This window comes from Arabidopsis lyrata (genome assembly GCF_000004255.2).
Source record: "Arabidopsis lyrata subsp. lyrata unplaced genomic scaffold ARALYscaffold_2, whole genome shotgun sequence".
Lineage (NCBI taxonomy): Eukaryota > Viridiplantae > Streptophyta > Magnoliopsida > Brassicales > Brassicaceae > Arabidopsis > Arabidopsis lyrata.
Genome location: NW_003302554.1, coordinates 10,171,703 through 10,238,908, shown reverse-complemented (window position 1 = coordinate 10,238,908; position 67,206 = coordinate 10,171,703). Strand labels below are relative to the sequence as shown.

Sequence of the window (67,206 nt, the reverse complement as noted above, 5' to 3'; positions counted from 1 at the left end):
CTACAAAACGAATATCACTACTAGTGATATAGAATTATCCAAAAAATTAACAAATAAATTTAAGCTAAGATCCATAATCCTTAAAGTCGAGACATTATGACATTCGTATCCCCAACGATTACACTATATTAAAAAAAAAATTAAGGGTAATTAAGACTAATCATCTCAAAACACGATTAGACTTATACACCCCTAACAATTAAGAACAAAAAATTTCGAAATCGAGGGTGTTTAGGACATTAGTATAGAGATCAACACACGATTAGACTTATATACCCCTAATTACGAAGAAGAAGAAATTTCGAGAAGAACAATTTATTAAGGGTGTTTAGGACAAATCATTCCAACTTTTAACCACAGGCCTCCAATACCCTAACTTTCAATATGGTGCGTTTCTACTTCTCAAATAATTATTGTAGAGATTAATTATGTAACGATTTAAATTTTTCTATAACATGTTATTTTTTAATGTTAATATCTAATTTACTAAATAAAATTTTTATTTTAGAACATCCGATTGTTTGTTTAGTTTTGTAAAAAAATTATTTAATAAATGAAATGTTCACATAAAAATAATAATATAAAATGATTAAAAACCACTCAATCTAAAAAAAAATGGATAATGCAAATGTTCATATTAATTTTTACCAACTAACTAATCATTTCTCATAATAAGTATAGTTATCGAGTAATTCACTCATTAGTAAATTTAGAGCATAATATGTCGAGGGGTCAAATGTTCACGTTGCTTTCTTTATTTTTTTGAAAAAAATATATGGATGTACACGTTGTTGCATTGTGTTCACTTATACCTAATTAGAGGTTATAGCTAATCTTTTTTTTCTTTTGGTCAAACTCTTTTAATGTTCTCCATTTCGACCTTTACATTATATAATTCCGAGTGGTTATGTAGGTGTCTCGTTTTGTCGGTTTCTCGTCACGTTTTGCGCTTATGGAACTAGACAAACAATAAAAAGGGAAATTGTTAAAAATATTTCTCTTAGTGTGTCCATTTTCAAAATGCCCCATTTAGATGTCTATTTTTAAAAATGCCTCTTTTAAATCTGAAATTTTTATAAAGTTTTATTAGGTTTATAAGGTACTTATGGATTGTAACTACTACTTGAAGACTCGATCCAAGTATTTATAAAGTTTTATAAGGTGTTTTTAAAGGTTTTACAAGTTATTTTAAAAGATTTTTAAGGTTTTTTAAAGGCTTTACAAGATATTTTAAAGGTTTTTAAAAGTATTTAAAATGCATTTATAAAGTATTTATAAAGTATTTATAAGATTTTAGATACATAGAAATGTAGTTTGTATATGTTTTAATAATATTACATACATATTTGGATAAATCTTATATTTTTAAGAGCATTTTTTATAAGGTTTAAAAAAAGGAGTATTTTTTAAAAGTGACATTGAAAAATTAAAATGGCATTTTTGCAAAAGCCCCCAATAAAAAAGACCTAAATCATATTCAGCAAATAGTGTCATATACTATGCACGTAACACGTCGTGTCGTAACGTGTTTTTTCTGCACCTATAATTTGTTTCTGCCTATAATAAACTAATCTTTAAATAACAACTCAAACAGTGGACGTGCCGGAGTGGTTATCGGGCATGACTAGAAATCATGTGGGTTTTGCCCGCGCAGGTTCGAATCCTGCCGTTCACGTTTTTTTTTTATTTTTTCCGGCTTTTTAGTAACAACTAACAAGCCAAGATAACGTGTCCTATGAGTTTTGTGATAGTAGTTAGTAGATAGATCGCGGATCTTAAGATCACAAAAGATTCAAAACCCAAAAGATCACAAAAGTGTGGTATGACTCTTAGTCAGCGATTTGTCTCTCGAAGAATAATGTTTTTCGTGAAAGAACAAAGCATGTGGATGTTAAACTGTACTTTATCAGAAACAGTATTGAAGCTGGAGAGGTAAGAATTCAGAAGATTCATACTTTAGAGAAACTTGTGGATATGCTTACAAAATGCATACCTGTTAAGAAGTTTGAGGAAGCTTTAAGTTTTCTAAAGCTACTCAGGTGAGACTTTGAGATCTTGTAGCTGAAGATTAAGTTCAAGTAGTGCAATTCACTAGAAGATGATGAAAAGTAATCAAGGTGGAGTGTTGTGGATATTGGTTCTGATTCAACTCTTTGATAGCCGGTTTGATGGAGTTGGTAAACTGAGATTGAAGAAGCAATTGAAAGTTTTTTTCGCGAGAGAGGGTTTCAAGTTTTTTTTGGGATTAGTATAAATACCCTTATTCTTCTCTTATTCCATGTATTGTTTTCATTGTCTTCTTGTAACAGAAGCTGAGAGACTCCATTGTTGTGAGCTCAAACTTGTATCTTGTTTTATCTCTTTAAGTTAATGGATTGCCGAACTGATTCGGCCCAAACGTAGACTTGATCAGTGATCACACCGATTTGTTGAACTGGGTAACAAACGTGTGTTCTTTGTTTTACGTTTCTTCTTTCTCTATTTTTCAGCTGATTCGAAGTTCGTAAACACACAAGTGAACGATTATGAGGTTGAGAGAAGTTGTTAGTCGAAGATTGAAGTTGTAACAGGATGTTCACATTGCTTTTTTATAATAAAAAAAGATATGGATGTTCACGTTGTTGCTTTTTATTGGTTGCTTGAGTTCCATAGGCGCAAAACGTGACGAGAAACCGACAAAATGAGACACCTACATAACCACGTGGAATGATATATGTCGGAATTATAATGAATTGACCCAAAAAAAAAAAAAAGATTAGCTACAAACCTACATAACCACGTGAAAATGGATGTTCAAGTTGCTTTTAATGTTCTACATAACCACGTGGAAATGGATGTTCAAGTTGCTTTTAATGTTCTACATAACAGTGACGAGAAACCGACAAAATGAGACATCTACGTAACCACGGAGAACATTAAAAGAATTTGACCCAATTAATCATATTCAGCAAATAGTTAGTGTCATATAAAATCCACGAACCACGTAGAGTCGTAACGTGTTGTCTCAGTACCTATAATTAACTAATATTTAAATTACAATTCAAACAGTGGACGTGCCGGAGTGGTTATCGGGCATGACTTGAAATCATGTGGGCTTTGCCCGCGCAGGTTCGAATCCTGCCGTTCACGTTTTTTTGTTTATTTTTTCGGGTTTTTAGTAACAAACCAAGATAACGTGTCGTATGAGTTTTGAATAGTTAGATAAAAGGCGGATCTTAAGAAGATCAAAAGATTCAAAACCCAAAAGAAGAGCCAAGATTACATCTTTTGTTATAGATATCTCAAAAGCTATCGTCGACAACTGTCCTCATAATTCAAATCTTTATTAACGCATAGAGATGTCTAATTCAGCTCTTCTATATAAAGCCATGATTCATTACAACTTTAAAAAGTGACAAACATTACACAAGTTTTGTGGACAGCTTACAAGGATTGGTTCCATAGTCAACGAGCAAACCCAGAGATCATTAACCCTGAAACGAGTGGCTCAAGCACGGATAAGAGTGACGCCAAACGAGATGGTACAGATCATCAGACCTATCAGTCCCAAGAAACTGTATTTCCTGCAACATTATAGAATATAAAGATTATCAACCATAAATTTGACTCAGATAAATAACTGGAATCAAGTCGAAGTAGATCCGGAATGAGGAAATTTTGAAATGAATTGAGGATGGGAAAAGTTTCGGTGCGGAAACACGAAGAAATTGACGCTCTAATACCATAATCGAAGAACTCAGTTTTGGAAAATGTTCACTTAAAACCTTATGTACAAGTCTAAATTCTTAACTATTACTCTGACTAACTTAGCTGAATAAATCTATAATGACAATGAACTCTGATAAGAGGATAAAAGAACAAACCCGATAGTGAGACGCTTCATGGGATCTCCAGTAGCGTAACCTTTGAAGTAGAAGTAACGGGTAACGCTGTAAAGCAATCCAAGACCAGTACTGATGCAAGGATGCTTCATCCCACCAAGGATCATCAATATGAAATACATTGGCATATACTCTAAAGAGTTTTGATGTCCTCTCTATAACCACAAAATTATCACATCTCAAAACAAGTAGTAGAAGAAGGAAGACAGAATCACACAAGAAGAGATTTAACTAGATTTCAACCTGAACACAGTTGAAGAGCTTAGCATCTTTGTTTTCTGATTCTATAGCATATAAAGTTGGATACGGCACGTTGTACCTGCATCAGTATTGATCATAACGATCAATCATTAGATTAGAATCCTGCTAAGTTCAACATGATTCTCAAATGAAATCTAACTGATGATAACATAAAAACAATTTTTATAAGAAAACTTATTTGAGTGAGACCAAAACTCTGCTATCATTTGATAAAATTGTAGTTTTAGGTAACATCAATATACTGATTTCATTCAATTTTCCGCACAATTCGAAAGAAAACAAGAGCAAATAGACGATCTAGCTCATAGTAATCAATCAATAGAAAGAGTTGTTTTAAACTGAAGATGAATTAACAACATATCAGAATCCTGCTAAGTTCAACATACTTCCCAGCTTAAAATCGAACAGATGAGAACATAAAACCAATGTTATCAGACTACAAAATCCAAAACTTGTCAACCTAAAATCGAATTTTAATCATTTCTCCGCACAATCGGAAAGAAAGCAAGAGCAAAGAGATGATCTAGCTCATAGTAATCAATCTACATGAAGGTTTCCAAATTGAAGATGAACAAACACAACAGCTTCATAATCCTGTCAAACAATACATGCTTCTCAAATAAAATCGAACCGATGAGAACATCAAAACAAGGGATCAAACTACAGAATCCAGATTACAAGAAAGCTTAGGGTGAAACTGGATAGAGTAACACCAAAACTCTGTACACATTTGAAAAACATTCTACTGTAGTTTTAGGCCACATCAATCTACAGATTTCAGTCAAATTTCTGCGCAATTCGAAAGGAAAGGGGACGATCTAGCTCGGTCTTGATTCGATTTTAAATCAAACGGATGAGAAGATAAAAACAAGTGAGATCAAAACTCTGCTAACATTTGATAAAATTCTAGCATCAGGTAACATCCTTATACTGATTTCAAACAATATTCCGCACAATTCGAAAGAAAACAAGAGCGTAGAGACGATCTAGGTCATAGTAATCAATCAACAGAAAGAGTTATTCAAATTGAAGATGAACAAACACAATAGATCAGAATCCTGCTAAGTTCGTAACAGATGATAACATCAAAACAATGAATTCAATTTACAAGAAAACTAAGGACGAAGTCGAATACAGTGATTTCAAAATTCTATCAATCTACAGATTTCAATCAAATTCCCGCACAATTCGATTCAAATCAAGAGCTAAGGGAACGATCTAGCATCGTCCTCGATTTAATTTCAATGGCGAATTCAAGCGTAACGATCTAAGAGATTGATGAAACCTTTTACGAGCTCCGCCGACTTGAAAACCCATCCAGAGGTTGAGGAAACAGTAGAAGACGAGAACGAGAACGACATATCCGTACTCTTTTGGTAGAAATTCTGTAATCGCCGCCATTGATGATGATTTTGAGCTTGAGAGCTTCTGACTTGTTTTTTGAGTTACTACTGGCTTAACTCACAAGAGATCGTTACAACATATATAAAATGATTATTTGAGTCGGTAGATTTATTTTATTTTCTTTTAAGGAAATTTTATTAAAAAAGGATTAAAAATGAGAAATAGAACTTTCTTACTCGTTGAATATTCTATGTGAAAAGCCGAAATGATTGATTTTAGTGTATCTACTATACATTTTTGCAACACTTTTTAGGGTTCTTAATCGGATCAAATTTTATTTAATTTTGACCCAGAAATCTTTAATCGGATCTTTCCTTATTTTTGACAAAACTAAAAAACGAAAATTAATCAATAAAATCTAAAAAATATATATTTTCTCAACTAATTACTATACCTAAACTCTTTATTTATGGCATATTCTCTACAATTTTTATAGATATAGAAATCAAATATGATTATTTAATGCTAATATAACAAATTTGAACTAATTTCCTAAAACCTCTCTACCTAATTAAAACATAAATATATGATTCTCATTTCACTTTTATATGATCTTATATTTATATTATTTTGAACTATTATAAAATAAATATACTTAATAAAAAAATTCAATTTTTTTCTGCATATGCTATGATTCAAATTTTTTAAAACGGACATATATTACTCAATCGATGAAGAAAAAAGTATGTGTACAATCTATATTAACATTTTTGAAAAACAAATTTGCGCGTTTAATCAGGTCGTATTTTTTTTTTTACTCTGACCCGGAATTGAGTCATTCAGATATTTTCTTAATTTCTACAATTATCTAAAACTGGACAATATACCACGGTAAAATCTTAAAATTAACAAATCGAAATACAATTATTTAGTATTTTAATATATATTTTTAAAATATTTTTACGGGTTGGTCTAAAAACACACACTAATTTGAAAATATATATATATATATATTATAGAAACTATTTGAAAGCAAACTTTTAAATTGACTCGAATTATATGTCTTTTAAATAAAAGTGTTATTAAAAGAAATAACAAAATGATGTTTAATTTTACGGGACATGATTATATGGTGGGACGGGTCGGATTTGGATTGATATTAATACGGGATAATATATCACGGATGAAATCCTGGGATTAACAAATCAAAATACAAATCCATTTAAAACATAATTTGGATTTTGAAATCCAAAAACAAATGACTAAACGAATAACATAAGATTTTAACTAATATTTATAAGTCATAGAACCAATACCACATAATTTTAATTAGGATTTTAAAATCAATGATTGAATAACAAATGATTTTTTTGGATTTCCAAATCCTTATAAATACATGAACCAATAACCCCTCTAAAAGTAAGGAAGAGATCGAGAAGTGAGATTGAGGATGCGACAAAGAGAGACAGTTCACAAGTCGCAAAGCTTGCGTGATGAGTTTGGTCGGATGAAATTGGGTTAGTGTCAATTAGGATTAACTTAGTCTCATATACTTAGGTTAAAATTTTGGTTATCTGATCGATTACATAAAACCGAACCAAACCGAACAGATAACCAAACATATTTTAAATCTTTCTGATCGGTTTACACCTAATAACAGATCTATAACCGAACAACCAAATTTCCAGTATGGTACGATTTGGCAAAACCGGCTTGGTTTTTAATCCAGGCCTAGAAAAAAGTAAGAGTTACCCATCTTGTGACATACACATACTTATCTGGCATTTGTGATCAAAATATTTAAAGATATCTTTTTTTTTTTTTTTTTGAATGAATGTAAAAATATATTCAACCCAAAAAAACATGTGTACAATGAATGCTTCTGTTTTTTGAAAAATTAGATAAAAACCATTAAAAGCAGAGTAGAGAGTTTAGAGAAGAGCCGAAGTCTTGTTTATGGAGTTGGTCGAGTAGAGAACCACAAGCTTAGGCCGTCACCATATTGATGATCTCCCAAGTCTTTGATAGCACTGATGCGGTTTCGAACAGTCTTGTCTATGAGTTTGATGAGTCGAGTTTTTGGGGATTGAAGTTCTCCATGTCTTCTTGCATTTCTCTCACGCCATATGTGGTAGAGAGTAGCTTGGAAGACATACCTAAACAAGAAGAGGTTGAGCCGTGGGATGGTTGAGTTGTTGAGAAAAGCGACCAGTTGGGTCCAATCCGTGGAGTAATTGACGTGCAGCAGTCGTTGGGCTAGAGCCTTCCAAATTGCAGCAGCATATGGGCAAGAGAAGAATAAATGATCTCTTGATTCTTCAGTATTCTCACATAAGACACAGTCAACTCTCTGTCCCGAGTTCCATTGTTTGATACGGTCCCCCGTAGCCAATCTGTTGTGAATGGCAAGCCATAAGAAGAAATAATATTTTGGAGTTGAGTATGAGAACCAAACCCTTTTGTACCATTCTACTCTTGGATGCAAAGGCCGAATCTTGTTCCACGTGTGCTTTGTCGTAAACGTCTTACTGAATTTATCTCCTGAAGATTGCCATAGTGGAATGTCATTTCCTTCAACTATTCTTGTTCGTTGATAGAGAGCCCGTATCGCAGCTTCAATCTGATTGAGGTTATCAACTCGATGCGTTCTGGTTCGTTGAGACTGTAATACTTTCCCGACGGTTGCTGCAATTGGTATGCCCATATCAATGACTCCACGAGGACCCGTCACGTCAATTAGTCTACCCATTGATGACCAGTTATCATACCAAAACGATGTAGAGTGGCCATTGTTAACGTCAACTTTATGCATTGCTCTCGCAACTTCTCGATACTTGAGTAATTTTTTCCACATCCAAGATCCCGCATGAGAATTATCTTTAAACGACCAGAATGATCCTTTTCGTATGAGATTTTTCCAAATCCAAGTGACCCACAAAGATGATTGCACAGAAACTATCCTCCAAATCAATTTCAAGCAACTAACCTTATTTGCTTCGGCGAGTGATTTTATTCCCAGCCCTCCCTCTTGTTTAGGCTTACATATTTCTATCCAAGCTATCTTTGCTTTCTTGGGGTTAAGATCAGGACCAGACCACAAGAAAGCCGCACAAAGTTTTTCTATCTCCTTTATACAACCAGCAGGTAAGCGATAGGCGGATATCCAAAAATTTGAGAGACTTACAATGACTGAATTGATAAGAGAGAGCTCGGGCTGTCCATGAACTTATCTTGGCTCTAATTTTCTCGAGGGGCGGAGCATAGTCAGCCGTGGTCATCCTCTTAGTTAAGAGAGGTAGGCCTAAGTATCTAACCGGTAGTTGTCTCGTTGCAAATGGGAAACTTGTAGTGATTTGGTCTCTATTTTGTTCAGAAATCCCAGCAAGATATGTTGGTGTCGGATCCCGCACCAGAATTTCCGGGACCAACCAAAGATTGCCACGTAGAAAAGATGAAGACCCATAAAGGATAAAGCCCGTCGGATCCGTGAGCCAAAGGAACGGTCGGAGTGGTTGTCAACATAAAGAGGGTCCGAAGTGACTGCATCCCGACACGAGTCCGGAGACGAGGTCATGGTTAAGTCGGTCCAAGGACATTTGGGCCGAAAGGCGAGGCCCATAAAGACCAGAGTCAACTCAAATTTAAACGTTGAGCATTAAAATCAAGGAATCAAAACGGACACATTTAAGAAGGAATAATTGTACTTAATTACTCATTTTTAATGTCGTTTCTCTATGTATAAATATGGAGGCCAATGGCCATGTAAAGGGATCTCCCTCTTGAGCAAGAAATACGATAGCAATTTTTGTAGCAATTCATAAGCCTTTTACGTTCTTACTTTTTGTCCCTCAAGAATAATCTTTCCTACTAATAAAAATACTTGAGTGTGTGAATCCGACATCCACATTTTGGCGCCGTCTGTGGGGATATAGGATTCTTGAGTGGTCAGATTTTTCTTTATTACACTTCCGAGATAAGCAACAATGTCCGGAGGAGACACCGTTGAGACATCATTGGCTGAAACCCTCAAAGCTATGCAGCAAACCATGTCGGACATATCACAAAAGTTCTCGGATGTGGAAAAGGCCGTCGATACGTTGTAAACATCCTAGGTATCTCTTAGTCAAAACGTCAATACTATACAAACTCGTGTTCGCTCTTTAAGTGTAGGAAACCTTGTGGGAATCCGAAGAGGGATATTCAACTCGCCAAGTTCCGCTGCACGAAATGAAACCAGCGGACAAACAACTCTCGGTGCTACTAATAATGTAGTTCAGACGTTGGAAGAAGAGGCACAACTCGGAGATAAAGAACAACTTGCAGCTCAATACGAGCAGGAGAACCTCGACCAGTTCGAGACCATGAGGAAGGTTAGCCAGGAATTAAAAGAAATGAAATCAAAATTTCACCAAGCTACAAGTTCGGAGCCAGACATCAATCGAGTCATTGAAGAAGCTAGGCGAACACCTTTCATCTCGCGAATTGCAAGTTTGAGGATCAAAGATTCCCGGAAACTCAAGTTGGACCCTTACAGCGGATTGGAGGATCCAAAAAGCTATCTCGCAGCTTTTCTGATCGCTGCTGGAAGAGTCGAATTGGATGAAGCTGATGAGGACGCAGGCTACTGCAAGCTTTTTTCGGAGAATCTATGTGGCCAAGCTCTAATGTGGTTCACCCAATTAGAGCCGGGTTCGATCAGTAATTTCGACGAACTATCAGCCGTATTCTTAAAGCAATACTCCATCCTTATGGATAAAAGCGTTTCGGATGCCGATCTTTGGAACTTATCGCAAGGATCTAATGAGTCACTTCGAGTTTTCATCACCAAATTCAAAGGAGTGCTGTCAAAGCTCCCAAGAATCTCGCAGCAATCAGCTTTATCTGCCCTACTAAAAGGATTGCGACATGATTCAAGGTTTAAAGAAGACTTAATACTTCATAAACCAGACACAATTCAGGATGCACCCTTTCGCGCGAACAACTGGATGGAGGTAGAGGACGAAAAAGAAAGTTTTGCCAAAAGAAATAAACAAGAAAAGCCGGCAATCACCGTCCCTACCAAGAAGTTCGAGCCTAGGGAGAGCAAAGGACCAAGGAAATTTGGGTCGTAACCCTTCAACAGTACCGTCGGAAAGCAATTCCAAGGGAAAGGAAGATCAAACACTTGGGTCCGTGATGAAAGTCTATATTGCGACATTCATAAAGTAACCGGACATTTAACCAAAGATTGCAGCGTTCTTAAAAGGCACCTCGCAGAGCTTTGGGCTAGTGGAGATCTTTCCAAATTCGATATAAAATATTTTGTGAAGGAATACCACGAAGCAAAGGAAAGTTCCAAAGATCAAAATTCTAAAAGACCAAGGTTAACCAACGAGGAAGAACCAAGGAATTCTAAGGGTAAGATCAATGTTATTCTAGGAGGTTCCAAATTTTGCGGAGATTCGATAAGTTCCATCAAGAAACATAGACGAAATATCCTGCTCAAAGCAAGCTTAAGCGAAGAAGTCGATTTTCAAGGTACATCAATATCATTTAATGAGGAAGAAACGCGATACCTCGAAAGACCTCATGATGATGCTCTAGTCATTACCCTTGACGTTGCCAACTTCGAAGTATCAAGGATCCTTATAGATACAGGCAGTTCGGTCGATTTGATCTTTTTAAGTACTCTAGAAAGAATGGGAATTAGTCGGGCGGATATAGTGGGGCCTCCGTCCCCATTAGTTGCATTCACAAGTGAATCAGCCATGTCTCTCGGGACAATCAAGCTACCGGTCCTTGCCAAAAAAGTATCGAAGATCGTGGACTTCGTTGTCTTCGATAAGCCCGCAGCTTACAACATCATCCTCGGTACTCCCTGGATTTATCAAATGAAAGCAGTCCCCTCTACATATCATCAATGTATCAAATTTCCAACGTCAAGAGGAGTAGAAACAATTCGGGGAGACCAAGAAGCTTCACGGACGTGTTATCTAGCTAGCCACCGTATGAAGATTCAATAGCAATTAACGAAGCCCGCAAAAGAAGGACTAAGAACAAAATTTCCTAGCGGGCAAAAGAAAGATGATGTAGTAATCGAAGTGGTGTTGGAAGAAGATAAGCCGGACCGGAAAATTCGAATTGGGGCAACTTTGACTGGCCAAATAAAAGAAGCTTTGATCGAACTCTTAAGGAAAATCAAAACATCGTTTGCATGGTCAGCAGCGGACATGCCTGGCATAAATCCAAGTATAATTTGTCATGAACTAAACGTGGATCCAAGCTTCAAACCGGTGAAACAAAAAAGAAGAAAGTTTGGAGTGGAGCGAGCGAAAATAGTAAATGACGAAGTGGATAAACTTTTGAAGATAGGGTCCATAAGAGAAGTGCAATATCCGGAATGGGTAGCAAACACTGTCGTTGTCAAGAAAAAGAATGGGAAGGATAGGGTTTGCATCGACTTCACAGACCTCAATAAAGCATGTCCCAAAGATAGTTTCCCGCTCCCACATATAGATCGACTTGTAGAGTCCACCGCTGGGAACGAGCTGTTAACATTCATGGATGCCTTCTCGGGTTATAATCAAATAATGATGAACCCCGAAGACCAAGAAAAAACGTCGTTTATCACTGATAGAGGTATCTATTGTTACAAGGTAATGCCTTTTGGTTTGAAAAATGCAGGAGCAACTTATCAACGGTTGGTTAACAAAATGTTCCATAATCATCTCGGGAAGACAATGGAAGTCTACATAGATGATATGTTGGTTAAGTCATTAAAAAAAGAGGATCACATTAGGCATTTAGTGGAATGTTTTGATATTCTCAATAAGTATCAAATGAAGCTGAACCCGGCGAAATGCACATTTGGAGTCCCATCCGGGGAATTTCTTGGCTATATCGTGACAGAAAGAGGGATTGAAGCCAATCCAAATCAAATTAACGCCTTTCTAAACATGCCATCTCCAAGAAACTTCAAAGAAGTACAACGGTTGACTGGGCGGATTGCGGCTCTGAATCGTTTTATCTCGAGATCAACAGATAAATCGTTACCTTTCTACCAAATTCTAAAAGGGAACAAAGGATTCCTTTGGGATGAGAAGTGCGAACAAGCTTTTGGGCAGCTTAAGGCATACTTATCCACTCCACCTATACTGTCCAAACCGGAAGTGGATGAAAAACTTTATTTGTATGTGTCGGTTTCAAGTCACGTGGTTAATGGAGTCTTGGTTCGGGAAGACCGTGGGGAGCAGAAACCAATTTACTACGTAAGCAAGTCAATGACGGATCCGGAAACAAGATACACAACGATGGAAAAACTTGCACTCGCGGTGGTAACTTCGGCTCGGAAGCTGCGCCCATATTTTCAATCCCATCCGGTTGAAGTATTAACCAACCAACCACTCCGAACAATACTTCATAGTCCAAGTCAGTCCGGACGTTTGGCGAAATGGGCGGTGGAGTTAAGCGAGTACGATATAGAATTCAAAAGCCGGATCAGTATGAAAGCTCAGGTTTTAGCAGATTTCTTAACCGAGTTACCAATACCTGGAACGATAGAGCAACCGGAGAACCAAACTTGGAAATTACACGTAGACGGGTCTTCAACAAAGCAAGGATCCGGAGTGGGAATCAAGTTGGAATCTCCAACATCAGAAATTCTAGAACAATCATTCCGGTTGTTATTCAATGCCTCCAACAACGAGGCAGAATACGAAGCCCTGATTGCCGGACTTAGATTAGCACAAGGAGTTGGAGCTAAGGAAATATTGGCTTATTGTGATTCGCAATTAGTAGTTAACCAATTTAATGGAGACTATGAAGCCAAAGATTCAAGAATGGAAGCGTACCTCGAAGTGGTGAAGGATTTATCTAAAAATTTCTCGAAATTCGAATTAATCCGCATACCTCGGGGAGAGAATACAACTGCGGATGCACTTGCCGCATTGGCGTCAACATCAGATCCTGAGTTAAAGAGAGTTATTCCAGTGGAATGCATTTCGGAGCGAAGCATTCAAGACAGCAAAGAAACCCTCGTCGTTACAAGGTCTCGAGCAGCGGCACGCGACCATGGCGAACCAGATATCGAACCGCCACCCAACAAACGAAGGAAGTCAAAGGGATCGAATACATCTAACAAGGAACCCGTTGTCTTAGCTGAAGAGGTGATTCCAGAAACAATGTTAGAAACCGAGCCGTTAATCGAGGAGGATGTTCTCGAACCAAACGAGCATCCCGAGCCAGAGCCACGAATATTTCACAAAGTTGACCAAATTCCGGCTAAAGACTGGGGGGCTGACTGGAGGGAGCCAATAAAGCACTACATCATGACAGGTGAGCTCCCAAAGAATAAATGGCAGGCCAGGAAAATGAAAATCGTTAGCGCGAAATTTTGTCTGTCAAAGGATGCGTTATATAGACGAGGTGTCAGTGACCCTTACCTATTATGCATTTTTGGGCCCGAAGTCGAAATCGTCATGAGCAAAGTGCATGAAGGATTATGTGGGAGTCATTCATCAGGAAGAGCTATGGCTTTTAAAGTTAAAAGAATGGGGTATTATTGGCCCAATATGATCACAGATTGTGTTAAGTTCGCCCAAAGATGCAAGCGCTGCCAACTCTATGCACCATTGATCCATCAACCGTCGGAATTATTCTCCTCCATTTCCGCCCCATACCCGTTTATGAGGTTGTCAATGGACATCATTGGACCATTGCACAAATCAACTCGAGGTGTACAGTACCTTTTAGTCCTTACGGACTACTTTTCAAAATGGATTGAAGCTGAGGCGTATGTTGGTATCAAGGATTCGGCGGTGAAGACCTTTATTTGGAAAAACATTATATGTCGATATGGAGTTCCATACGAAATAGTCACTGATAATGGACCACAATTCATTTCACACGAGTTTGATGCCTTTTGTGCGGACTGGGGAATCAAAGTTAGTTATTCTACTCCACGATATCCGCAAGGAAACGGTCAAGCTGAAGCCGCGAACAAGAAAATATTAAGCAATCTCAAGAAATGCTTAAGTCATCTAAAGGGAGGATGGTATGAAGAACTCCAACCCGTCCTGTGGGCCTATCGTACAACCCCTAGGCGACCTACAAGAGAAACTCCATTCTCTTTGGTTTATGGCATGGAGGCGGTAGTACCAGCTGAACTCATTGTGCCCGGACTTCGCCGAACAGAAGCACCGTTAAATGAGGAAGAAAATTCAGCAATGCTTAATGATTCACTAGATACCATAAATGAAAGGCGTGATCAAGCTCTAATTCGGATCCAGAATTACCAGCAGGCAGCAGCCCGGTATTACAATTCTAAGGTTAAAAGTAGGCCTTTCTTCGTGGGAGATTATATATTAAGGCGCGTCTTTGACAAAAAAGAAGAAGGTGCCGGTAAACTCGGTATTAATTGGGAAGGACCTTACATTATTACCGAAGTGGTTCGGAACGGTGTTTATAGGTTGAAAGACTTAGAAGACAATCCAGTCAAGCGACCTTGGAATGTGATCAACCTAAAGAAGTTTTATGTTTAAAGCTACATGCATTGTTTATGTACATGAACTACGATGTGGCTTGATCCCGAAATGGGCGTAGGCAGCTCGGAAACGAGTTCAGCTATTAATAAAAATTTGTTTTATTTCTTTATTAAAGGAAAAAGGTTCGACTGTGCGAACAAGTGAAGCAAATAAAGGTTCGGCTATACGAACATACAAGAGGTTGGAAATAGAGCATTTATTCAAAAGACGGGATGTCGCTCATCGTACACTTCGGACTATGAAAATCTTGTCGATGAGCAGAACACTTCAACTCCTTGACCAGCAAGATCGAGGATTGGCATCATGCAGTCCGGAATTCGAGCAAAGTCAGATATTCCAAGCTCAATCCACTCTCCGGGGTGAGATTCAAGGATGTTAAGATCTCTTGACACCGTAGTAAGCCTGCGTTGCATCCGGTTAATCCTCTTCCGGAGTCTCCTCTTTTCCAACATAAACTTCTGGTGTTGAAGCGCGAGTGCCTCTATGAAAGCCGTCGCTGTCCCTTGGTCTCTGATTGGGAGATCCCTGATCAAAGCACATGGGGCTCGAATCTGAGATCTTAAGAAGCCGCGAAGTGGAGGAGGCTTCCTGCTTGGCTCATTCGGAACATCTTCGTTTATCATTCCGATTCTGGAGAAGTCGGGCATAGATTCTGAACAGCGAAGATTGAACTCCATACCTACTAAAATGAAAAGAATGGTGAGGAGTAAAGGGAAATTGAGACTATAATTTATAGGAACGTCATATCCCTAGCAAGCTGCGGGTTCTATCCTAGGAATGGAGTGATTCGCGGAGAGATTTATGCCCTCGAACAGATCCTGCATTAAAAGGCGTATCTCCGAGAATATTTGAAAAGTAAGGAAAATTGCGAATGTTTCCATAAATAAAAAGGGGCCGAAGCCCATTACGAGTTCAAAATAAAAGAAGAAGTTAGAGAACATTTATGGAAGAGGCTCAGGAACAGGCTCCTTCATCGCCGGTTTAGTCTTCGAAGTGGACGCCTTGTTCTTGGCATCCACTTCGGGATGATCCCGAACGCGTTTCCGACAGGTGCTGGCCTCCTCCTCGTCTTCTTCCTCGCTGTCAGATGGAACGGTATGGACCGGAGCATTCACAGGACCCGGAACTCCTCTAGCACGGAGATACATCCAAAGCATCTTCGGGATCTCAGCAACAGAATCGAAGTTCCGCCATTCCCATTGAAAGGGATCACTTTCCAAAGCCCGTATCTTCCTCTCCACCCGAGCGATGCGAGCCTCGAGCGTTTGCCTTTTGAGGCCCAGCCGTTGCCTCTCTTCACACAAGCGACGGTGCTTGTCGGCAACCTAGCATAAAGATGAATGAATAAGATGAAACAAAAAGTTTTTAAATCAAAAACTTTAAATAGTTGCCTTGTCAATAAAGTCGCAAGCCTCCTTCTTCTCCTTCGAAGGAAAGTGGAAGACGGCGTGAGGAAAAAGAATGCCGGCCGGTTCAAAGCCGTCGCCGGACAAGAAGAGTGGGCTGCCGGGATCAACGGGGGCTACTTTTTCGTTTTCCATTCTCGTAATATTACTCAAGTAAGATTCTAAAAACGTAGTTAAATAAAGCTTAGAGGTAGGTAAGCCTTTATTTATAATAATTTAGGGTTTGTATTGGAACCATAAATCCAATAATGGTAGTGTGCCCGAGTGGTTTAACCCCTTTTTGGAAAATCGAGAAAAGTCAGTTATTGCATTAAAGACGAGCCGTTTCCCTACTTTTTTAAAAAAAAAGAAGGGAAAGAGCAACCGTCGCATTAACTACAAAAGTTTCTAAGGCCCAAGCCCAATAAATTTATCGAGTTGACTAAACCCGAAGTGGGGAACTCGCTTTAAGCCGAGCTCAGTTCTCGCATTCTTAAGAGAAAGGCCTGATCAGCCTAAAAATCTCGAAAGCATAACCACAAGGCCACAAAAGGTTAAAAGCGGACTTTGCAAACCCGCATATAATTTTAACCAAACCCCCTTGGGGTCATAACCTAGAAAGGTTTAAAAGCCTCCTCAGGCAAATATCTTGTTCAAAAAGAAATAATAAAGCCTCCTTAGGCAAAAACAAGTTCGAAATTAAGTCTTAAAATTAATGGGACAATTCCCAAAGTGGACACAGCCACTACGGAGCAACAGCCCCCTCGGAATCCGGCTCAACAGTCGAAGCTTCATTCGCCTCCTTGGCAGGTGCTTGGTCAGATGAAACTTCTGGTCCGCTCTCCACAGTACAACCATCCTCCGGGATGACCTCCGGTCTCACAGGAATTTCGGGTGGGACGACATCTTCCGTCTCACTTGAGCCTGGGAAGGACGGTTCCAGTTAATTTTAAAAAAAAGTAAGGTAAGAAAAGGGTGGTAAGCGTCAGGAGCCAAGCGTTACCTGTCCAGTCTAAACCCGATTCACTTATAGGAGGTGATTCAGTAAAGAATTCCTCGAAGTCAAGCGGGTTGAAGGTCGAAGTGGGAAGAGCTGCCAAGCGACTCCGTTTTTCAGAAAGATTAGTTGACAGTTCGGTCCTTTCTTGCTCCTCGGAGAAATCTGTTTCATGGATTTGATCCAAAAGAATCAGGTTGCTCTCATGCTCCTTGATGTCTGATTCCAAGTCTGACCTAGCCTTCTCGGTCTGCATGAAGCGGATGGCCCCTTGGATCAACTCCATCCCGCGTCCCTTAACCTCCTTTCTGGCTTTCGATGCCGACCTTGCCAACTCGGAATCACGCAACTTGGCTAGCGCCTTGTACTTCGCATCAAGCTCGATAAGTTGGTTGTTCAGGGTATCGGCGGTTGATTCAGATTCATGAAGTCTACCTTGAACACCAGAAAGTTCATCCTGGAGTTTGTAATTCCGATCGTACTGGTCTTGCAGCTCCCCCTTTATCTGCGCAAGCTCGGATGTTAAACTGTCGACCTTGTCCTCCAGATTGTGCTTGGAGCCGGCAGAAGAACTGAGTTCAGCCTCAAGGGCAGAGAGTTTCTTCTTCCACATGTCAATCTCCTTCTCCCGTCCAATGACCAACCCTTCGTAATGTTCGATCATGTCGTTAAGTTCGCTATGAGCCTGGCATTATACATAAGCCCGGGATGGCGAGTCAGTTCACAGAATGGCAATGCAATAAAAAAAAAACGGAACTAACCCGAGATGAGTGATGCGCATGAAGCAAATAGCGTTCACGAATCGCAGGGCGCCACTTGTCGAAGTCTGGCAAGATCGAACCCGATCGGGTCTTGAAGCATCGGAAGACGCTGCCTTCTTTCTCCATAGCTGCGAAGAAGGAAGAATTGTAAAAATTGGAATCTTAATAGAAACAAAAACGTTAGAGTATGTGTAAATCACCAAACCTGAAAGCGATTTGACTTGAGGGACAAGAACGGGTTTTAACCTCGAGGAAGCATCTCGAGATTCAGAATCTCCCTTTTTAGGAGATGCACTCCGAGCAGTCTTTTCGCTGTCGGGCTGAGAAGAAGAAGACATGTCAACAGGTCGGGGAGGACCCATTGGTTTAGTGGGAGGGGATGATCGAGGTGAACGATCAGTCCGGGCCCTTGATTTCTCCCTTCGCGGAGACGAGTCACCACGGGACGACTTGTCCCTCTTCCTACGAACCAAATTCTTAAGTGGTTCGTTGCTGAAATCGTCTCGGGGAGGCCGAGGAGAATCACGACGAGGAGACCGCTCTCTTCGGGGAGAATGTTCGTCATGACGTTCACGACGAGGTGTTAGCCTATAAGCAGCAACGGATCTGGCTCCCTCGGAGCTGTTATCATCAACCAGCAGGGTCCTGCTGTAATTTTTCTTATCAATGGCGGCCGCGAGGAACGCCTTGTTTTCATCACAAGCCTCTGCTATCGCCTTGGAAAGTTTCTTACGCTGGGCAGTAAGGGCCCGAGCTGACATGCCCTGAGTTGAGGGAGGAGGCGGAAGACGATAAAGTAGATTGGGAGGACTCATCCTGAGTTTTCGGTTGGCCTCGAAAAACCGATCGAGGGTGAAAGAATTCCAAAGGGTTTCCCCTTCGAGGATTGTTCTGAAGAACTTGACAAATTCTTCAGTCGGGAGAGTTGAAGCGATAAGAGCTGCGAAGTGAAACAACTAATTTGGTCAGTAAAAAATAATAAAATAAACAGGAAAGGAATATACGACCTAGTCTCTACCAGGCTTCGTAGACCACTTCGATGGGAGTACATCGGAAAGATTCCCAATCGAAGCAGGAGTTTTCTTAATCAGGAACCAAGGATGGTGCCAGCTTTTATCCTTGTTCGGGAGGTGCGAAATGACGTTCCTGTTGGCATTTGGATACGCCGAGAAGTACCCAGTTTTCTTTGATGAACTCCTTACGCTTAGGAGTTCATTCAGCTCGGGGACTCCAATGACGTAGCCAGCTTCCGCCGCAACGGTTATAATCCCGAGGATGGTTCGGAGGAGATTGGGTGTTAATTGAGGTAAAGCAATCTCGAGAGCCGCCAAGAATCGAATTAGGGCTTCGGGAAGGGGGAAGGTCAATCCGCAGCCCTTGAAGTAAATTTCGTAAACACAAAAGTAGCCGTCACGGTGGTTCTCCGGGGATTCCGTAGGATCGACTATTTGCGCCTCCGCTATAATTCCAGGAGGAATTTGACAAAGCCCCTTTAATCGCTCAAGGGATTGAAGAGTACAGGTGGATTTATAATGAGGACCGGCGATATCGTTAGGACGAGTGCATTCGTCATTACTAGAACGCCTCTCATCATAAGACGGAGATTCAGGTCTTTCAGAATCGGAAGTCATCGGAGAAAAATGAAAAATTCAAGATCCGGCGAAGAGAGATTCGGTGAAGAAAAGTAGAGAGAAGTTTTGATTAAAGCCCAAAAGTAAAAGAAGAAAGTAATGGTGAAAAGAAGTTACCTCACACAAGCTAATGATGAAATCGCCTCGGAAGTTGTGTGGGAAGTGGGAAGGTTTTTTCCCGTTTTAATAGTAATTAATTAATATACGGTCATAATGATGACAGATGTCACTCGGGTAAAAATGGCTAGTGCCAAAATTAAAGGAGTAATGAGATTTTCGGCGGGAAATCAGAGAGATTCTCGAGCGCAATCTTTGGTCATTTAAAGCATTTAAAGTCCTCCGAATTGGAATGACACTTCGAAGAACTTGGGGGGCTAATTGTTGGTGTCGGATCCCGCACCAAAAGTCCGGGACCAACCAAAGATTGCCACGTAGACAAGATGAAGACCCATAAAGGATAAAGCCCGTCGGATCCGTGAGCCAAAGGAACGGTCGGAGTGGTTGTCAACATAAAGAGGGTCCGAAGTGACTGCATCCCGACACGAGTCTGGAGACGAGGTCATGGTTAAGTCGGTCCAAGGACATTTGGGCCGAAAGGCGAGGCCCATAAAGACCAGAGTCAACTCAAATTTAAACGTTGAGCATTAAAATCAAGGAATCAAAACGGACACATTTAAGAAGGAATAATTGTACTTAATTACTCATTTTTAATGTCGTTTCTCTATGTATAAATATGGAGGCCAATGGCCATGTAAAGGGATCTCCCTCTTGAGCAAGAAATACGATAGCAATTTTTGTAGCAATTCATAAGCCTTTTACGTTCTTACTTTTTGTCCCTCAAGAATAATCTTTCCTACTAATAAAAATACTTGAGTGTGTGAATCCGACATCCACAAGATAGAGTGTTGATTTTTCCACACTGATATTGAGACCTGTTCTCCCTGCAAATTCTTGAAAAAATTGGATGATCCCCTCTATTGACCTCTTCTGACCATCCACAAACACCATGAGGTCATCAGCGAAGCAAAGATGGGTTAAGCCAACGTCTTTACACTTAGGGTGATAACCAATGTTCCGACTTACTGCAGCTTTGTCTATCATATGTGACAAGACATTCATGCAAATGAGGAATAGATATGGAGAAAGAGAACAACCTTGACGCAGTCCACGAGAACTGTTGAAAAAATCCGCCAAGTCACCATTCACTTGAACAAAGAAGGTAGCTGTTGTGATGCATAGCTTTATCCAGTGAATAAATTTTCCCGGAAAATTCAGAGCTTCGAGTGTGTTCAGCAAGACATTCATGCAAATGAGGAATAGATATGGAGAAAGAGAACAACCTTGACGCAGTCCACGAGAACTGTTGAAAAAATCCGCCAAGTCACCATTCACTTGAACAAAGAAGGTAGCTGTTGTGATGCATAGCTTTATCCAGTGAATAAATTTTCCCGGAAAATTCAGAGCTTCGAGTGTGTTCAGCAAGAATTCCCATTGCACAGAGTCAAAGGTCTTGGATATATCAATATAAGATATCAATCACTGGAAACCTACTATCACATTAAAATATAAAAAAAGTGTCCAATCCCAATAAAATAACCAATGAGAAGATACATAAAAATGATGGATGTGGGTGGCTGAAAACTCTACAGCTTGTGTGTGCTTTGAACTTGCTCGAGTTGGAGCTTCCAATAGAGCTGAGATTTCTAGATGTTAAGATTGAGCAATGCATCACAAGTTTTAGATGAGTCAAGCATGGCCGGTCCTAAAAATTTTGAGGCGTAAAGCAAAATTTTAAAAATGTGGCTTACTATTTATGTATAAAATTTCATCTTTCTTTTTTTGTCAATATGTATAGAATTTTATCTAAAAATCTATAAAACATATATAAAAATTAAAATAGGACTAAACAAAAATATTTATTTAATAATAAACATGATTATAAATAATATAAATGAAATACGACAACAACAAAAAGTAAATAGTAAGGATGTGACTGATTACCTTTAATAGAAAAAATGAAAAAGGAAGAACTTTTCTTTTCTTGACATGTATCAGTAAAAAAAAAATCAGAAGAAAATTATATCTGGTGAAATATCAAAAAATAACTAAACGAGAGGAGTTCTTCCATACTCAAAACTAGTAGAATTCATTTTTCCTTCTGATGTGACATTTTTTTTTTTCTACTTTTTCTTTTCATTTCTTCTACTCTTTTAACCAGTCACAGCCTAAGAAAAAAAGACTCAACCAAATACTATAGACCTACTATCGAACTTTAGAAGAATAACAACAGGGAATATTAAGCAAACGCTATATTAACATTGAACAACACAATTATGTGGCCGTGTTCGTTATACTCTTCTTCTTCCTCGCCGTCTTCCTCTTCCTCTTCCTCTTTCTCTTCATTTGCCTCACTTTCTTCCTTCTTCTATGTAAAACATTCGTGATTTTATGAATAATAACATAGCAAAAAATTTAAATTTACTAACCTTAACCAAACATAATTCCATAAACGTATGTATTAATTTCTCAAAACAACATCGTTTATTTGACCTTCTAAACTTGAAATTCGATGCCCTTCTACCAGAACTTAGTTCCACATCTCTAGAATACTCCTACCAAACTTCAGATTATACCGAGTACGTTTGCATGTTCGTTTGCTATCTCCACGAGAGTGGTCAAATCTAAAACTTTAGAAGAAATCTTCTCTAACAGGTTAAATCTATATCCCACCATTCAAGCTCAAGACATTAATACGAGAAACCTCGCCATCAAGTTTCAGCTACATATGAACCAAATGTTTCCTTAAAGAGGTCATGTCATAACTGTCTTATGGTGTTACACATAGCCACCACCTAAACTTTGATACTTTCACACCTATACTCGGTTAAAAATCACATATATTGAAACTTTTCAAATCAAAATCTTTAATGCTACAAAATTGTAAATTACTTGCGGAGGAAGTAACATGAACATGGCCACATGTATAGCTAATAAAACAGTTGTGCTTATCATCGATCGTTCTTCTTTAAAACCAAAAATTTAACTCAAACAACATCAAATCAAGGTTTTCGGATTCATAACCGATATGAAAGAGCACAAACATCGACCAATAATGCTTGTCGTCGATCCTTCTTTTTCAGATCCAAAATTTTTACGCAAATAACATCAAATCATCTATAACATCATACATAAACACAATACACCGCTTAATATTTATATTGAAAAGATCTAGGATTAACCAAATATAAGAATATTAACAAAATAAGAATAAGAGTATAATTTTATCAATTAGAAAAGGTAAATTGACATATTTGCCACTTTTCTTTCCTTTTCAATGAAATCGATGAATTAGAGGCATTCATTAAGAATATTTTTGAGTTTTTTTTTATCTCAATTTTTTTCTATATATTAGTTTTTCTTATAAATATTTTTGTATAGAAAATATTAGAATTAAATATTTTTAAACTAAGAGCTTTAAAATTCTAAATAACATCTTTATTATCCCAGGCCTAGTATAGATGTTCAGAAAATTTCTGGTGTCCATAATAACAATAGAATGGAAAAGAAAATGCATAAAAAGGAAACAAAATAGAACATGAAATGAAGAAATAGAGGAAAATTGAACAAACGGTTATAGTAAATACTAAATAGTAACAAAAACATTGAATAAATATTTTAAGAAGATATTTAAGTTTATTTAGTAAGTTTATTTAATTTAATAATGTGTTTGGTTTTTAGTTTTAGAATAATAAATAGGGAAATTGTTAAAAAATACTCCTTTTGGTGTGCCCCTTTTCAAAAATGCCCCTTTTAGATGTCTATTTTCAAAAATGTCCCTTTTTAAATCTGAAATTTTTATAAAGTTTTATTAGGTTTATAAGGTACTTATGGATTGTAACTACTACTTGAAGACTCGATCCAAGTATTTATAAGGTTTTATAAGGTGTTTTAAAGGTTTTACAAGTTATTTTAAAGGATTTTTAAGGTTTTTCAAAGGTTTTACAAGATATTTTAAAGGTTTTTAAAGGTATTTAAAATGCATTTATAAGGTATTTATAAAGTATTTATAAAATTTTAGATACATAGAAATGTAGTTTGTGTAAGTTTTAATAATATTACATACATATTTGGGTAAGTTTTATATTTTTAAGAGCATTTTTTATAAGGTTTAAAAAAAGGGGTATTTTTGAAAAGTGGCATTTTTTGCAAAAGCCCCTAATAAATATAAGTATAGTAGAATTATAAGTGTTTGGTAAGAAGAATAGTAGAATTAAAAAAAAAAAAAGATAAAATAAAATAATCGAGAAAAATTGTGGGTTTGCACACAAACATTAAAATCTCTCTTTTAATATATAGAGGATACTAATTTAAAATAAATTCATAGCATTTATTTAAAGTGGAAAGTTTAATATATTATATATATATATAAATATAATAAAAATGCAAAAAGTATTTTGTATAGAAATGTAAATATTATTATAAAAGCTATTGTAAAATTGTTTCTGATAAAAAAAATTTAATTTTTGTTCGTCATGATTGTTCCTATAGTAATTATATCATATCATCATGGAAAGTTTAAGACCCAGATATCTGAAAATTGAAAAACAGTATTTGTAAATGGTAAAAATAAATTGAGGAACTAAGAGAAAAAAACACATATTGCTCATTTTTTTCCTCAAAATTCAAAAGTGGTTACCAATTAAAAGCTTATTGTTTTCTTGATTAAGGAGAACAAATGTTTTAACCATAATTTATATAAGATCAGTCTTGCATGAGACATAGCCATTTAAGTTATCACTTAGGACAACAATTAATTATAACCTTTTTTAGGTCTCCTATATTGTTACATATTTTGTGTAGTTGGTAATTAGCAATGTTTAAAAGTCATAAAATTTGAACTTATAATTTATGTAGCTAGTAATCAACAATGTTTAAAAGTCTTAAAATTTGAACTTATAATTTGTTTTGCTTATGTGTTGCTTATGTTTTGTCATATTTTAGAAATATTTTTTTTGTGTTTAAAATGTTTTATTAATTTGCAGAACTTTATCTCTCTTTAGAAATCTTAATATTTTAGTGTACTTGTATTCCTTTTTACTATGGAATACTACCGGCGTTATCCACTTTCAACTTTAACATCTATGATTTGGTTGATAGCCAATCTTATTAAATTACTAGAGGAAATCCGGGCTACGCCCGGTGTACATTTGATATTTGATATTTTTAAATTGGTTAATGTTGTTTTAATTTTTATTTAGTTTATTTAGTGAAAATGCGAAAAAGATACTATTAATTGTTTAGTTTTACATATTTATCATTTCCACATTAATTTTCATTTACAAAATTAAGTAGAAGAAACTAAAAATTAGTGTATATAGTATTTTCATTTATCTCCCGTAATTTATTTTCCATTTGTCTCTAATCATATTATTCCGTAGTTCTATATATTTTAATTTTATCTTATATATTAATTATTTTATGGTTTCTAAGATTAGATTACTATCATATTAGTCCATATAATAATAATTTAGCTAAACACTATTGAGATGGTTTTCTATGTCAAATAATCATAATAATTTCGTAATGCTAAGTTCTAGCGCGGGTTATTTTTTTGTGTTTGTACTTTGTACTATGTTGATAGGAATTAGAAGGTTATTGCCTCGTCCATTTTACCTGAGCTTTAATTCACCGTGAATATACTACAAGTTAAATGTATTTTGCATCTTGTTACCCATCTCGCTCCTCCTGAAAATGTTTTCGTTTCTTTGATGACCCTTTATCACCTTTACCAATAGATACTCATCAAACTCAACCCCTCCCATAACATCATCTAACTTAGGTGATTTAGTTCTCTTTATCTACCAGCATAAAAAAACTCATAAATGCTCACATACTACACATCACAATGCAAAAATAGAACAAAAATGTTAAACAAATAAAGATTTGGCATCAATGATTATGCATAATTCAAATGCTTTAAACTCTATTTTCCTAATCATTGATAGTTTGTTCTTAACTAAATGAATAAAAATGTAGTAATTTTGCAGTGTTGTTCTACTTGGCCGTCTCTTATCTTTCAGCAGCACCTCTACTTCTTTTCTTTTGAATCCTGAAAGAAACAATTATATTGATAAACAATTGATTTGTATTATTAGCAAGTTAATCGATGATGTAGTTTGGACCTAATGATTCACATTTACAGCTTGGTGAAAATATAATATTAGCTCATCATATTAAAGATTCGAATACGTATGTGTCACTTTTCTTTTCGACAATCTTTGTGACTTGCAAAGCATTATTCGTCTCCTTCAGATTTTCCCATGCTTAAGAATCTGAAAAAGTTAAGTTCCACACATGGCGACTCTTATCTTTGTGAAAATCTCCCTAATTGACAATATTTTGCACTAAAAGAATGAAATTCTAGAATTTCAAGAATAACGAAGGTCTTTGGAAATTACTTTTGGTTGCAAATACGAAAACCTTACACAATTCAGAAAGTGGATCCATACTGTAGTCATCTTTGCTGCCGTTGACGTCCTTAATAAATCCTTGCAAGATCTTCTTTCGCGTAGTCCTTTTGTTCCTGCAGATATATTGTTCTAATACCATAAATAATCTGAATTTTTGTTGGAAGAGAAAGTGGAACCATACCGTAGTCGTCATCGATAAGCGTGACGAATTATAAACTGGAGATGAACGCTAGGGTTCTGTGTGCAGCGGCGTTTCGAGGATCGCAAGCCTTGTCGTTTTTCATGCCTTGCGGGTGGACGGTGGTGATATATCGATCTAGATCTCCCATTAACGTGACTATTCCCGACTGTTAGCCTTCAAAATCAAAAGGGAGAAAATATTTCAAGTAAATTTGTTACATAGTTTTAGAGTTTACAAAAGAGATTGATTGTTAAATACAGAGAAGTGAGAAGTCAATACGGTAATGATATGAGTTAAAAATGGAAGATGCGATTAAACGTGTGAAAGAGGATGTGGGAATGATTTATCTGTGAACGTGGGAGTGCAAGTGACTCAAAACGGACTAACTCAAGGAGAGGGAGAAGAAAGGTTTTGGTTGCTCTTCAACGTGTCATAGACTGATTAGTGGTTCATTGAAGATGTCACATGGTAACACGACGTTTTAGTTCATGGGCTTTGAAATGGGCCATAAACTCAATTCATTTTCTATCTCGTCTTCAAATGTTTGTTGGCGTGGCTTCCTCTTAGGTGAGTTTTGTTTTGCTGATGTGGACACTCTTAGAAGCCTCAATTAGTTCCTTTTATTAGTAAGAGATTCTTCGTTGATAGACTCATCAACATAAGAGGTGAAATTATCGGTTTCGCGGCGTTAAGCGATATCTCAAACTTCTTATTTATTATCTTACAAAGGATCGATAACCAGAGCGGAACGATTCAACTAATACTGGAGCTTGTGGCATATTTTAGTGTCTGCTCTTCTTTTAACATGGAGATGATATATACAATTGAGTTATTCCCTACATGCTTGCCATGGCAAGACAAGCATTGGTTTGCCGGTGTTCTCAGTCCTATTAAGGTGGCTGCAGGTCGGACTAATGGATTATGGTCGTTTGGTCTCTTTTGATTGAACTCTTGTATTCACGTTGCCAGAAACTAGAGGCAGCACTGTTTTGTGTAATGACAAATTCTTTTAATCTTATATGTTCTGTATTTTCTGTATTTGAGAAAGCAAATCAATAATATTACGTACTTTTGTTATTTTCTGTATTTGAGAAAGTCGACACAAGTTACAAAAATTTAAAGGAAAATTAACAAAATAAAAGAAATACACCTTCCAATACAAAAATTAAAGGAAAGTAAGAAATTGGAAACAAATAAATATATATAGAATGTACTGAAGAGTCTATACATGTCACTCTAATCAATCACGTCAACGTTACTTATTAGGAATTTTCGACAAGTGATGTGTGTAAAGGTCTTGCTGACAATAAAGTTGACTTTAAATGCTGAGTAAGAACCCAATATTTAATAGTATTTACAAGACGAAACAAAAAAGCTGAATAAAGTTGTAAGCATTGTACAATCTGTTTTTAGAAGAAAATAAAAATTAATTTTCGTTTCCAGAATTTATATTTACTATAGGCATATAGATTAAGGCTAGTAAATATGAAATTGGAGGTTGTTATATAAATTTAGAAAGAAAAATCGCAAAGAATATCTACACAAGGATATTAGCATAAATCGTTGCCAAAAAACATAAGAATTTAACAAAAATCGAGATTATCACAAAAAAAGAAAATAACATAAATTGAGATTGCGTAAACCTAGTCAGAAATTTCTAAAAGTGAAAGTAATGTTTAATATTATTGGTCCTTTCCTAGGAGGAAAAAGAAAAAGAAAAAGAACATGTCTTTTAGACTTGAACACTCCAAACCTTTGGTCTTCCTCCTCACTAAGTATTTCTTCATCTTCTCATTCTAAAAAGCTAGGCATGTGAACAGAAAAGTTGAGAGGTCTTGAGATTTGCAGAAACAGAGTATTTCAAAGATGCAACAATTATGGGTATCAAAAGAAACCAAGAAGAAGGAAAGAATCATCAAAGGAAGAGATTTAGTCGATGTTGTCTTCTCTTGGTCTCTTCGTGATGTGTTAAGCTCAAATCTTTACAAAGGAAAGGTTATGTATTCTTCTGACTCTTGTCTTTACTTAAATACATTTTTTTTTTTTGTTGCTTTATGGATTTTGTGTTCTTGGTTATTAGGTAGGGAAGATTCCTAACACATTTACATCAACCAAAGAGTATTTTGAGTCATTTGTTAATCCGATTATTGAAGAGACACATGCTGATTTGTTGTCAAGTATGGGAACGATACGTCGTGCACAAGCTTTCAAGTTTTGGGAAATCAAGCCAGGGAAAGATTTTAAACCTCCTAAGGATCTTTATTATGAGGTTACTTTGCAGATGGTGAATGATAATGTGGCCAATGGAGGTCAAAATCTGCTAGAGTTTAATGATCTTATTGCAGTGACAGATAAGAGGCCTATTCGAATCGATGACTTGAGATGTTCCAATGAGCCTCATTTGCTAGCTCTTGTTTGTGGGGTTAATGAAAATAATCCACATTTGATAACTATTTTGGCTTCTAAACCTATTATTTTCGAGGATGATGACGATAAGCGAACGTCGACAAAGAGAGGAAAGGGTGAGAGGAAACGCTTAAGTTTCTTTGGAGTTAATTTGATCAACATGATGACAAATATTCGTATTTGGAGCGCGTTGCATCCACATCCAGAAGGAGGAAACTTGAAGCTTATTTCAAGAGTACTTCAAAGCAACAATGAGGTAATTAAGTTAAGTTTTGAAACAGAACCAAAATCATATATTGAAATCTTTTTCTTGTGTAGGTTGATGGAGGAAGTTGTGTTGCTTGTAAAGAAAACAGTGAGAATGTAGTGTCAGATCACTCAGCGCGGATGCTACGTTCATTCAAACTGAATTCATCTCAAGAGGATGCGATTTTGAGTTGTCTAGAAGCTAAAAGTTGCTACCACTCCAACAATATCAAACTTATATGGGGACCCCCGGGCACGGGGAAGACGAAAACAACAAGTGTTCTGCTTTTGAACCTTCTGAAAATGAGATGCAGGACATTGACTTGTGCTCCAACTAACATAGCTGTTTTGGAAGTTTGTTCAAGACTTGTGAAATTAGTCTCTGAGTCATTGAGGTTTGGTGGTTATGGTCTTGGAGATATTGTGTTGTTTGGTAATAAAGAAAGGATGAAAATCGATGACCGGGAAGATCTTTTCGATGTCTTCCTTGAGTACCGAGTTGAGGAGCTTTATAGATGCTTTATGGCTATGACTGGATGGAGGGCAAATGTTAACCGTATGATCTGTTTGCTCAGTGATCCGCAACGAGAGTATCGTCAGTTCAATTCCGTAAATAAAACAAGTCTTTCTTTTAAGGAATTTGTGGAGGAGAGGCTGAGCAGACTAAGAAATGATCTGCAGCATCAGTTTACAACTTTGTGTCTTCATTTACCAACTACTTTGCTCTCCTTTCGTGTGGCGGAAAAAATGAATCAGACTAATGATCTCCTTAGAGACATTTCGGTTTCTGATGTTATGGGAGATGGTAAGAAGTCTTGTCATGGAAGAAGGAAATATAACCGTAAAGATACCGGTGACGAAAGATTGGAGAATGATTCAAGAGAGCAAGATTGTCTGAAGATGTTGACATCGATTTCTACAAGTATCAATCTTCCGGATTTTATATCAAAGTTTGAACTTAAAATACTCTGCTTAGACAATGCATATCTGCTTTTCTGCACAGCATCAAGCTCTGCTAAGTTACACATGAGTAGTCCAATACAGCTTCTTGTGATTGACGAAGCTGCTCAGTTAAAAGAATGCGAATCAGCGATACCTTTGCAGCTTCCAGGACTTCAACACGCGATTTTGATCGGTGATGAGAAGCAATTGCCTGCAATGATTAAAAGCAAGGTTAGTTTTGTTACACATTATCATACATATTCACCTTCTTCTCTTTGCTTACTATACCAGTTATGTGCAGATTGCTTCAGAAGCTGATCTTGGGAGGAGTTTGTTTGAAAGATTGGTGTTGTTGGGGCATAATAAACAGTTGCTGAACATGCAATACCGAATGCATCCGTCGATTAGTATTTTCCCGAACAGAGAGTTTTACGATATGAAGATTTTGGATGCTCCTTCTGTGAGACTGAGAAGTTATGAGAAAAAGTTTCTTCCTGAGAAAATGTTTGGACCTTACTCTTTCATCAACATAGCATATGGAAGAGAACAGTTTGGAGAAGGATATAGTTCGAAAAACGTAGTGGAGGTCTCTGTTGTGGCTGAGATAGTGTCAAAGCTTTATTCAGGTAAACAAATTTTGATTCAGATCAGTCTTTAAAGTAGAGTTTGATGTTGATTCTTGTTTTGTTATGTAATCTTTAGTATCAAGAAAGACGGGAAGATCGATCAGCGTAGGTGTTATTTCACCTTACAAAGCTCAAGTGTTTGCTATCCAAGAAAGGATAGGCGAAATGTATAATACCGAAGGGACATTCACAGTGAGTGTTAGGTCCGTAGATGGGTTTCAAGGCGGTGAAGAAGATATCATTATAATCTCAACTGTCAGGTCTAACGGTAAAGGAGCAATCGGTTTTCTGTCTAACCAACAACGAACTAATGTAGCACTCACTCGCGCTAGGTATCTAAACACTTTCTCTGTTCTTTGATTTAGCTATTCTTGTGAAGCTGTTTTGTTTTGTTCTCGAGTCATTTACTCTTTGTGTTTGTAGGTATTGCTTATGGATTCTTGGAAACGAGGCGACTTTAACAAACAATAAATCAGTGTGGAGGCAGTTAGTAGTCGATGCGCAAGCACGAAACTGTTTCCATGATGCAGAAGAAGATAAATCATTAGCTCAGTGTATTGAAAGATCAACAACAGCTCTTGATGATCTTAATAAGCTTCAAAACAAGAAGCTTATTTCCTTCGAAAATTCGATATGGAAGGTTTGGCTTAGCAATGAGTTCTTGAAATCTCTGGAAACGTTCGTAGACTCGGAAATTAACAAAAGAGTTATGAACTTTTTGGAGAAGTTATCTAATGGGAAAGAGCTGCTTCAACAAGAGGATGAGATTGAGAGTGAGTATCTGTTGAGACAACAGAAGATTGATGATGGCTTAAGCCTTATTTGGGCAATAGACATTTTCAAGAAAAATAATTACCATGTCCAAGTTTTGAAGATCTGGCAGGTTTTGCCATCTTCTGATGTTTCTCGCGCCATGGAACATCTAGAGAAACATTACAAGCGATACACGAAAGTCAAGATAAAACGGTGTCGATACATATGCTCTCAAGGGTGAGTTAGTTAAATTTTGTGGCGTTAATTAGACTGAAACATGAGACATTTATGTTTTTATGTTTTCATATTGATGCAGAGATTTAGTTGTACCAATGCGATGGCCGGTTGATTCCAATTCTTGCTTAAAGAAGGACATTGTAAACGACGTTTCGAGATCATTTGCATTGCTAAGTGTTGTGGATGAAGAAACTGTGACTCCCAAACCAATCAAGTAAAGCTTCTTTGATAAGTCTTTGTGATTTCAGGAGTTTCATATAAAAGCAGTTTCAGGTTTATTCTCTGTTTTTTGTTTTGTAGGAAACAAGTGAAGCTAAAGAAAGTGTGGAAGATTAGAAGAAAGGTTCAACTTTCAACATCTAACTCCAAAGATCCTAAGTGATTTTTGACTGTTTCTTTCTTAAAAGCAGACAATTTGGCATTCCTTTTGGTCTTTTAAAACAGTGTGTTTTTGCGTTCTGTTGTGACTTTTTTTTTTCTTCATTATCTTTTGCCATTTGTGTCAGAAATACTTAGATTGGTCAATTGATCATTGCTCACGTGGTGTATCTTAGATCACAATTTTAATATATCTAATGCTATTAGAGTAATGAGATTTTGTGAAGGATTCTTTAGCTTGGTATCATGCTTCCTCATCCGGATCTCTCAGTGTCTCAATATATGGGTGGACCTTTGGCAAAACTAAAATAAATTAAAATCTCTTACTAAAAAAAATTTCTAAAAATTGAACCCTTTTTCACTAAATTATTTGAAAATGGTTTTGGACCAATAATGTTGTCATGGGGTAGAGACGGGCCTGAGATATCTGGAAATTGTATGGATTGCGCCTTTTAACGAATGCTTGTTTAAACTCTATATGGACTGTGTCTGTCGTTGGGTTTGTAATTCATTTTATGTGAAATCACTATCTCCTCTTTGTTTTTTGTTTTCTCTTCTTTTTATGTGAAACACTATCCCATGACTAAACTATCTTCTTCTTTTTTATGCAGCGCCGTTGTCTTTGCACCTCCGTCCATGTTTTCTTTAGTCAGGCAACAAAAATCCTACAATTTTAATAATGTATGCTGCAGCCATAGTTTTTCTTTCAGTGTTCTTTTCATGCAAGATTATGAAGATTGTTTAAGAGGGATCTCTTCTTTTACCGGAAGTCTTAAGTAAAAGTTAGAGCTCACTGATCTAGAACTAATCGTGTTGTCGGTTTTTCTAAAGACTCAGTCATACTCATAGCATTGTGTGTATATATGAACATTAGGAACTCAATGTTCGATACCAATTTCTTAGATCTACAATAGTCATTATGTTGAAGAACATACAAAATATCCTCACAATCAAGCTGACATATGTGTAAGCAATTTTTTTGTATATTCATCTACCAGTTTTAGAGAATTTCTCTCGCTAATGCCTCCTTTAATATATATAGGTGACTGGACTCTAAAATATGCATATTGCTATTGTCTAACATATATGCTTTGGTCATCATCTAAATGGTTGTTTCAATAGTTCTTGCTCTAAAAAAAATCCTGCGAATCATGTAGTGAATCTTCGTCTGAATTAAATTACATAGAGCAAGTTATCCAACCATGCATGTAGTAAAAATTTGATTCGCAGAGGGACGTTCTGGTCTGTCAGGACGACTATGTGTTCAGGTTCATGGATGTGGAGGAAAATATTGAAGTACAGAGACAAAGCTCAAGAATTTCATAAGATGGAAGTAAAGTCTGGTCGATCAACTTCTTTTTGGTATGATATATGGAGTCCCTTAGGGAAGTTGTCTAACCTAATGGGGTCTAGAGGTATCATTGATATGGGAATAACAAATCACGCCTCAGTTGCGGATGTGCTGGACTCCCATAGAAGAAGAAGACACCGAGTGCAGGATCTCAACAAGATAGAAGACCATATTGATTTGACTCGTCTAAGAAGAACAGAGGAACCTGATCGTTCTCTATGGAGGCTAAAACCAGATTGTTTTAAGCATAAATTCTCTTCGAAACAAACTTGGCATCAACTTCGAGAGCTCCACCCGACATGTGAATGGTACAAAGGAGTGTGGTTTCCTTATTCCACGCCTAAGTACTCATTCATGGCTTGGTTGGGTTTTCACAATCGACTAGCTACGGGAGACAAACTTCAGAAATGGGCTGCGGGTGCTCAGGTGGACTGCGTATTTTGTGGAGACGATCTTGAGACAAGAGACCATCTCTTTTTCTCTTGTCCCTACTCTTCACAGGTCTGGTTCTCCCTAACCGCTGGCATCCTCCAAGATCGGTACACAAATAATTGGAGCCTCATCTCTCCGTTATTACTTGATACTTCCCAGCCAAAATTACATACTTTTACTCTAAGGTATGTATTCCAATCAGCACTACACAGTTTATGGCGTGAACGCAACGGCAGAAGACATGGTGATACTCCCATTCCTCCTTCCAAGCTCGTTAGCTTAATAGACAAAAATGTTCGAAACCGGTTTAGCACCATCCGAGCAGCGGGAAGCAAAGACTACGAGGAGGGTCTTCGATTCTGGTTCCATACTCGTAGCACTTAAAAACTCTTGTTCATCTTATTGAATGCTAGCAATCTTTCAAATATTTTAACTCTAAATGTTGCACTCGTTGTACAACCGGTTTTTTTTGATGAAATAAATTTTACATTCATTCAAAAAAAAAAAAAAAAAAAAGAAAAAATTTGCTATTAAGATTTACATGCATATATTATAATATGCATATAAACTGATTGGGTCGGTAAATTACAAATTACCGAGCGTCAATGACTGAGAGAGTGATTTGGTTCACTGAACATTCATCGTCGCGCTGTGTACTTGAAGAAGAATCAGCCTCAAGAGGACTTTTCCCAATGCAAAAACCAGGACGTTTAGGCTGAGTAATAGCCGTAGTTTCGCTTCCAAGCATCACCATTACCGAGGACATCTCTGGTCTGTCTTCGGCTCGTTCTTGGACACACAAGAGACCAATTTGTATACACCTTAAGATTTGTGTCCGGAACGCTGATGATGAAGAATCTATGTTGATCCGATCTACAATCTCTAGCCCTTTTCCTTCCGTCCAATGCCTCCACACCTGTGCATAAAGGATGTAATGTTTCTTTAGTATTATAATCAGATTATGAGTGCAAAACAATATCGAATTCAAGAGGTTCTTAGCTTACAAAACTGAGGAGATTAAGATCATGATTCGAGTTGTAAAATCCTTTATTTCTTTTGCCACTTATAATCTCCAGAAGCAAGACCCCAAAGCTGAAAACATCGGACTTCATCGAGAATATCCCATCCATTGCATATTCTGGAGACATGTAGCCGCTACATAACGAAGAATAAACTCATATGTTAAACATGAGGTTTTTTTTTTTTTTTCTTTCTTAAATTTGGATTTGAGATAAAATCTCTTTGTTTGTTTTTTTGAGAATGATTGCTTACTAAGTTCCGACCACCCTCCTTGTATTAGCTTCTGTCTCCTCCCGTCCAAAGATCCTAGCCATCCCGAAATCCGAGATCTTCGGAGTCATATTTTTATCAAGCAAAACGTTACTTGCTTTCAAGTCTCTATGGATAATCCTACACCGTGAATCTTGGTGAAGATATAGAAGTCCTCTAGCAATTCCATTGATAATATCAAATCTCTTTTGCCAATTTAAGTTAGAGCGTCGTGTTTTGTCTACAAATCGAACACAACCAACAAAGTGTTAAATTTTTCCCAAAGATGTTCAATTATTAGAACATAAGCTGTTTTGAGTCACTAACCAAAGAGATGAGAGTCAAGGCTTAGATTCTCCAAGTATTCATAGATCAACATTTTCTCACCCTTATCGACGCAACAACCAAGAAGCCGGACAAGGTTTATGTGCTGAAGCTTTGCTATTAATCTAACCTCGTTCATGAACTCATCGGTCCCTTGTGAAGACATTTTCGATAATCTCTTTACCGCAATATCTTTTCCATCAAGTAACCTTCCCTGTTACCACACATTTGATCACACATTTGATTATACAATGAAATCTTATGCAGTGATAGATTTTCAATAAATTTTGGATTACTTTTACCTTGTAAACAATACCGAAACCACCTTGTCCAAGCTTGTTGTCGTTAGAAAAATTGTTTGTTGCCATGGCTAGAGCTTTCAACTCCATCATTGGGAGCTCTAGATACTCTGTTTTGTTTTCTTTGGATCTGTAAATCCTGCTTGATATTACCACTTCGTTCATTGGCAATTCTTGGCTTCTCACTTGATCAACTGTTTTATTCAGACACCAAAAAAAAAAAAAAAAAAAATTAAGACATTTGATTATTAAAAGTAAAAGTAAATAAATAATACATGAAATGGAAGCTATTTATTTACCAATCGGTGTTTGAATTGCTATTGATCGTTTCTGCTTCCTTTTCCAAAAATGGAAGATGATGAACATTAAAAGAAGCAAAATGCTCACTCCAATACTTGAGCCTATGATTTTTTCATTTTTGATTCTCTTGTCCTCTGCAATAAAAAAAAAAAAGAAGACATATATTTCCTTCTACGTAATTGTCAAAAACAAAATCCTTGTACTTTTTATCATATATATATACGAAAAACAAACAAAATAATTAATTAAAAACTTAAACAAAGATTTGTTTTGGTATTGGATCTAGCTTAAACCATATTAATCTTTTGATATATTAGTTTTTTTTGCTAGAAAATCTTTGGTTAAATTTATAGTATGTTAAACAATAACAATGTAATTAAATTTGACTTGCAATACTCAACAACTTACCAAAGTTATACATTATCCAAAAACTTTTGTATACATAACGTTTTTCTCTTCAGATTATCGCCAAATCTTTAACAGTATATAGTCTATATTAGCCATCTTCTCCGATATTCAACTTTTTTTTTCCCTAGTTTGATATTTAGTAGCTCTCAAAAAATAAACCTAAAAGTTTACCAAACATCAACTATATACTTTGTTGACCAAAGACTCTTTAGATTCATAGATCAGGAGTTTAAATTGTGTTTGGGAAGAGACCATATTACATGATTTAATTTGGTCCGCAGCTTGAAAGGGTGGGTATACGGACCTTGGCTCATAATCTCTTAGTCAACAAAAAAAAAAACACTTTATTAAATGTAAAGGAAAAAGAACTAACCGAGATCTTCAGCGGCTAGTCTAACGTAAAGATCCTGACCTCCCTTAGCATAATTTCGGATATCCAACAGCTCTCCGGTCCAAATCACGCAACCGGATCCGCCATTACGAATATCGGTATTAGCAAAGGCCGTACAATTACAATCTTTTAGACACCTCTCTTCACATTCTTTCAACCCAATTCCTCTGTCCACAATTGTCGTTGTAGTATCTGGCAGTCTCATCTTCGTCAACCGCACAAACCCATCTCTACCGTCACAACTCAGATTCGTCTTCCTCACGCAACCAACGGAATCATCTCTCAAAGCCGCTTGCTCATTCATTGGCTCAAACCCTTTGATACAATTACAAATAGGTGAACTGTTCGGATCGCAATAACCGTAATTCCCACACTCTTTGTAGTTATCACATAGGTCCTTTGGTGAGTACCATAATTGTTTCCAACTCTGTGCTGCCTCCATCCAAGTTAATCGTTGTAATAATCCCGTGGAGCTTAGGCTTAATATCGAGTAAATGTTGGTTTTGTTGACTCGGTATGTGTAAGCTACTTCTTGATTACTCATAGTAAAATTGTTAACTATGTAATCAAGTGGCTTCGTCCCTGGTACACTGCTAAACCGATTTCCGATCCATGGACCGCTCCGGTATGTTATGGACTCTCTATTGCATACGTAAAATTCAGGGAAACCGCTGGTTCGGAGTTTAATCGAGAAATCGCCGCTTGATGGATCATCTGTGGTTTTCCAAGATCTCAATAATTTGCTATATCCGGTTTTGTTATCCCATCCCAATTTCATCTCCGATAGTAAAGTATCTGTCGGAAAATCGAAACTCTGCCACAAAAATCCTCTTGGATCTTTATTTTTGGAGTCTCTAAGCACGAAGTTACCGTTATCAAGAAGCTCTGCAACCAGTGGTGATCTAACATCTCCTCCGGTTATATTGGTCGACCAAACAGGTCTATCGGATTGATCGAAAATGACGAGGTTATTGCCGGATATTTTGAGAGTTCCGTTGGAACTAGAGAGAGGATTGTCTCTGTTTGCAACCCATACGTAGGTTCTCTTAGAGATTATCTTGAACCATATCCCGAGATACCAACGCGAACTTGATGCGGGATTGAAGAAACCGAGCTCGAATATTTGATTAGGAGATATAATGGTTTTGTTGCTTGAGAGAGTGAGAGATTCTGTGGCTGAAAAAGTGTTTGCAGAAACAGAGAAAGCAAGAAACAGAATTAAGATGATGAAGATGTAAGAATGGTGGTAGTTTTGTACACTTCTCATCATCTCTCTCTCGGACAATTTCTTGTGTTCTGTTTTATTTTTCTTCTTGAGCAAATTGTATGTACATATATTGAGAATTTTTATCTTTGACTAAATCAGACAATGTGTTGCATTAAATGTGTGAACGTTATTTTACACGATTTCTCTCTATATTATTGTTGATAATATTTCATTTTCGGCTTTATTTTCCGGGTCTTCTTGTTCGTATTTGAAATATCTATAGACTATGTCACTATAGAGTTGACCTACCAAATGAAAAGAAATTTTTTATTATTTATCAATCCTTTGTGTGTGTGTACGAGAATTATATAAAACTTCAATATTGCTGGTGACATGCAATATGTTATATGCAAGAGAATGCTTCTTCACCGATGAATTCAAAAAAAGGATGATTTCGATTTGTTTTATAAAGTCCTCTGTGGTAATTGCCATAAAGTTCTATGTTCGCTTCCTACAACTTTTCTTAAGCAAACATTATATTTTGTAGTCCGTACTGCCTCAGGCACAACAGCAAATATTAATCATTACTAAACTCCCTCTTAATTGAGTTTCGGTCTCACACCAAGTTTGCTCTTGCTTTCTTCAACTCTTGGAGTAACAACTCCAAATCTTTCATTTTGAACTCCATCTTCATATTTTCCTTCATTTTTGGTCTTCGTCTAAATGGTTGTTTTAATAGTCCTCGCTCTTAATCAAAATCATGCGAAACATGTGGTGCATCTTTGTCTAAATTAAATCAGATAGAGCAAGTTATCTAATCATGAAGTAATTTTTTTTTTAATTAGACTTACATATAAAATAAGGAAAAAATCTCATAAAAAGCCTCAACTATGCATTTTCGTTGAAAAGAAAAAACCTCAACTTTGCATCGTGTACTCTTGTTGAGGCTTCTTTTTTTTACGAAAAATTGCCATTGAGATTTGCAAATAAAAGATATGCATATAAACAGATTGGGTAGGTAAATTTCCAAATTACCGAGCGTCAATGACTGAGACGGTGATTTGATTCACTGTACATTCATCGCCACGTTGTGTACTTGACGAAGAATCAGCCTCAAGAGGACTTCTCCCAATACAAAAACCAGGACGTTTAGGCTGAGTTATAGCCGTGGTTTCGCTTCCAAGCAGCACCATTACCGAGGACATCACTGGCCTGTCTTCGGCACGTTCTTGAACACACAAGAGACCAATTTGTATACATCTTAAGATTTCATGTGTCCGCAAAGTTGATGGCGAAGAATCTATGTTGATCGGATCTACAATCTCTAGCCCTTTTCCTTCCTTCCAATGCCTCCACACCTGTGCATAAAGGATGTAATCTTTCTTTAGTGTTATAATCAGATTATGAGTGCAAAATAATATCAAATTCAAGAGGTTCTTAGCTTACAAAACCGAGGAGATTAAGATCACGGTTTGAGTTGTAAAATCCTTTATTTCTTTTGCCACTTATAATCTCCAGAAGCAAGACCCCAAAGCTGAAAACATCCGACTTCATCGAGTATATCCCGTCCATTGCATATTCTGGAGACATGTAGCCGCTACATAACGAAGAATAAACTCATGTTATGAGGTATTTTTTTCAAATTTGGATTTGAGATAAATGCTCTTAATTTTTTTTTTTGGAGAATGGTTGCTTACTAAGTTCCAACCACCCTCCTTGTATTAGCTTCTGTCTCCTCCCGTCCAAAGATCCTAGCCATCCCAAAATCCGAGATCTTCGGAGTCATATTTTTATCAAGCAATACATTACTTGCTTTCAAGTCTCTATGGATAATCCTACACCGTGAATCTTGGTGAAGATATAGAAGTCCTCTAGCAATTCCATTGATAATATCAAATCTCTTTTGCCAATTTAAGTTAGAGCGTCGGGTTTTGTCTACAAATCGAATACAACCAATAACGTGTGAACTTATTCCCAAAGATGATCAATTATTAGAGCATATATAAGCTGTTTTAAGTCACTAACCAAAGAGATGAGAATCAAGGCTTAGATTCTCCAAGAACTCGTAGATCAACATTTTCTCACCCTTATCGACGCAACAACCAAGAAGCCGGACAAGGTTTATGTGCTGAAGCTTTGCAATTAATCGAACCTCGTTCATGAACTCATCGGTCCCTTGTGAAGACATTTTTGATAGTCTCTTTACCGCGATTTCTTTTCCATCAAGTAACATTCCCTACACACATTTGATTATACAATGAAACCTTGTGCAGTGATAGATTTTCAATAAGTTTTAAATCACTTTTACCTTGTAAACAATACCGAAACCACCTTGTCCAAGCATGTTGTCCTTAGAAAAATTGTTTGTTGCCATGGCTAGAGCTTCCCACTCAATCAATGGAAGGTCTAGGTACTCTGTTTTGTTTTCTTCGGATTGGTAACTCCTGCTTGATACTACTACTTCGTTCATTAGAGAATCTTGGCTTCTCACTTGATCAACTGTTTCATTCAGACACGAAAAAAAAAACATTCAAGACATTTGATTATCAAAAATTAAAGTAAAAAGTAAAGGAAATGAAAGCTATTGATTTACCAATAGGTGTTTGAATTGCTATTGATCGTTTCTGCTTCCTTTTCCAAAAATGGAATATGATGAAACTTATAAGAAGCAAAATGCTCATTCCGATACTCGAACCTATCATTTTTTCATTTTTAATTCTCTTGTCCCCTGCGAATATCCGCATTAGCGAATATCCGCATTAGCGAATATCCGCATTAGCGAACGCCGTGCAATTACAATCTTTTAGACACCTCTCTTTACATACTTTCAACCCAATGTCTCTGTCCACAATTGTGGCTGTAGTATCCGGCAATTTCATTCTCTTTAACCGCGCAAACCCATCTCTACCATCACAGCTCAGCCTTGTCTTCCTCATGCAACCAGCGGAACCATCTCTCAAGTCCCACTCTTGCTCGTTCATTGGCTTAAACCCTTTGATACAATTACAATTCCGTATAGTGTTCGAATCGCAATAACCGTAATTCCCACACACTTTGTAGTTATCGCATAGGTCCTTTGGTGTGTACCATAATTGTTTCCAACTCTGTGCTGCCTCCATCCAAGTCAATCGTTGTAAAAATCCCGCGGAGTTTAGGTTTAATATCGAGTAAATGTTGGGTTTGTTGATTCGGTATGAGTAAGTCACTTCCTCCTTACTTGCTGTGAAATTGTAAACTATGTAACCAACTTGGTTCGTCCCTGCTACGCTGCTAAACCCTATTCCGTTCCACGGACCGCTCCGGTACCGTATCGACTCTTTGTACTAGTTTCGAGTTTAGTCGAAAAATCACCGCTTGATGGATCTTCCGTATTTTTCCAAGATCTCAAGATTCTATTGAATCCGTTTTTGTGATCCCATCCCAATTTCATCTCCTGAAGTAAAGTATCTGTTGGAAAATCGAAACTCTGCCATAAAAGTCTATTGTTGGAGTCTCTGAGCAAGAAATTACCGTTATCAAGAAGCTCTGCCACCACTGGTGACCTCACATCTCCTCCGGTTATATTCGTCGACCAAACAGGTCTATCGGATTGATCGAAAATGACTAGGTTATTTTCGGATATTTTGAGAGTTCCGTTGGAGTTAGAGAGAGGATTGTCTCTGTTCGCAACCCATACGTAGGTTCGTATAGGGATTATCTTGTACCAAATCCCGAGATACCAACGCGAACTTGATGCGGGATTGAAGAAACCGAGCTCGAAGATTTGACTAGGAGATATAATGGTTTTGTTGCTTGAGATAGTGAGAGATTCTGTGGCTGAAAAAGTGTTTGCAGAAACAGAGAAAGCAAGAAACAGAATTAAGATGAAGAATATGAAGTAAGGATGGTGGTAGTTTTGTACACTTCTCATCTTTCTTTTTAGGACAGTTTCTTGTGTTCTGTTTTATTTTCTTCTTGAGGAAATTTCATGTACATATATTTGAGAAATTTTTAGTTTGGAGATTCGGACATGTTTTGTATTAAATGTGTGACGTTATTTACACGATTTCTCTCTATATTATTTTTGATAGTATTTAATTTCGGCTATATTTTTGTGGTCTTATCTTATTCGCATTTGAAATATCTATAGACTATGTCACTATAGACTTGACCTAGCAAATGAAAAGAAAATAAGTCGTTAGATAGACAATTACTTATCAGTGTGTTTTTTGTACTTTTCTTCGTTTACTCAAAAAACATCTCGTCAACCCTCCTTGTTTGTGTGTGTTTGTGTAGGCCAGGCCTTTGTGTGTGTTAACTGTCTACGAGAGTTATATAAAGCTTAGGTGTGTTTTTTTTCGTAATAAATAACTTCTTCTTTTGTTTCTTTCCCTATGAATTCATGAAACAAATATTACACCACAAAAAAAAAAATTCAACTACTCCCTCTGTTTCAAATTATAGGATGTTTTAGAGTTTTTATTTTGTTTCATTATATAGGATGTTTTGCAAAATTCTAGACAACTTTAAATACATTTGATTCTTATAACTATTTGTATTCTGCAGTTTTTTGTTTTAATTGGTTGAATTTTTTAATTCAAATATTAAATATGATAGATTTTAAAATGAAAATCAAAGTTCTTAAAATGTGTCTTTTTAACCAAAACATTGTGTATTTTGAAACATAGGGAATATTTCATTAACTTAAGATGATGAAGGGTGAGACTACTCATTGAAAAAGATGAATAAAAAAGTGTCATTGTTTTCGTGGAGTTTCATTTTCGCCAGTAATGCCGGCCCATGGCGTAAGCAATGAGAATATTACTTTTTTGTTTTTTTGGTTGCACGATAGAAGATTAGTCCTAGGGATATCAAATGACCATGATTACCATAGGCCAGACCAGTTCAAATTATAATGGTTAGCTTATGTATGGTCACTTCTACAATCAAATTGGTCTATATGGGCTGAAAACTAATTTAACCCGCAAATAAATGGGGCGAACTCATCTCGATAATATGGACTGTTTAATAAGCCTTAAAATTAGGGTTTTCTGATTTGGAGAAATTTTAAGGCTTACTTTGTTTGTTTCCCCACATGCAAAAATGTAGGATGTTGATTATCTCAGTAATTCTTTTTAGTTCTTATTCCCTAAATTATTTTATTCTCTCTCAGTGATATTTTCATGGTAAAATATGATTATGTGTTTTCCTGCCAAACATATGATTTTTCATTTCATCAAATACGCAGTTTTGACAAAAAAATGCAGCTTTGCGGTTTTTACGGGAAAATTATATATATTTTTACAGTTTTGGCGGAAAATTGTAAATTTGCGATTTGGCAAAAAAAATATAATTCTTCAATTTTGGCAGAAAATGTATTTTGCGGTTTTTGTGGGAAATATGATTCTGCAATTTGGCGGAAAAACGAAATCTTCGATTTTGGAAAAAAAATTTGTTTTCCGGTTTTGGCGAAAAAATATGATTTTGCGGTTTTGGTTGGAAAATTCGATTTTGCGGTTTAGGCGGGAAAATGTGACTTTTAGTTTTGGTGGAAAAGATGATGTAGTTTTCTTATAGTTGTGTTCATGTATTATCTAGATTGTCACACCCGTCTCCCTCAACATTGAGACGACGTGCGTTCACCTTACTTATTGTTTCCTCTATTCCACTTTCTTAATTCATAATGTCATACGTTTCCGGAAATCCTTTCTTTTATTAGAAACTCAATATAAATTTGTCTTAAATCATCTAAAATATAGTTGAAAACCTTTTCTCAAACGTAAATAAAAACCAATTTAGAATTATAAGAAAATAACGGTAAATTAAAATTAACCCGAGGTTTCTGAAATACACCACAAGCAAGACGGATTTGCGCGACTACTCACGACTCTCACCCTGACCTGAGGAAAAGGAGAAAAAATGGGTGAGTAAAGAATTACTCAGTGAGAAGATCCGTCCACTGAAAATACGATACACGAAACTAACTTTACATAACAATAAACAATCACATAGAAAAAGACACAACACTCATATAGTTTGCATCACTATGCAAAACTATAACACAAAACTCATTCTTGCCTAAGCAAGATCTCCACATTAATTCCAAGTTCGATCATCTCCCCTGATTTTTGAACCTATCTAGTTCCACTGGACTCGTCAGTCTATTATTGAGCTACAAAGAACCCGTCAATTCAATGTAAACCATTTTTCCACTTTTACACTGTTCCACTTTTCCACTGTTCATCATCTCAAAAGATGGTAATTCCACTTTCTCATATAACACATAATAACTTGTCATTTCAATGACATTAACTCAATCATCCTATATCATTAAAACAATCATCATATCATCAATCATAATTAACAATTCATTACTACTAAGCAAACAGATCTAATCCTATGCAAGTGAATCATGAAACATAAAAATAGAAACTTGTAATCACATCTCCGCAGATCAAACCCCTCACCTTTGCCTTTTGATGACGAAGAATAGCTCACTTAAGTATCTAAACAAACGCACCAGTAACTTCAGAATCGACCGTTAGCTTCTTAATCCCACGTTAAATTTGAAGTTTGCTGTACCACAAAGCCCTCCCCAAAATTTCAGCCTGATCGGATTAGTTTTGAATCTCTAAACACTTCCCCAAAGAAGGTACCTCAGATCTGTTATTTTAGGGTTTCAGATTAACCAGTTTCAGGTGTTTCTTGCGCACAAAGCAAACGTCATGACGGTTAGGATTTACTTTTCTGGTGACAACGACGGCTCCGGTGGCTTCCCTAACACTTCCTCCGTCGTGAAAGGGAGGTTTGCATCACTTCCCTAACTTCAGAAAGGGAGGTTTGTGATGGTTTTTCAATCTTTTATACTAGGTAATCTAGTATCCTTATGCATGAAGATAATCAATTCGTTCTCTAAACGTATCCTCCGTTGGTTTGCCCTCCAATGCTCCAAGATGACCGGAATCTGCTCTCTAAAAGGCCAACTTGAATCTGAAATCTGATAGTTATTTCGGGGTTCAGAAAACTATGAGTTTTGTCCAACTTGCAATTCGAATTGCGGATGGAGTTTACCTCGTAATGGAGAACCGTTTATTTTTGTGTCTTCCTTGCAGTAAGATCTATCCAACGACACCAAAATCGTGATCTGGTTCCTTCAGATCGCACGGGAAATTGTTCACCAATACCTCTACTTGAACTGATTTCTCCTTCCTCTTTTTCCCTCAAAACACAAGTAATTTGAGATGTAAGCCACTAATCCTCATGGTAACAAAATAGACAACATGAGAAGATAGCAATTTAAGGCTGGGTTTCCTTACCCAACGAAATAGAGACGAACGGTGATTACTACGACGGAACGTTACGGCTCTAACGTGTTCTCCACTTAGATTTGATCGACAACTCAACAACCACAATAAGTGAAGAACACGTTAGAGCCGTAATCAATGAGGGCGATGACGTGAGGCTACGGCTATATATGTCAACGAAGAGGGAGATATATACACTTATATACACACATTCTCATGTTTAGGTTCTTTATTTAAAGAGATTGGGCTTTTAATGGGCCTAAGTGGGAAGTTGGGTCTTACATAGATCCCTCGAACAGTCATGTTGGTCATGGTCCTATTTGGACAAAGTTCTCTTAAGGCTTTGACCATGAATGTCTAAAAAACGAAAATGTCCATTTGAATCTGGATAGCTCATTTAGTCGTCAATGTGCTGTTAAGAGAGAAGAAAAAAACAAATATGGCAAAATGGAAAGAAAACAAAAAAGCACTTTTACGTAACAAAAAAAGCTTCAACAAGATGAGTGAGATTGATGATGGCCTCAGCCTCATTTTGGCAATATACATTATCAAGAAAGAAAATCACCATTATAACATTATGGCGTTAACTAGGCTTAGAATTATAAGAGATAAGTTAGTTGAATTTTCTGGCGTTAACTAGGCTTAGAATTATACATGTGAAATAATATGCTTTAGTTTTTGGTTTATGTATTGACGCATATATTTAGTTGTTACCAAATCAAGCCTAATTGTTACTGCCTCAACAGGCTTATTGCTAAACCGTAACCTTCGTGGTCAGCTCCTTGTGAGAAGTACTATTTTGGTTTGCCTCTTGTTTGTCACCCAAAATCTCCAAGACCTGGATTTTATATATACCTTTGATTGATTAAATTCAGCTACAAGAAACCTAGTGAGATTGCAATAAGAAATGATGTGTTAGCATGGAGAAGAGAATCAAAACCCATGAACCAAGTAATCTCTTTGCTTCACTCTAAAGCCTTGAGAAGAACAAGATATAAACTATGAAAAGATCTGAGCACATGGATAATTGTACTCGAACATCACAGAATGTGCCATAGCTTGAAAACATTGAAAATCTATGAGTGTCCGCAAAAACAAAAAAAAAACACACCACGAGAACACTTAGATGAAGAGAGAGTTTAATCAACAGCGTTTAGGGAAGTGGGAGAGCTTAGATAATAGCAGAAGAAACGGTCGAAGACACAACTTCAAATTCAACCTCTATACTCAACGTGTTTTCCGTGTCCAAATAAACCTCCCGAAGCTTAGCCATTGACACAATCTGATCATGGCCAGTACCTGAGTTTGATTCATCATGCCAGCAAATAACTACATCAAAAAGTCAGAAACCATAATATCAATAAGCATGTATATCATGTAAATCACAGTCTCTAAAAATAGTTTATTTTGTTGTTTTCATCTCAAACCAATATTCTCATTATTGTTGTTGTCCTAAAAAAGATATAAATAAAAGGTAGTAATAGATTCACATACATTTCTCTGTGGCGTGATTGGATCCACGTGGGTCTAGAACTCGGAGTTTACCACGGGTGTAAATCCTCTCATCCGCCATTAATCTTTCATTATCTGCTAGATGAATAGAAATGGAGATCCATTTGCCGTCTGATGTAGAGAAGCACTTGGGATACAACTTTAATACCCTAGAGAACAAATATTATCCCTTTCTTAGCAATTATACAACTAATGGATATGGACGTGACTATATAGAAAATACTAACCACTTTCTTCCTCCCATTGGAAAGCTATTGGATATGTAAAGATTCTCTCTCAGCATCGAGAAATTCTTAACATTCCACGAGAACTTGGGATTATAGAGTTTTTCATCAAAAGAAACGACTTCCCACTTGTTAAAAGGTGGAGAAACCATCACATCAACACCAAACTCACAATGTTCTCCCTCGAAGATAAATCCATTTTTAGGGTCATTGAAAGTTCCAAGTGAAAGCACTTGTGGTAATCCCCACACCGTTCTTAAGGCATTGAACCGCTTTACTTCAACATCTAGATATTTATACGTAAACATATTGAATAATGATTAAAGTGTATATAAATGTAGAAACAAAGAGAGATATAAGGCTATGTGCGCGTACAAACCTTGGATAGTAAAGTATTTGTTTGCTTTCTTGTTATAGACGAAGAACACAAGATATGCAAACAGGGGCGGACCCACTTACAAGAAAGGTGGGTCACCTGACCTGGGTAAATTAATCAAATATATTTTAGTGTATATAAGCAACAAAAGTTCCAACAGCATAGTTGGTATTTTCCAAGTTGTTGACACATCTAAACCCGGGTTCAAGCATCCCAAATGACATATTTGGTCTTTTTTTTTTCCATTTTAACTTAAATGCATATCTTTTTGTCTTATATACTTTAAAAAATTAAAAAATAACAGCAGTTTATATACTCTTTTTTTATTTGCTTATGAAATTTTTTTTTTTAAATATTGACCCGGGTAAAATTTATTTCTGGGTCCGCCATTGTATGCAAATACCTCACTTGGTGGTGTAGACATAAGGCTTGTGTCACCAAATTCCACATACATTGAAATAAATCCATTTCCATTGTCCTTTTCATTTCCTTTTGGGTATATAACCAATCTCCTACATATTTTTTAGTTGGAAAAATAGGTTACAAAAAGAACAACTTTACTTAAATTGAAGTAGAGAAGAAACCATAATTATATATATATATATATATATATATATATATATATATATATATATATTACTTGTAATTTGATAATGATGTAACAAAGATCACATACCAGTTGTATCCACCGGACAAGAAACGACGGGATTTGTATACATCACTGTTAAGCTTTGAGAGTGTGTTGATCTTGAGAGAGTTAGAAGAAGGAGGATGCTCTCTCCAGATCTCCACATTTGTAGAATATTCTGCACATGAACCCATTCTAAACACAACAACGACCGTACTTCATACAAAACTATGTAACTTTATATTGTTAACCCTAGAGAGCTTGAAGATTGCTAATAATATTAGAAGAATGAGAGCACTTCCATCAGTTAGAAACTCTATTGAGTGTCTGACAAATAAAATAATATTAGTAATTTTTTATTATTTTATTAGTTTATTATTTAATTGTTTATTTAAACCAATCAGAAGAAGACAACTGTAAAAATGAGTGTCTCAGAGTTTCTCAAATGAGAAACAGTTTCTGTCTTCTCTCCTCCTTTTTTAATTTTTTATTCTGTTTTATTGGAGAGTGTCTCACCTAGACACTCCCAATGGAGATGGTATGAGATATTATGAGAAATAATTTTTATGAGAGAAACGAAGTGTTTTGGAAATAGTAGTGATTAGTGAAGGAAGGTGAAGCAATCTCTTAAAGCAAGGTCATTGGCAAATGAAGAGTCGTGCATGCAGAAAAAGTTCACACCATCTATTTAATCAAGGGTGTTAAATGCCGCCACATCACCACCAGATTTTTCCTTCGGCTAAATGGGCCTCGATGGCCTCGATTTATAACTAATAAAACCCAATAACATTAACAAGATTAATCTAATTCGAAATTAAGAAAAAGATTGTTTTCAAATTCAAAATCATCGTCCGTTGGAGAGATGAATCTCTTCTATATGACGAAGAAGAATGAAACGATGCTAAAATTGAACGTAGTTGAACGGAAGATAAAAGCAAATTGACTTTTTTGTTTGATTATATATATATAAATGTGTGTTAGATTGTACAACGAAAATAGTGATAGCATATTTGGTATTGAGCTTACTCATTGTTGGTGGAGGACTCATGGGTTTGAATTCTCCCATGGTTTTTTAGAAAACATACAAATAAAACGTCGCCTACGTGGTATCCTAAGTTAACAGAATACTAACACTGTTTTTCAATTTGATGGTTTTGACCGGATTTGGAATGTTCGCGTAAAAAATTCAAAATTACTTAAGTTCGCGTAATTATAAGTACGACTCAAAGAAGTTATATGTATAAATCCGATTAAGTAACTAAGTTTGGGGGGGGGGGGAATTGACCGATTTTCCGCATAAAAGCAGTGTTCTAAACAACGGTTTATACGGTCGCCTAGGCGCTAGACCCTCAGACAACGCCCACAACTGCTTCGACCGCCTAAAATCACATATGCTTCATTTTAGTATATATTTTCCAATTTTTAACTAAGTTTTATCTCCATATAGTTAGTTATCAATGTTCATATATTGTTCGATCTAAGTTAAGTAAATGATTTGTCTAATATTTGTTTACAATTTAATATTTTTCTATCAAATACTTAGTATAATATCATAGTTATAATGTTTTATGTTATAAATGTCTAAACCGCTTAAAAACATCTAGGCCCAGACTAAGCGTTCTAAACGCTTGGCACTGGGTCCCCGCTTGCATAGCGCTTTCTTGAATATTGCATAAAAGATAGTATTCCAAACGTTTTTGGAATGGAGAATTCTTTCTGAAGTTAAAGGTAAAGAGAGAAAAAAAAACGATTTACCTCTTCTTTGAACCAAAAAAAAACTTGTTTGTAGTGAAGCTTCGTGTAGAATTGGATACTTGTTCAATTTGGAAAGAGGAAAGCTTTCGAGGGATGAGTAATGATCATGAAGAAGAGAACTTAAAAACCCCAAAAAAATTGTTTGTCCTAAGCCAAAAAAACTTTTATTTGCCCAAAGGCCCTATGTTGTTTTTGGGCTGCGACTGCTTGTAACAAAACAAAAAAAAATCAAGAAAGAACCAAAATTTTGTTTGTTAAATTCCTATTATGATCCATCCCCACCAGCAATAGAAGTGAAATTTACTTTTTGTCTGTCATGCATTATATCACAAGTACATGTAACAATTTACCTCAAAAAATTGCACATAAACTGTGTAGAGTATGAGGAAAAAAATATGTATAGAATAGCATCCGAAAACAAAGATATAGATCACACATTAACGTGCCGCTGGAGCCATTTCAGTGTTGAAACTTATGTTCTGATCCACAGACTTCATTGAGTTTGCATCTTGGCTCCTTATTTTTCTGATGTATTCAGACATTCAAACACTCATTTAGCTCATGAACAACCCGGGACATGTTTGGTCTCTCTGCGGATGAAATGTGAACACATGACATTGCTAATTCAATAGCTTTCCAAGTAGAGGTTGTGTCATAATCTTGATGGAGATTGGGATCCATAATAATTTCGATATCACAATTTGCAAGCATAGCCTTGGCCCATTCTACTATATACGCCTTTTCTCGAGATTGGTCAATCACAAGTTGGCCACTCATGATTTATAATAACACAATCCCGAAGCTGTAAACATCGCTCTTCTCTGTTAACCAAGATGTTTGGTAGTATCTGCAAGAAAACCACTCTTAAGATGTACTTTTCTTAAACCAACCCATGAAAAGACTTGTTTTAAAATTGTACTTACTCGGGATCAAGATATCCAGGAGTTCCAGCAACAACTGTGGATACATGCGTCTCATTTCCTACGAAGGATCTTGAGAGTCCAAAATCAGCTAGTTTGGCTTCAAATTGTTTACCCAACAATATATTTGTAGTTTTGATATCTCTATGAACCATGGGGGGTTTGCACCCAATATGCAAATATTCAATCCCTTGTCAAAATAAAATCTTCACATATTAACTAAATGCCTTGATCAAAAGAATATAATAATAATAGGAATTCTGACAATTTTTACAAACATAGTGCCGATTCAGACGCTATTTTAAGTCTACTTGACCAGCTCAAAACAGAGCCAGAACGTTTTCCTGCAAAAATCCACCAAATGGTAAAAACTTCTTGGGACATCAAAAAGCCTAATTAGGCTTCAGAGAAGTATAGAAAAATATAGTGGTAATATTTACCCGAGAGATGTTCTTTTAAGTCCCCATTTACCATGAGCTCGTAGATGAGAGCCAAGTCATTTCCTTCTTCACAATATCCAATTAAGCTTACTAAATTTACATGGTGAACTCTTAGAAGTAGTTCAACCTTAAAAAAAAAAAAACCAAATGATTATATTTATATAATAGGCTCATTATCTAAAAATGATAATGTTCGGTGTAAGATTTTGGCATAAGTACCTCTGCTTTGAATTCCTTATAGCCTTGAGATGAAGAATGAAATAGGACTTTTACAGCTACTTGTTCATTATTTAGTAGACCATATACAACACCAAATCCTCCTTTGCCCAAAACTACTCGAAAGTTATTAGTCATTTCCTTGACTTCTGAATAAGTAAATCTTCTATTTTTTAATTCGAGCGACGGGCGTATAACTGCATAGGGGAAGTTAACCGAGTTCCATGAGATTTCATGCTTTTGTTAGGAGCTTATATTTTTCTCTTGTAAGTACCTTTCCCAGCTGATTGCTTTCTCCTTCTTACAAGGACGATGAGAACTAACCCGATTATGATAATGACCGCTGAAGAAACTGAGGCAACAACTAGCACAACAGGGAATTTTGTACCACATGCCACACATAGCTTTTTATTTCCTTCAAGGCTATAGAAGAAAATGTTTTTAAAGACATCAAATAGAAAACCTATGGATAGTGTCATAGAAGGATCATCTAAAGTAAATCTTACAGTAGCTTTAGCCCTTCCTTTTTTCTATCAAGAAGGGCTCGAGGAACAGAACCACTTAGATTGTTTCCACTTAAGTTTCTGTGGGTGTGAAAGATACATTAACAAAAAAAAAAAAAAAAAAAAAGATGGAAGGCATTAAGTATTTATTTTTTCATATAATACAACTTACATGACCAACAACGATTTCATCTTGGCTAGAAATTCAGGCACATCTCCAGTTAAATTGTTTTTTGACATGTCCCTAGAATTTGTTAAGACAACAATTCAAACTAAAATTTAATATATTCGGAGAATAAATCCTTCACTGTATCTAAACATGGAATTACTTACAATTCTTGAAGCTGAGATAGATTTTGTATGCTAAGGGGTACAATTCCAGTTAATCCACTTGAAGACAAATCTCTGTTTAAATGATGAGATAACTCTTAAATCAGATATATTCAAGGGCTTAAGTTTTGATACAAGACTGGTTTGAGTGATCTTACAATGCTATGATTCTTGGTGGTGTGGACATGTCGATAACACTACAACTTAAACCAATCCACATGAATTGTTTAGGGACACATGGATCACCCTGCCAACTGATTCTATTCAAACCCCTTGTAGATTGGATATTCCTAATGGCAATGACTGAAACCAATGAAACAAAATACCAAAAATTAATGTATGTGTAAATCCAATATAAGTCTTATATGCATAAAATTACATGGTTGTATACCATCATTTTGATTTGTTGGATGTCGGCCACATAAATGTAACAATAAGTTTGATCATCAGAGATGTCCAAACTCCAAGTAATGGTCATTTTCTCACTTGCATTAGTGGGTATGGCTGCGGTCTTAAATGCATCTAGTGGCGGGTCATAGCCATCAGAAGAATCACTTACCTTCAAGGTTGTGTTTATTTGCGTCCATTCCGGCTCGAAGTAAGGAAACCAAATACGATCACGGACATCTTTTGGATATATAACTGCCAAAATTTAAGAACAATAAGCCCAAAATTATAAAATCATATGGTAGCCTGGTTAAGTTGTCATACCGTAAACTTTCATTTGAATTGGTAAAGTAGAGGCGGTCTAATCTTTTCAAGGAATCAGTTCGAGCAATATAAGTATTATATTGCAAAGGTCTTAATTCTATGGCTGATATCATTGGTGTACTTGTCCCTGTCTTGACGAGACATATCTCTAAACTGTTAGACCTTGTTATGTGAATGATCTCCTCAAGAGCACCTATACCTGATATTTGCACATCTACGGTTGTCCAAATATTAGGACCGAGATAGAGGTCAAATCTTGGAGAAGTATTAAGACCGTCGTAGTTTCCATATAGAAACACAGTCCTGATTAAATACTTAGTGTCTTGCTTGACACTCAGACTATAGCAGTTTCGTATTCCATCTGGAATTGGAAAGTATCTCAAAACTGTATATGGTGTAATAAAGTGTTTCTCCAAGTACTTTTCCACTTTACCAGTTTTTCCTCCGCGGGTGAAATCGGCATCGGATATATATGTTAGAGTGGTAACTGAGTCGTTATAAGGAGACTCATTTAAAGGTAATCCACAATCCAAACTGATGAATCCTAATATGACCAAAAAAGAGGTATTTTCATTTTAGAAAGTCTTAAGAAAAGGATTAAAGGCTTAATACATGAACAAAACATATAAGAAAAGGAGAAAGGTAACAAGATTACCTTGTTGATAATTTTGAGATTCGACAAGATTTAAGATGGAGAAAGTTGCACACACAGCAAGCAAAATATTGTTGCGAGTCTCCATTCTTGACTACTCCTCGGTTTCACGACCAAACCAAAACTTAACAACTACTTAAGTTTTAAAACATTATGAACATTTATGAAAACGTCATCCTTAAAAAGACAAAACTGTAATTACTTTTTAAATACAAATTGATGAAGATGGAACGAGTAATCTGTTGGAAGTCAAATTGTGTTGGTGGAAGAACATATTTTTGGATCGATCTGCCACTACCTAACCCTTTTTGAAATATTAAAACCATAGCTATTGGAAATAATATCTCACATTGAAATTGAGAAGGATATTAAATAGTACTACATATAAAAAGATATTGGACAATCTACTCATTGCCAATTAGTTTTGAATTGAAGCTCATAATTTAATATAGTATTAGTTTTTGAGTTCAAAACCCATAATTTAATAATAATGTTATAACTTATACTCCCTCCGTTTCACAAAGAGTGTCGTTTTAAGGTTTTATTTTTGTTTCACAAAGAGTGTCGTTTTAGATTTTCAATGCAAAATTTAATGATTTTTTATGTTTTATGACTATTAGTATTCTGCAGATTGTTTTACTATTGGGCAGATTGTGTTTAAGTATATAGGTAATGATTTGTTTAGAAAAAACAAAAAATTTAATGTTTTCTTAATCTGTGTGCAAAACTCTAAAACGACACTCTTTGTGAAACAGAGGGAGTATATAAAGTTGGATATTAATTTATCCGCTTTACATTTGCACAATGTGAAACTAAAAATAAAAAGAAAGTTGAGAATTAACCCTTGTCGCTTTGAAATTTGGCACGAAAATTTGTACCGAACCGTGTCATATCACTTATGTAAACAACATTCCTGAAGAATGATTATTTTGAGATATATTTAAAGCTGTTGAAAAAAAAAAAAACTGGACATTAATTTCTAAACGCAAATTTATATAGATGATCAACTTATTTTTTATAACTAATTTTTTTTATCTAATTCCGGAAAAATGGGTAGAAAAACCCTCACCTTTCATAAAAACATATTAAAAACCTTCAACTTTTTTTGTGGGTTTTTAAACCCTCACATTTTCATTAATGGTAAAATAAACCCTATTATTAATAAACTCAATTTAAATTCAAACAAATAGATATATTAAAACATAAATAAACATAAACAATTTGATTTAGGATTTTTGTCCTAAAATTCTCGTTTACAATTTTTTTCTAAACTGAAATTATTTAAGTCATGATGTGAAAAAGTTAATTAATGAAGTTGTATTTGGTTGTATTACGAAAATTCATTAACGTGAAACCAAACAGACTTTGTTACGAATGAAATATAAATTCTTATACCGAACCGAATGACTTTATATTAATAAAGGTTTATTTGGTTCGATCACACAAATTTACTAACGTGAAACCAAACCAAATTTTATAATACTACGAAAAGTACATGAATTTCTACATTAAAATATTTTCATTGGCCGAAGTAAATAAGATTTACTAACAGTTAATATTTCTATATATATATATATATATATATCACGATATATTAAAAATATAATATAAATTATATTTAATTAAGCATTATTTAACTATATTATTATCTAAAATCTGAAAACTCGAACAAAAAAGAAAATCAAATGTGCTATCATATAAATTTTTGTAGTTTATATAACATAACTTCTAATGGTAACAAAAATAATTTGTCTAATCTCAACTAAATTGTGAATGAATTTTGATAGCGTAAAAACCTTAATTTTAGAAAAAAAAAAATCGCAATCTCATATTTGAAAAAAATAATCATAAATTAAATTGTTTTTGTTTATTACTGTTTAATATAACGATTTAAAAGAAAATAAGTTGAGTGTTGTAAACTGTGTCTTTCATTAATAGAATAGGGGATATATATACAAGGATAATAGCAGGATACAGAGAATAAGGTAAAACCCTAATGGGCCGTGGGCCGGTTATGGAGTCCATCCATATGGTTTATAACACTCCCCCTTGGAAGACATAACCGTGCCCAATACTAAACCGGGATCTGTTGAACTTTGACCTGACCGTCCTTCTGTAATTCATGAGTGAAGAAGAACTTGGGCAGAATATGCTTCGTTCAATCCCTCTTAGTGTAGCCATCCTTGAGTTGAGCAATACATGATGCGTTGTCTTCAAATATGATGGTCTTTGATGTAGTAGTAGATGCGCCTTAAGGAAGGCTGCCTACGTACCCTTGGAAGGGATCAAGCCACACATAGTTCCTTTTCATTGACCATACCATAATCTGATCTTATGAATATCATGTATTAGTAAATCAAACTAAACCAAAGCAAACTGGACCTTCTTTGGTTAGATCAGTATAGAATAAACCCAAGTAAACAACGCAGGAAGAATAGACTTTAAAACTTAATCAAACCTTCCTTTAAACCTTTCCAGTGCCTTTGGGTTGATCATCAACTAAATTTAGACAGGAGACTCACGGCAAAACAAATGTTTGGTCTAGTGTGTCTAGCCAAATTCATTAGAACTTCTATGGCACTGAGGTATGGCATTTCCGGACTGAATGGATCACTATCCAATCTGAGGCTTCTCACCACCATTGGGCCTGGTCAATGGGCGGGCCTGATCCTTATTAAATCTCCTTGAGTACTCTTTCAGTGTATACCATTTGATGCACAAGGATTCCATTATTCACGTACTCAGGTTGTAATCCCAAACAGAACTTAATTATTGCCTAGGTCTTTCAACTGTTTGGTCGATTACTCAGAGGTTTAAATCATTCATATACACTGCTATGATTACAAATCCTTTGTTTGCAAACTTCTTGATAAAAATACATGTACTGATGGGATCATTTATAAACTTCTCTGATGAGATATTCGCTTAACCGGTTATACCACATACGTCCGCTTTGTTTGAGTCCATATAAGGATTTGTCCAGCCTTATGCAGTGCTGTTCTCGAGAATCTTTCTTATCTTTGAGCTCAATACCCTCTGATAATCTCATATATTATCCAGTGGACTTATATAAATATGCAGGCATTACATCCATTAGCCGCAAATCTTTCTCTTTCATATAGCCAGACTTAGCAAAGATTTAAATGTCTTAGCATCCACCACAGGGGAGTATATCTCCTCTATTTCTGGTCTTTGTGTGAATCCTTGTGCGAAAAGCCGTGTCTGATATATTACGCTTTCACTATGTTTATTTCACACAATCACAAAGACTCATTTGTCCCACTGGCTTTACATTGAATGGTGTCCTTTGTATTGGACCAAACACATTCTTCTTCTTAATGATTCTTAGCTCCACGTTTTATGGTCTTGTACCATTTTAATCAATCAGGTCTTTGAGTGTACTCTAGTATAGACGTGGGCTCCTGATCCTCATTCATTTTAGTTTCTACCTTGTGCGCAAATATATTATCATTGATGTCGACATCTTTTCGGTTCCATTGTATTCTAGACATGATATAGTTTATAGAGATCTCTTTACACCTTCAGGACTTTGAGGTTTAGCATCCCAAACCTCATTGATTGGTACCTTAGGGTTATGTCTATTAGCCGGCCATGTCAATGGTTTCTTGAACCTTCTCGGTTTCCCTTGCACCTTTCTTTGATTTCCGAGGGTTCTTGTCTTTGGAACCTTTTGGGTCTACCACATTTCTTACGTGTTGTAGCCTCTGTAGGAACTTGATTGTGTTCCTTGTGAACATCAATACGTATTGGTGCATTACAAGTTGGTATGTGTTATAAAACTTGTTGTTCTTATTGATTAATGAATGAGGTTTCAATACATATTTATACATGACAAGGGGAGACAAATCCCCATTGGGCTAGTAAATCCTAAAGCCCAAAAGCCCACTAAGTATAACATAGACCGTCATAAGGAGAATTCTCTAGAACATGGACATGGGCCTTCTAGAATATGGATTAGGCCCACGGTTATGGAGTCCATCCGACCATGCGGTCTACAACACTCCCCCTTGGATGACATAACCGTGTAGATGCCAAAGGATCTCAGTAATACGCTTGGGGATGCTGCCTCATTAAAACCTTACCAGGAAAACCCATTGGGATAAAACCATGGTGAAGGAAAAAGAGTACAACACGTATTACTCCCCCTGTTTTGGTCATCCCTGAAAGTCCTTAAGTCTCCGCATCCCAATTTGATGCGTGAGCTTCCTCAATGTTGATGTTGGTAATGCCTTGGTGAAGAGGTCGGCTGAGTTGTTGCTGGACCGAACTTGTACCACTCGAACTTCTCCATCCCTTTGCAAGTCATGCGTGAAGAAGAACTTTTGGTAGAATGTGCTTCGTCCGATCTCCCTTGATGTAGCCGTCCTTGAGCTGAGCGATACAGGCTGTGTTGTCTCCTCATATGATGGTCTTTGATGTTGTAGTAGCTGCGCCTTGAAGAAGGCTGCCTACGTACCCTTGGAAGGGATCAAGCCACACGTAGTTCCTATTTATTGACCATGCCATAATCTGATCTTACCTGCATTAGCAAAACAAACTAAACCAAAGCAAACTAGACCTTCTTTGGTTAGATCAGTATAGAATAAAACCCAAATAAACAAACATAGGAAGAATAGACTTTAAAATTTAACCAAACCTTCCTTCAAACCTTTCTAGTGCCTTTGGGTTGATCATGAACTAAATTTAGACAAAGGAGGTTCACGGCAAAATATATGTCTGGTCTAGTGTGGCTAGCCAAGTACATTAACGCTCCTATGGCACTGAGGTATGGCACTTCAGGACCGAGAACTTCTTCCTCGTCCTTCTTTGGACCGAATGGATCACTATCCAATCCAAGGCTTCTCACCACCATTGGGCTGCTCAATGGGTGGGCCTGGTCCATATTGAATCTCTTGAGTACTTTTTCAGTATATGCCTTTTGATGCACAAGGATTCCATTATTCACGTACTCAAGTTGCAATCCCAAACAAAATTTTGTCTTGCCTAGGTCTTTCATCTCAAATTCTTTCTTTAGATATTCGACTGTTTGGGCGATTTCCCCAGAGGTTCCAAGGATGTTCAAGTCATCCACATATACTGCTATTATCACAAACCCTTTGTTTGCAAATTTCTTTATGAAGATACATGGACTGATGGGATCATTCTTATAACCTTCTCTGACTAGGTACTCGCTTAATCTATTGTACCACATGCGTCCACTTTGTTTCAGTCCATAAAGTGATTTGTTCAGCCTTATGCAGTATTGGTCCCGAGACCCTTTCTTATCTTTATCTTTGAGCTCAATACCCTCTGGTAATCTCATATATATTATCCAGTGGACTTATATAAATATGCAGGCATTACATCCATTAGCCGCAATCAAGTCTTTTTCTTTATATAGCCAGACTTAGCAAAATTTAAATGTCTTAGCATCCACCACAAGGGAGTATGTTTCTTCATAATCTATCCCCGGTCTTTGTGAGAATCCTTGTGCTATAAGCCGTGCCTTATATCTCACGCTTTATTATTCTCATTTCTCTTTCTCACAAAGACCCACATGTGTCCTACTGGTTTTATCCCTGAACTTAACTCCACGTTTATGGCTTCTTTCCATTTTAGCCAATCTGATCTTTGAGTGCACTCTAATATAGACGTGGGTTCATGATCCTCATTCATTTCAAGTGCTACCTTATATGCAAATATTTCATCGATGTCGACATCTTTGCGGTTCCATTTTATTCCAGACATGATATAATTTATTGAGATCTCATTATTATCTATCCCTTCAGGACCATGAGGATTGGCGTCCCAAATCTCTCTATTCGGTTCCTTAGGGTCTGCCGCGGCCATGTCTATGGTTTCCTTCACCTCGTTTCCTACTACACCTTTCTTTGATTTTCGAGGATTTTTATCTTTGGAACCTATTGGTCTACCACGTTTCTTTCATGTGTTAGACTCGGTAGCAATTTCATTGATTCCCTTTTGGATATCAATACGTACTGGTGCATTACAAGCTGGTATGTACGTTTTTGTAACTTTCTTTGGGTCAACAAAGGAATCTGGCAATTGATTAGCTAGCTTTTCAAATGTATAATCTTATGGACCTCTGATTCTCATGCCAGAGTCCGAGGATCTTGCCAATTTAAGGATGTTTGATTCCATTATATTTCTTTTATTGTTTTACCCAGCTTGTTCATCTCTCCACCTAAAGTAGGAAACTCGGATTCATTAAAATGACAATCCGCGTATCTAGCCTTAAATAGATCACCCGTAGTTGGCTCTAGATACTTAATAATGGTGGGAGAATCAAATCCAACATATATTCCCATCCTCCTTTGAGGTCCCATCTTTGTTCTATGTGGTGGAGCAATCGGTATATATATACGGCACACCCGAAAGTCTTTAGATGGGATATGTCTGGCTCATGACCCATGAGTAATTGGGATGGTGAATATCTATGTTCACTAGATGGCCTTATGCGTATAAGTTCTGATGCATGTAAAACAGCGTGTCCCCAAGCGGCTACTGGAGTTTTGACCTCATGAGTAATGGTCGAGCTATCAATTGAATTCGTTTAATGAAGGATTCCGCTAATCCATTCTGTGTATGTACATGTGCCACGGGATGTTCCACACTTACCCCCATGGACATACAGTAGTCATTAAACGCTTGGGACGTGAATTCACCGACATTGTCTAGACGTATAGTCTTAAGCGGAAAATCTGGAAAATGGGCTCGCAGTCTTATTATCTGGGCCCATAACCTAGCAAACGCTTGGTTTCTAGTAGATAGGAGACAAACATGCGACCATCTTGTCGATGCGTCAATGAGAACCATAAAGTTTCTAAACGTCCCACATGGTGGGTGTATTGGTCCACATATATCCCCTTGTATCCTTTCCAGAAAATTTAAGGTCTCTTTATTTACCTTAGCCGGTGATGGCCTTATAATGAGTTTCCCTTGTGAACATGCTTCACACGTGAGATTCTTAGGGATAACTCTTTTCTCTTTTAGGGTGTGCCCCTTTGAATTTATCATAAGCTTACGCATCATACTATGACCCGGATGGCCAAGCCGGTCATGCCATAAAGTGAATTTCTCGATGAACTCTTTGTTCATTGCCATATTAGCTTTGATCATATCGATTTTAGCATAGTAGAGACCAGTGGATAATGCGGGTATAGTCTCTAGGACTTTCTTATGTCCTTGGGTGATCTCTTTGTTCCCTTCACCCTTTGTTTCAATATGGAAACCATTCAATCTTATATCTTTGAAACTTAATAAGCTCCTCTTCGAGCTGGGTGAATATAAGGCATCGCTTAGTTCAAGATGCGTGCCGTTTGGTAATAGAATATGGGCTTGGCCGTAGCCCTCAATAAGATTTGCTATACCCACTATAGTGCTAATATTGGCATTTTTATTATGAGATTTAGGAAAATATCTCTTGTCTTTTGTGTGGCTCCACTATCCACCACAATTATGTTCTTGTCCTCGGCCATTTCTTATATGGACAAGAATCATGTTCTAAATATAAAATAATATAAAATAAATTCAAGCAAATAACAATCAATGAACACATAAAATGCAAAGAAAAACATAGAGGTTTTGATGTCGAAGTAAGATTTATCAACTTGATTCTTTTATGCAATGATAATAGACTTTTAGGATCAATTAAACCTAAAACACTATCATGTCGTTGTAGTATTTTAGGGTGTCAATCCAATCTAGTGCGATGCAAACAGATGAGATATGATCAGAATTTGCTAAGTCAAGCCAAGCAGAGAGTTGTTGTTTTCTAACAATCCTAATGCGAAATAACAGAAATGAAATGAAACCGAGATGCAAACTAGCAATAGCAGGCAGTTGAATAATAAAGCAGGTAAGATAGCAGGCAATCAAATGGATGAGAGATTCCTAAGGACAGGGTAATCGAATAGCGTGGTCTCCTTAATCTATTTAGACGGTTGACAAAACTTCACAGAAGCTATCCCTTGACAACAAGTTCAAAAGCAAATCAATTCACCACCGTGATAGAAATTCTCAAGCAGAGCTAGACACAGACCTAATCACCATTAGCGATCTCTAACTAAGCAGGCAATACCGAATCAACTTGTTAAAGCCAATACCCGCTCTAAACGGCCAATACCTTGGGATAGAGACGAGTATCTCTGGAATTAGTGGATCAGACATTCCATCAAACACCTTTTGGGTGCGGGAATGTCTGGATTCATTTTCCAGTTGATCAGAAAGGAACAAGCAATAAGCGCAACTAATCCAGAAGGGATTCAAACAATCTAAACTCAACCATCTAAATCGACTAAGACAACCACGACTACTCTATCCCATCCTCAGAAATACAATTCACTACTCAGACATAATCAAAAACAATAGCAATGAAACGATTGAAAACATGATAACAGGAAATGATAAAGACTGAAACGAAAACTGAATTATAGAATACTTCAAAGCAAATACAAAGTCGCAGGAAGAACACACTGCGGCTACGAAAACAAGTCTAGGTAAAAACTGAAAATAAAGACTGGATGCCCTAGGGAAAACCCTTAGGGGCTGCTTATATAAGCGAAAAAAAAGTTAAATAAGGAAAGTTCGGGATAGTGGTCTTCACAACGAGACTTTGCGATCAAGCATTTGATGGGCTGAAATGGGCTTCCCTGTGATCGAGTGAAACTGATCAAACTGGGCTTCGGGAACTCCGTCTTGCGATCGAGTGGTCTGTAGTGAAGACGAGATGGAATGGTCCAGCGACCTTGCGATCGAGTGGTGCGATCGAGTGGTGTAGAATGGGTGATCCCTCCGGGCTTGCGATCGAGTGAAACTGAGCTGCTGGCTTCTCCGGGGTTGTGATCGAGTGATATGTCCTTCATGACAGCTTCTGCTCGATCTTGCGATCGAGTGGTTTCTTCTCAAATTGCTCCGGGGTTGTGATCGAGTGGTTTTGCCCTTCATGACAGTTTCTGGGGTTGCGATCGAGTGCTTTGCTCTGTCAGGGCTCCGAGGTTGCGATCGAGTGCTTTGGCTGAGGGAGTGATTGAGCGTTCTGAACTTCTGTTCTGTTTCTCCTCTGTTTGAACTCCAAAAGCATCCAAAGTACCTGAAAACAACCAAATATGCGATGCACATGCAATCCTAATGCAAAAACGTCCTAAGTATGCAAAACACACTAAAACGACCACTAATGAGATGAAATGTGACTGAAACAATGACAAAGTGATGAAGAATGAATGCTTAAATCATGCAAATTATAGACATATCAACTCCCCCAAACTTAGTCTTTGCTTGCCCTCAAGCAAACAAGTAGACATAAGATGGAAGAGAGGTTTGAAGGTGGGGATTCAGAACCAAAGCATCTGGTAAAATAGATAATATCAAGGTCCAAGTTGGTAGTTCTAGGATGCGATGTGATCGATCTCTACTCAAAAACGTTAGCCATGCCTTGTTATAGTTCAATCTGACTCTTATACTCGACCTACACATGCTTTCAAATCGACCAATCCCTTTAACATTCGTTAGTTTCAGAACGTGAATCAAGCAATGCACCATCAATGAACTCATTTGGCTTAAGGTGAAGGTTAGGAGACAAAGGCCGTCCCTTTAAAGTGGTTCAAGTTTAGTAACAGGGGACTCTCAAAAGAAATGGACTGAGCTTTAGGAGAATGCTAAAGGTAAGACCCAACTTATGCATACAAGAACAGTATCTCATCTACCCAATAACATAAACCGTGTTTACACCAGCAGATGGTACTACCCTCAAGCCCAGAAGATGATCCTAATTCTACCCTTTGCACTCAAGGTATTTTTTTTTTCATTCTTATCTTTGATCAAATCACTCTTTCTTTTTCCTTGACTCTGTTCTAAGGAGAAGTTTTCTTTTACTTGATGGATCTAGTGGGTTTTGGTTTTCTTTGACAACTATGGCTCTTGTTATGGTTTTTGCTTTTGTTACAGAGCCTATTTATTCGAGTTTTTTAGTTCCTCAAAACCCTTTACTAGAGTAACTTGTTTCTCAACTTCCCTCTCCTAAAAACATCAACCTTTACCTTCTTTTACTCATATACTCGATCCCCATCCAAAAATAGACTCCCACCTAGTCCTATCTAGTCCAGAAAACATGGATTAGAACTACATGAGACACTACTCTTGTCGGTTCAAACCTAACACTTTCTACCAAGCTCAATCCTGAAACAGGCTTCACAATCACACACGAGATATTACAGGGCTTTTAAAAGAAAGGTTTGGTTAAGGACTAGGGAAACTGCTCCTATGATGGAAGCAGCTACTTGGGTTAGCAAGGATGGTGAAAAGTTGAAAGAAAACCCAAGTATGTATATGGTATCCATGAGTTCAAATTTGATGCTAAGACATGATAATTGTAAATCAGATTCAGGTTCAAATTGATAGGGAATGGTATCAAATCATGACAGTGTGATCGAGTAGAGCATTCAAGACATGGTGCAGTTTTACTTCAATTTCATTGACTACGCATCAGACAACTAGCAACGAGGGCATTGAGTCTATCTACTGAACCAACATGCTTACAAGGCTATTTCATCATAATCCCCTATGCATATGCAACAATCCTAAATGAAACACTCTAGACTCGATCCTAAATGCAATGCAGCTACATGAGCACTCTGTTTTTGTGGAATACATTTTCAGAAATTTTCAAAATTTTTTTTGTTTTTTTCTATGTTTTAGGTGATATGCAGACTCAAATGATATTCACAAAAAACAAGTCAAATACGTCTTGAACCCTCCCCCAAACTTAAATTACACAGTCCCTTGTGTAATAAAAATTTGTGAAAGAATTCAAGTAAACACAAGAAACAAAAACAAAAACGGTATTGACAATGGTGTTTTGGTTTGTTACCTCAGGAAAATTGCCTGGAGATGTAGTCATCCATCTCCGATTGAGTGTAATCCGTAGGCATGATAGGGCCTAGCTGCGCTTCCACCATCTCTTCATCATTGTGCTCAATTGCAACCCCAGCAGGTTGTTGAGCTCGGCGATCATGCGATCTCCTCCTTGACATTACTCGCCCTTTGCTTGATGAACGAACTATCTTCGCATTCTTCCTCCTCTTGTGTTCTCTGGTCTCGTGAGACGAGTGTCTTGCGGGTTCTTGCGAAGCGGCGCGTTCTCTCTGTTGATAGGCGGATTGCCTTGGCGGGGCTATGTCATGGCGCCTGGACGGCATGTCTTCGGGCGGGTTGTCTCTTGCGACGGCAGTAGTCGATGATGTGCAGCTGAGGGCCTTGATACACTTTTTGATGATTTTGTCCTGAAACTTGCACCATTTTTGAACTAGACTGAGCTTCTGATGTGATTCAGCGAGACTCTTACTTTCTCGTGAAGGAGGCTTGTGTTCTTCGAAGTGAAACCTGCTTGTGTCATAGTTCTCCCAGCTAATCTCTTCATTGTCGCTCTGTTCTTCTACTTCTTCAGCAACATTTCTGGATGAAGAGCCTCCAATCACAGCATGGAGGGTTTCGATGGGTGGTGAAAAGTCAATGTTGTCTCTCACCGTGATGGTCGTCATCTCGCGGAACGGAATGAGGAATTGTGCAGCGCCTACCGCCGGATGGTCAAACTTGTAGGCGTATCTCTCGTCATGCATTTGGTGCTCGATCACATGGGCAAGCTTAAGATGGGCAATGTCCATCCACCTTGGTTCAGTTGGAGCCGATGTTAAAGGTACTTCACAAAATTGGAGAATTGGTGTCACCACCCCTCCAACGCAAAGAGCTCCTTTTACTCTCTTCTTGCTATTGGATAAAGCCCACCCTCTGTAGCTGCATAGGTGGTTGAGAAGATACATGGACGGAGGTGTGTCGCTTGTATCGCCTCTTATCGTCTCGCCATTCTTGGTGTAACGGAGTAAACTCTTCAACGCCAAGTCCAACGTCTCCATGTCTGGGTTGGTTAAGGTGGCGGATATACTTCTAGCATAGGGGACATTGGCCAGGGCACGTTGGAAGTAGCGGATAGCCGGATTGCGGATGGAGTTGCTCTTAGACCTGGCAGAACTGAAGGTGGTGTCATCTCCGATTGTGTTCCACAACGCCTTAATCTCATCTCGTAGGAACTTTGGTTTCGTTCCCGTGCCGCTAGGAAAATCGAACATTTCTTCCAACATTTTGATGGTCATGACGTAATCTCGGCCGTCAATGGTGAAGCTCAAGTATCCCAGTCCTTCTTTCCTCAATTCTGCAGCTGATAGCCCTTCATACAACTCCACTTGAACAGTCGAAAGGAATTGAATGGTCTCTTCCTTATAAGCAGGGTAAGGGTGAGACATTAGTGTCGCCATATGACATTTTTCGAACAGCAGCTCAACGTCCTCCAGAATTCCAAGATCCGCCATGGTCTCGGGGTGGGGATACCTTGTTCCCCAGAAAGGATTTCTCTTGAAGAGGTTGTAGTAATCCTCAGGAGTGAGATTATCTTCTTTCATCAGCGACTTGGTTGTCTTACGGACTAGTTCTGGAGTATACTCTGCATCATCCTCCATGTCTTCATCGATGAGCCTATACCGCTCCGTCATTGGTCGCTTCCCTCTTGCGATTTCTCTTAATCTCCGGTCTTCAGCAACAGCTAGTTCTGTTTCTTCCACGAACCGCTGATACTCTTCTGCTTCCCTTTCTGGTCTACTTGACCAAGATTCAGCTTCTTCAACATTGAAGTCAGCATCCATGGATGATTCGTAGCTGTGCGCACTCATCTTGAAGCTGCAATCGATTTGAAACTCACAACTAAAGCTTAGTAGGTTAGTGAGAAATAAACAAAGGGAATGAGAGAAGTGACTTCCTGTTGTCAGGCTATTGTGATCGAGTGTTCAGATAGGAGAGGGAGATGTTGCGATCGAGTGGTTCGTCTTCTAGACGAGAAACGGAGCGATCGAGTGGTTTGTGGTGGGTGGATGTGCGGTCGAGTGGAGAGGTGTCTTGGGGTGGTGAGTTTGAGATGCTTGGGTAAGGGTGTTATTTTATAAGCTAAGAGAAAGATGTGAAAGTGTACTTAGCTTGGATTGGGAGTGTGGTTTTTATAGGAAGGTGGTGAAGTAGGTGTGCTTTTGGAGGTGTGTGAGACTCTCCTCCTCTTGATAAAAACGTGGGGGAAGCAAGGTTGGTGGCTTGGACTGTTGGTCATTGACATTTTTTTTTTTTCATGGAGGACAAGATGGGACAAGGTGGGACTTCCCCATTTCGCAAGTGGTGAATTCTTCAAGCTAATGGCTTCCTTAGCTTAATCACACACGATGTTAGCCTAATTTCACTCGATCACACTCCTAATGACACTCTCCTGAATCAAAGCACTCGACCGAAAATGTTTTAACGGCACTCCGACGTTGCGATCGAGTATTTTACAAAAAATCCCCCTGTTGTTGCTCTTGACAATTACGCCTCCTGAGAATTAAAAATACTACCAACACAAATCAAAAACAACAAGAAAGAAAATAAAAATAAAAATTATATACAATAGTAGTCATGGGACTTCCTCCCAAGTGAGCTTGTTTTAAGTCTCTAGCTTGACTCCTTACAGTTATTAGGCGCTGGGAGGCTCATCCAATGGAACAGAAGTTCCTTCTGGAAGATGTTGGTCTACCATGTCTTTCTTTACTCTCTGGCCATTGACT

At 37.1% G+C, this 67,206-nt stretch overlaps 6 protein-coding genes, 1 long non-coding RNA gene and 2 other non-coding genes across 9 annotated transcripts; 3 read left to right on the top strand and 6 right to left on the bottom strand.

Moving 5' to 3' along the window:
• Nucleotides 1-1,593: 1,593 nt before the first annotated feature.
• TRNAS-AGA lies at nucleotides 1,594-1,675 on the top strand. Its single transcript has one exon. It is a non-coding gene; the product is annotated as a tRNA-Ser (tRNA).
• Nucleotides 1,676-3,047: 1,372 nt separating this feature from the next.
• TRNAS-UGA lies at nucleotides 3,048-3,129 on the top strand. Its single transcript has one exon. It is a non-coding gene; the product is annotated as a tRNA-Ser (tRNA).
• Nucleotides 3,130-3,248: 119 nt separating this feature from the next.
• On the bottom strand, nucleotides 3,249-5,615 carry LOC9324521 (microsomal glutathione S-transferase 3). Its single transcript, XM_021035699.1, has 4 exons — nucleotides 5,428-5,615; nucleotides 4,125-4,200; nucleotides 3,864-4,036; nucleotides 3,249-3,563 (listed from the first exon to the last, which is right to left on the bottom strand). Exons 1-4 carry the CDS (start codon nucleotides 5,541-5,543, stop codon nucleotides 3,488-3,490), a joined length of 441 nt encoding a protein of 146 aa, XP_020891358.1. The 5' UTR covers nucleotides 5,544-5,615; the 3' UTR covers nucleotides 3,249-3,487.
• A 20,399-nt stretch (nucleotides 5,616-26,014) lies between these two features.
• On the bottom strand, nucleotides 26,015-26,973 carry LOC110231068. Its single transcript, XR_002334153.1, has 2 exons — nucleotides 26,712-26,973; nucleotides 26,015-26,606 (listed from the first exon to the last, which is right to left on the bottom strand). It is a non-coding gene; the product is annotated as an uncharacterized LOC110231068 (long non-coding RNA).
• A 921-nt stretch (nucleotides 26,974-27,894) lies between these two features.
• Nucleotides 27,895-32,246, top strand: LOC9323041. Its single transcript, XM_002888411.2, has 8 exons — nucleotides 27,895-28,427; nucleotides 28,513-29,094; nucleotides 29,157-30,257; nucleotides 30,328-30,652; nucleotides 30,729-30,984; nucleotides 31,076-31,642; nucleotides 31,722-31,856; nucleotides 31,943-32,246. The coding sequence occupies exons 1-8, from the start codon at nucleotides 28,299-28,301 to the stop codon at nucleotides 32,022-32,024; spliced, it is 3,177 nt and encodes a 1,058-aa protein (XP_002888457.1). The 5' UTR covers nucleotides 27,895-28,298; the 3' UTR covers nucleotides 32,025-32,246.
• A 1,939-nt stretch (nucleotides 32,247-34,185) lies between these two features.
• On the bottom strand, nucleotides 34,186-38,111 carry LOC9323040 (receptor-like serine/threonine-protein kinase SD1-6). Its single transcript, XM_002886929.2, is given in 9 exon segments — nucleotides 34,186-34,719; nucleotides 34,808-34,958; nucleotides 35,076-35,313; nucleotides 35,400-35,610; nucleotides 35,699-35,889; nucleotides 35,995-36,129; nucleotides 36,777-37,376; nucleotides 37,379-37,422; nucleotides 37,424-38,111. Coding segments are annotated over 9 exon segments (2,535 nt in total). The 5' UTR covers nucleotides 38,065-38,111; the 3' UTR covers nucleotides 34,186-34,395.
• Nucleotides 38,112-38,782: 671 nt separating this feature from the next.
• LOC9323039 (receptor-like serine/threonine-protein kinase SD1-7) lies at nucleotides 38,783-41,989 on the bottom strand. The gene is given in 7 exon segments (XM_021034338.1): nucleotides 38,783-39,359; nucleotides 39,448-39,598; nucleotides 39,699-39,936; nucleotides 40,027-40,237; nucleotides 40,310-40,500; nucleotides 40,595-41,326; nucleotides 41,329-41,989. Coding segments are annotated over 7 exon segments (2,433 nt in total). The 5' UTR covers nucleotides 41,912-41,989; the 3' UTR covers nucleotides 38,783-39,032.
• A 3,046-nt stretch (nucleotides 41,990-45,035) lies between these two features.
• Nucleotides 45,036-48,218, bottom strand: LOC9323038. The gene is made up of 6 exons (XM_021010040.1): nucleotides 48,073-48,218; nucleotides 47,805-47,908; nucleotides 47,400-47,474; nucleotides 47,024-47,306; nucleotides 46,779-46,945; nucleotides 45,036-46,613 (listed from the first exon to the last, which is right to left on the bottom strand). The coding sequence occupies exons 1-6, from the start codon at nucleotides 48,216-48,218 to the stop codon at nucleotides 46,456-46,458; spliced, it is 933 nt and encodes a 310-aa protein (XP_020865699.1). The 3' UTR covers nucleotides 45,036-46,455.
• Nucleotides 48,219-50,969: 2,751 nt separating this feature from the next.
• LOC9323037 (probable LRR receptor-like serine/threonine-protein kinase At1g07550) lies at nucleotides 50,970-53,656 on the bottom strand. The gene is made up of 11 exons (XM_021010039.1): nucleotides 53,555-53,656; nucleotides 52,907-53,443; nucleotides 52,675-52,830; nucleotides 52,347-52,491; nucleotides 52,192-52,263; nucleotides 52,031-52,102; nucleotides 51,862-51,939; nucleotides 51,661-51,778; nucleotides 51,359-51,592; nucleotides 51,140-51,266; nucleotides 50,970-51,043 (listed from the first exon to the last, which is right to left on the bottom strand). Exons 1-11 carry the CDS (start codon nucleotides 53,637-53,639, stop codon nucleotides 50,970-50,972), a joined length of 1,698 nt encoding a protein of 565 aa, XP_020865698.1. The 5' UTR covers nucleotides 53,640-53,656.
• Between the last annotated feature and the right edge of the window lie 13,550 nt (nucleotides 53,657-67,206).

Coding starts and splice junctions, on each gene's coding strand:
- LOC9323037 (XM_021010039.1), bottom strand. CDS start 53,639: ATGGAGACTCGCAACAATATTTTGCTTGCTGTGTGTGCAACTTTCTCC. Junction 52,492..52,674: donor AGCCATACCCACTAATGCAA/GTGAGAAAATGA, acceptor CATTGGTTTCAG/TCATTGCCATTAGGAATATC. Junction 52,264..52,346: donor CCACCAAGAATCATAGCATT/GTAAGATCACTC, acceptor TCATTTAAACAG/AGATTTGTCTTCAAGTGGAT.
- LOC9323038 (XM_021010040.1), bottom strand. CDS start 48,218: ATGGGTTCATGTGCAGAATATTCTACAAATGTGGAGATCTGGAGAGAG. Junction 47,909..48,072: donor TTGTCCGGTGGATACAACTG/GTATGTGATCTT, acceptor AAAAATATGTAG/GAGATTGGTTATATACCCAA. Junction 47,307..47,399: donor CAAATACTTTACTATCCAAG/GTTTGTACGCGC, acceptor ATAAATATCTAG/ATGTTGAAGTAAAGCGGTTC.
- LOC9323041 (XM_002888411.2), top strand. CDS start 28,299: ATGCAACAATTATGGGTATCAAAAGAAACCAAGAAGAAGGAAAGAATC. Junction 29,095..29,156: donor TACTTCAAAGCAACAATGAG/GTAATTAAGTTA, acceptor TTTCTTGTGTAG/GTTGATGGAGGAAGTTGTGT. Junction 30,653..30,728: donor AGTGTCAAAGCTTTATTCAG/GTAAACAAATTT, acceptor TGTAATCTTTAG/TATCAAGAAAGACGGGAAGA.
- LOC9324521 (XM_021035699.1), bottom strand. CDS start 5,543: ATGGCGGCGATTACAGAATTTCTACCAAAAGAGTACGGATATGTCGTT. Junction 4,037..4,124: donor AGCTCTTCAACTGTGTTCAG/GTTGAAATCTAG, acceptor TTGTGGTTATAG/AGAGGACATCAAAACTCTTT. Junction 3,564..3,863: donor ATGAAGCGTCTCACTATCGG/GTTTGTTCTTTT, acceptor ATAATGTTGCAG/GAAATACAGTTTCTTGGGAC.